Below are 69,632 nucleotides of genomic sequence, written 5' to 3' on the forward strand. Positions count from 1 at the left end.
CGGCTGGAATGGCTTGAAGATGCCACCGATGGTAGCCTCAGGGCGATGGAAAAACATCAAACGATCACTTCACACACACACACACACACACGGTGAGAATCACTCTACAGATCACGGCTTGACGGTTCCAGGGTCAAAGCCATGGCCAAATCAACCGGAACGTCACTGAATGGAGAGATGCCATCGAAGCAGGAGGCTGTCAAGAGGCCCTCTGCACGAGCACGAGTGAACCACCAGCCCACCGACCACCGACGATGGCCACCAATGGCCACCAAATGGCCACGTTTGGTTGGCACGTTCGAACCCGACGCAATCAGAACAGTGACTGACTGACTGACGGACTGACGGCTGACGATGATGATGGTGAGTCGCGTACCAGGCGTCTCCTTCGTTACGACACGCCCGCTGGTGGCGACTGACGGGGTGGCTGACGGGGTGGGGGTACGCTCAATAAAGGCTCAAGAACAGATCAGATCAGAGCCACTCGGCCACACCGGAGCGGCGGCGAACGGCGAAGATGGTGATCCTCTGGGCTGGAATCGAAGCGAAAGCTGCCGAGGCTGAGTAGTGGGCCGACGACGACCGCGACCGAAGTGCTCAACACGTGCTTTTGCCGAACCCGTTACTCGGATTCGGACCTTCGGAACTTCGGGTCGCGCTTCGGCTTGACGAGCTTGGCGCCGGCAAACCGTGGATCGTGGGAAAACTCGGTCGGAAAACTCGCGCGACTCCCGGTGGTTGGGTAGAAACGTGGCGACAGACCAACGACCGAAATCTGGGAAACAGCTGACCAACTGCTGTGGTTGCATTAAAGACATCTGGAGTTGAGCTCATGAAGCACTCGACTTTGGACTACGCTTTCCGCTGGTTAACCGCACTTAACACACTGTAGCTGCTGGTGGACGTCTTGACGTGTTGTATGCATTACCTGTCGAGTGCAGTCACCTGTATGATGACGTTGCGACCGCAAATTAACCAACTGATTACTACTACTACCGCACAATTATAGGCAGAATGATTAGGCAACTAACTCGCATTAGCTGTGGCGCTAATGCGTTTTGATGTGTGTCCATTCCTCATGCCCAACGATTGCTAACCTTCCTGGTATGGCCTACTGTAACTGAATCTTAACTTCTTACTTAAGACAACGTCATTTCTTTCTCCAACTAACTCCAAGATTGGCTAGATTTCATTAGAAAATGATGAGAATAAGCCACTGGCGTTAAGCTCTATCTCCCCTCCCTTTCCAGGGAGCCAGATAATGAAATCTCATTAGAAAGTGATTGAGTTGAATTGGATCTACGGTGCGGCGCGCCTTGGACCGGCGGCAAGAAAAAAGGGGCAGCCTTTCGTGTCACCATTCTCGCGGCGCGAAAATGGAAAGTAATGCCCAGCCCAGTCTGCAGCCATCTTCTCGGCTCGTTCGGTCGCATCGAGAAGATGCGTTCATGCCATGTCAGGAATGATCTCCTGCTAATTAAACTGTCAATGGTAGTTCTGCAAACAAAAGTGCCCCACTTCGTGCACCGCACTCGGCTCGAGATGGTTCCACAGGCTTATTACCGGGAGGTTTTTATTTTTTGTGTGTTTTTGCTTCGGTTTCTTGTGTCACCAGAGGGACCAGTCTCCAGGGAAGGTTTTTTTGCACAGGCTGCACTCTAGCGAGCGCTGGTCCGGAAATTAAAAAGCTGCAGTTCGTTATCAGGACATGTGTGTGTGTGTGTGTGTGGGATTAATGTTGATGAGCTAGTATAGTATTCGCGCTCGAGATGTGCTAACAAGGTAACACTAGACATAGATTATTTTTCCATCTTCCTTAGGTTAGGTGTCGAGAACTGACACTCTTTCTATGGCCTTTTCGATTAAACTCGGCTGACGAAACACGAAGGCCCTATAGACACTGTAGAGTAGTTGCACCTCATGAGGTACTTCACATTTGAATACGGAGCGTGGGCTTCTTAATTCAATTTCACGAGGATATTTGTCCTGGAATGCCTTTTGCAGCACTGGGTTCAGCTCTAGTTAACCCAAGCCATAGCCAGTGAGACTAAACGAACCGAAAGACCCACAAACCACATTCTGGACTGGAAGCTCATGGTCCAGCGAGCAGAACAGAAAACTGTAATCCGTCAACATTTCCATGCATCGCGACGGCAAGAGCACAAACGACACACACAACACCACACATCGCATTCAGGTCGCAGGATCTGTATGTAATTGAATGCAAGTTGAGAATTTAAAATTCTTTTCGCATTCCCCACAAATGCTACCAAATCATCCTCGGCCAAAACCTGGTCGGGCCAAACGCGAGATCCCGCTTCACGGTCGACGATGCTGACCGACGACAGGGGCAGAGATTAGGCAGAGCAGATGCGCTCACCACAAAACGGTCACACCTTGCAACGGATTTCGACATTTACACCAAACCAAGCGAGTGCAGAATGGTCCAGGCTGAGGTACCCGCAGGTTACCGCAGCTTTACGGAATCTGTTTTTTTCCGTTTTCCTCGCAAAAGTAAGTCAATGTCATTCTTCCAGTTCCCGGGCCCGTCGACGCAAATGGCGTGACGGGAACTTTTGTTGACCGTTGGCAGCGTTGGCAATGACAACAGCACCAATTGCTTTAACCACACTACTGGCACTCGCTGGCAGCCTGTTTGCTATCCACCGGTTTGTTCCCGGATTGCGGTCTCCGTGAGGGGGGGGACGGGGGGGGGGTCGGTACTAACGGACGGAAGGACGGTCGGTGTATCCGGATATCCATCCAAGTGGAAGATGCTCGATAAGGACCCTCATACCTCCCATATCTACTCTTGCTTTCGCTCATGTTGGCCATCGCCATCAGGTTAGTACATTGTCCCCCTTCCCCATCCTTTGGGCTACTCGGCATAGATTTTTGAGTGATAAAATGATCGCAATTGCAATTGTCACAAATGTGGAGCAAATTTTAATGTTACTTTCGTTGCTGTGTCTGTTTGCTTTTGAGTTTGCTATTTTTGCTGTTGTACTAAATCAAACCAGATTACTTATCATGCATGTAGTGTTGCCAAACGGTTTTCAACACTTTTAATGCATGCGTTAAGGGGGGGCTTTGGTTATTTCGGATCAAAAAACGGCTTATTTTTAACGATTTTTAGTGAAGAAACCATCCAACTAATTTTTTTCAAAACAATGTCATATTAAACTACAACTTTTCAAGAATATTTGGCTCTATTTTGCGGAAAATTTGATCAAAACTACGTTCATGGCATCCAATCTAGAAAAGCAAGTTTGCAAAAATGTACTTTTTGCGGTGCCCATCGTAGCCACGAGCCGGATCATCAGAAATACACAAATGAATATTCTTTTGTTAGATTATAAGTTTATCCAGGTATCCCCGTCGAGATTTTATAAAATTTCCTATTTTTCGATTTTTGACAGATTTTTGAAGTTGAAAAAGTGATGCTTTTTTCGATATTGCCTCAAAAAACGATACTTTACATAATTAAAAAATTATTTTAAAAAAAGTACTAAGAATTTTTATAAAAACTCAACGGGGCTACCTAGAAAATAGTGTGCAGATTAAGTATTAAAAAATTCAAATCGATCGGTCCAGTAGTTTTCATGCTACGATGGGCACCGACTTTGAGACCGCAGGTTTTGGGAATCGCGATTCAAAGTCGCGAGATGCTTTGAGCCTTGTGTGAAAGGCGGATTTTCAAAAATCCATATCTTTGGCAGTATTGCTTCGATTGATCCCAAAATTTTACACAGTACTCTTGAAAGAATAAGCACTCATTAAAAAATGTAAAAAGTAAATGCGAAGAAATAAAATAAAATACCGAAGAAATAAAATAAAATACCCCCTTAAGCAAACAAAAATTACACATGCTTGCATAGAACTGGAAGATTTGCTATTTTGCAATAAACCTGATTTAAAATAATAAGAATAAATGTGAATTATCTCCTTTAGAAATGGCGAATGTTATAAAATTGAGAGTTTCAATTCAGCATCTGAATATGTTGTTAAGAGATTTATTAAAACTTTATAGATTTCCTAAAATTTACGATCATAACACCATTTTTCTGCGCGATAATGCTGTCAAAAGGGGTTCTATAGACGAGTCTGATATGAAAGAATTCAAATGCCTAGTGCATTGGTTAGTTAGTGCATAGGTTAGTTGAACCTAGTGCATAGGTTAGTTGAAAGGTGTTAATTGTATATTTTGAGACACAAATATTTTAGTATCGTCACTCATCGTTCGTTGAAGATGAGCATCAAATACACATTCTAGTCAGCAGCAGATTAAAAGAATAGATTCAATATAGTGTTACTCAGCATATACATTTAATCTTATATTTTACAATGGCTGGTCCATTTCTCGAAAACGAAAATTATTGTAGCAATAAATGTTACCGTCATGACTGAATTGTCCGCTATCTTTATAATATTCGATGGAGTTGACAATTGCACCTTGAATATTCTCATCATATCTCATCGTTCCAGATCGTATTCAATATTTATTCAACGACTATTTGATCGTAATAAAAGAATTTTAATAAACATATCCACGAATTCAAGAGTGTTGGGTTAAACTTGCATATTTTTTCTTAACTCATTATGAATTCTATTCAAACAAGCTGATCCAGTTTTGAACAATGCAAGCTTCAGCATTTCACAGAGCTAAGCCACCGCTGTGGGGGTCCTGCGATACGAAACCGGACTAAAGTCCACCGCACCTCGTCAAGGTCAAACACTTTGCCGGCACAACAATTAACTGCACCGCGAACCAGCGAACGGTTCCATACGATCCACCTGCTCGATATCGGCGATCCCCTTAACCACCCAAGTTGCTCCACTCTTGGTACAATCCAACCATTCGATGAAGGCGTCGAAGTGTAATGTCCGATTACTATAGCTGGCATCGGTGTCCAGCCGTCCCCTAGCAGAGCCCCACAATCATTCCACTACTGCAGCAGAGACCATTTCCATTTGATTTATCTTTTTCTGGCGACTTGCGTCGATACGCGCTGACATTGAATCGAGCCACGATCTGACCGCCATTTTGCATGTTGAACACCCTGTCCCCGAAGGGGGGGGGGGGGGGGGTCCACTGATGGGTGTTGGCTTTAAATCTGGGCCACAAAGCGCACCACACGCTGCTTGTTCGGTTTCCCTTTCATCCAACGAGGAGTTTGTGACCACGTCGAAGCTTCCAGAGCGGAACTCTCGCGTGCGTCAAACCGCGTTTAATGCATGCCATAGTTCCAAACGAATTCCTATCTGACCATTCGGACACACACACGGCTTCCTATGCCTTTCGTCTCATCCTGTGGCTCACATTTTCCCCGGGAAGGACCCACCACCAGCAGCAGCACACACACTGGGGCGCGATTTTTGTCTCCCTTTGTTTTGCTCCATCGAATGTGCAATCATGCGTGGCGCGTATGATAATGAAGCTTTTTACTGCGCCCGGGGCGACCACGAACGGCCACCAACCGACCATCGTCCATCCGTCCTGACTCGCTTCACGTCATTCAGATTCACAGTCAGATTTTCCGATGAAAGCATCGCCCACCCGCCCATTTGCATACCTTTCAGTGGCACGTACTTCGATGAAGACGAAAGCAACGAAAGAAACCGAGACGAAGGCCCATCGTTTAATGGGTTTTCCCCGTCCCTGATTACGAGCCGCCATCACGCGGTATGCCGTCTGTCCGTGCAGAACATCCGTGTGGACCTTCATTACATGCATATATTCAACCTTCAATATGCGGCTGCGAGATGAGATGTTCCGCGGCTAAGGAAGCGCGAATCGTGCTCGTCGTCGTTGGTTATGATTTCTATTTGTTTCCAGCTTTTCCAGCATACACACGTACAATCTCACTCCTCCATTCCCCCAGTGGGAGCCCCGTTGAGCATATTGAGCATTTTTCAAAATCGCCAAACCATCCACCTCCCCCCCAACCCGGGGCCAAATATGTTAAGAATCCGTTCGCTGGCATGACGGTGAGGGTGACGCGACCTCATAACCAACCACTTGGGCACGTATCCTACGAATACCTCCCCGCAAGGCGTGGTGAGCGACAAATTTTTATTGGTTTTCCCTTTCATTGCGGATTCTTAATTCATTGTTTGAACAGAGCTTTGGGGCTTCGAAGGGGGACGGGGCCTTCATTTAGAAATATTCGCGCCAATGAGGGCGAACACACGCACGAGCACATGTGCGGTTCCAATTGATTACCGGGGCCTGGAGGTCGCATGAAGTGTTGCCCAGAAAAGCGTACCGTGTATGAGGGCACTTGGGTCTCCCCCTAGGGGGATGGGATTCTGTCGTTAACCGTGGCGTCTATTGGCTTTGGGCTGAAGAAGCGTTTTGGAGATAATTGTGTTAAGAGAACATCGAGAGTAGTGTTTAATCTCGAAAAAGCTGAGAGATTTAATTGCACAGATATGGTATTTGTTCCAGATTATTAGATAGAATTTATTAAAAAACTGAGAAAACTGTTAATGTTCTGTATTTGTTTCTTTATTTATCTTATAATTTATGAAAGTTATAAAGATTTTCAAATGTCTAATTATTGTTAAAAGACTTCTTTATACTAGCATCAATTGAAACATCTCTTTCTCATCTCCTTTTACTGAATGCCCTATCGTTTAATGGACTTGAACCCGATTTCCTTCTTTAGATTGTCTCAAGCATTTCGACGGATGTAAAATAAAGAGGTTTTTCGAAAGAGCATCCAGTCTGCTATCCATATTATTAATTATTTATTTGATATTCATTAAAACATACCAAATGGAGCAGCAGAGTTAATAAGATACAACAGTTCAAAACGACTCAAACTCATAACGCGGAACATAAACGAACGAAGGCGCAACTGCAACTGCAAAAAAGAAATAATCGGATACGTTTGCGAAACGGAAAGGTCACAATCAGAACGATGGTATACCTAGTTGAACCTATACGTGACATGTAATTCACTAGACAGAACTGGCTCGATTCGGTATTCTGCGTTGGAGCTTGCTAGTTACAAAAGACCCTTGGATTGCTGATTGTTAAAAATTATATTCCTTTTTGTGGAACTCAAATCAGTTACAAATCATTATTGAGGTTGAGGTTTATTGCAGCTACGCGACTGCATTTGTGCCATCACAATCTATTATTAGTTTAATCGTGTTATCACAATCTCAACGCCATGATAGGAGTGTGAACGCTTGTGATACGAGAGGTTCGCCAAGGTTATTTCATTTCTGTTGCACGAATGTTGAACTACCTTTGCATAACTCAACAGATGAAATAAGAGGTGAGATAAAAAAAAATGGATAAAAAAACCAACTTACCGGGAACCGGGAAATACCAGCATGCTGTTAGCATGTTCACACATTATGTGGTGCCCGCAGGTTTGCAATTATGCTGTGGTCCGCTGTCACCGTAGCGCAGATAGAAGAGAAAAAAACCCACACGTTGGGTTTTATCCCGCGAACCATGGCTGTGGCGGCCAGATATGCTCTGTAATTGCTGCCACCACTATTATCTCGCACCACATTTAAAAGAGACACTAGGCGCGCCGCAACATTAGCTCCTTGCATTACCGTTGCCTTGCTTTGCCAACAGGTTTGTCTGCTCCTTGAACTTGACAAACAGAACGGGGTGGTATTCGCGACTGCACACTGGCTGCCAGAACGATCGGACTGATCTGTTGCGTTTCGCGACGCGACGTTGGAAGGGGAAAAACATGTTTGCCTCAAAATATAAGCTACGGTAGGTGTGAGCCACGAACGATCAGTCAGCAGTGAGCCATCGCTGGATGCAGATGACGCGACAGTGCAGTGCGCCCGGTGCATTGGTATCCATTCGACTCGTCGTGCCATCCAGTCCAACACACATCGTGGACAGTGAAAGCCCTAAGCATATAGAAACAAACGGAAAAAAGCGAAGCGAAGCGAAAAGACGCTCCATTGTGCCACAACATAGCCAACCAGTGATCCAGGGTTTTGGGCGGGGAGAAAAAAAAACGGGGACCTGGTTGTGGTGCCTGGTGTCTGGAATGATCTCTGATGAGCGCTGCGGTTGATCGCTTCACGTTGTCACGTTACCGTGATTGTTGATATTATACAATTCGATTTCGACTCGGTGAGTGTGATTACACGTGAGACACACAGACGCGCGCCGCGTAGTAGTGCGCTACGAGCGTCGATAGTGCATCGTCCTTCATTATGAAACTCGATTCGATAAAGTGCCTGACCGGGGTGGTGATTGTAAGTCTCACCGTGAGCTTGGTGGTTGCAGCAGCCTCCTCACCGAACATTGTCATCATCGTTGCCGATGATCTGGTAAGATGCGTCGTACCGGCTTGAGAGGGTTTAATTAGGTGTTGTTTCGTGAGATGCAAAACCGATGGCGCGTTCGATGCAAGGGGTGTGTTGTATGTAGTGGTATTTGGTGTTACCATTATTATCTGTTTCCAATCTAGAGCGATAACTCAATCGGAAAGGTGTTAATAGATCAAGTAGAATGACTATAGCAGCGACATTGAAAATCATCGTATCAGTTGATTATCAGTAGCTATAACTAAAGTATGCGTTGTTATTAGTTATTTTAGTTCGATATAAATATGAGCATCTATTCAAAAACCAGCAAACGACACTTAATATTAGTCTCTAGGATAGCGAGTTCCGTATATTCACATGCTTGCAACGATCTTCAAATTCAATAAGTTGAAGGAATTGGTCACAATGTGACATTGTTTTATAACACCGAAAGTCTAAAAGTGGAACTAAGCAAAGAATCTATCGTTGGCACAACATTAGCTGCAAAACATCTGGATATTTCCTCGCAATCAAATTCGATTTTGTTCATTATTCTTGATTTTATAATAGGTTTTTTAATTTGTTTGTTCATATTATCACTCCTACTCTTGGAATATGATCATGTATGGTGGTGAGAATCGAGAATAGGTTACAGAAGTGAAGGGATCGAGTCACGGCTTGTTCTCTTGTTGTTTGTGTCCGTTCAGGAATAATGATTTTTTTATTTAAAGAATAAGATAATGATTTTAGATCATTAAGGCAACTACAAATGTGCAACCTTTGGCCTGAAAATTACTTCATTTGCAGCCCCCCTTCATATCAGATTCAATTACAAATTCAACTTTAACTAACATACTACGGCCTAATCATGTCTATTCGCAGGGCTGGAACGATGTTAGCTTCCACGGATCGAACCAAATTCCGACGCCCAACATCGATGCCCTGGCCTACGACGGTGTGATCCTGAACCGCCACTACGTACCACCGCTCTGCACCCCCTCTCGGGCATCCCTGATGACCGGGCGGCATCCGATGAACGTTGGCATGCAGAACGATGTCATCATCTCCGACCAACCGTGGGGCCTGGGGCTAGACCAGAAGCTGATGCCACAATACTTCCGGGAGGCCGGCTACCGGACGCACCTGGTCGGCAAATGGCATCTTGGGTTTTTCCGACAAGCGTACACCCCGACACGGCGTGGCTTCGAGACGCACTTCGGTTACCTTGGTCCCTACATCGACTACTGGGATCACAGTCTGCAGATGAACACGGTATGTTTTGTGATGCCAGTTGGCATACAGTTCCGTGTCTTTCTGTTTCTGTCGATGACCGGCACTTTGTCGTCTTTATTGCGCTTGTCTTGTGCGCGTGGTAATTCCAGGTTGTTTCTCGAGTAGGAACAGAACTCCTGAATTAGATGTTCATCACACATCAAACCAACAAGCCACATTTGTGTTGCAATGTCAACGGTGCACTTTATCTAGTTCCTATTGATGTATCAATTAACCTTTTAAAGTTCTTGAAATACTAGCTTCCATCGATGAACTCAAGAACATCTAGGTGCTTGCTGGATGCGTTCAACTTGTCTTCCTTTAAATATAGCAGTTGCCCTCGTTAACAGTGTACACCAAGGCGTAGCTTAAACAACACAACAACCTTGTCACCGCAAGGTGCACTTGCGCAATTAATTTATTATTCACGTCTTCAACGTAACGGCATTGAGCTCAACGGGAGCTTATCTGGCAGCTCAGAGAAATAGTGAAGGCCGTAGCCCGGTTTATTGATGATGCTATGGTAGCTGGTACGGCATCGCTTCAATGCTAGCGATTGCTTGTCCTTCTAGTGTATGTGCAGCATGCTTAGAGGAGCTCTAAAAATTGGACCTTCCACGGTACTCAATAGAAGAAGTTTGTTTCCAATCCATCCGGGAAAGCTCATCTCCGTCACTTGCTTTCTCTCTCTCTCTCCCCAACAGACATCGGCCCGTGGACTGGATATGCGACGGAACACGGCTGTCAACTATGATGCCCGCGGTACGTATGCAACGGATCTGTTCACCACGGAAGCAACACGTCTGATACGTACCCACAACACCACCGATCCACTGTTTCTCGTGCTAACGCATCTGGCGCCGCACACTGGCAACGAAGACGATCCGATGCAGGCACCGGCGGAGGAGATTGCCAAATTTGCCCACATCAAAGACCCAAAGCGCCGTACATTGGCAGGTTTGTGGCGGTGACACACCCCTCCTTGTGACCGTCAAATGCATCCTTTTCTAATCTTTTGTTTCTTCGGGCCAAACTAGCGATGATATCCCGGGTTGATGTCAGTGTCGGTATGGTGTACGATGCGCTACGGGAGCGCAAAATGCTCGATAACACCATCATCCTGTTTTACGCGGACAACGGTGCACCGACCGTCGGTATACACGCCAACAGCGGGTCCAATTATCCGCTACGAGGGGTAAGTTCATTTCAGTTGACCTTATTTACATCTTGATTGGATCGGGTTTTGCCAAACGGATCAATAATACGGAGTTCCAATTTCATTGTAATTTAGCTTATTACGATATACGCACCACGCGTAATTATGGCGTCTGTTGTCCATTTCCATAACTTTTAGGATGACAGTAGAGTGTACAGACAACCACTAAAAGTCTCCCAATACTCGTTTTTGCAGCAAAAATCATCACCATGGGAGGGTGCTGTCCGTGGGGCGGCCCTACTGTGGAGTCCGCTACTCACCCGAAAAGGATACGTCTCAGAGCAATTGATACACGTCAGCGATTGGCTCCCAACGTTAGCGAGAGCGGCAGGTATTCGCAACATACCGCTGCAGGACAGTGCCATCGATGGGCAGGATCAGTGGACGGCTCTACAGTCTGGTGCGGTCGACCTGAAACCGGTCCGTTCGATCGTCATGAACAACGCCGAAGATAGCTGTCACTTTAGTAGCTACGTCAAGCATGGCTGGAAGTACGTCAACGGGACCTGTTCCGATGGGGAGTACGATGGTTGGTTAGGAGATATGGTGCAACCGGACCAGGATGAGCTGCAGCTCTCCGACGCGGACTACTACAAACAACTGACGATACCGGGCAGCATCGGAGCAGCGTTGAACCTGTCGCGCGAACAGGCAGAGAAACTTCGCGCAGAAGCTACCCTTAAATGCGGCCCCTATAGTCCCGATGACATCCCTTGTAACCCGCTCATCACACCCTGTCTCTTTAATCTGCACGAAGATCCATGCGAACGAGTTAACCAAGCGGCCAAACATCCGGTGCTGCTGGCCACACTAACAGCCGAAGTACTGTACTATCGGTTGCGCAGCGCTAAACCCCGGAATCAACCACCGGACAGTCGGTCCGATCCGGCGCGGTTCAACTACACCTGGACCTGGTGGCAAGAGGAACTGGAGGCGCGCCAGACGGCCGCAGACATCGCGTTGGCCTCGCTGGTAGCCGAAGTCGTGCTCGTCCTGTTTGCCGTCGGTCTCGCACTGAAGCTATGCTGGTGCTACTGCAGACAGAAGGTGGAACCCTCTCCGGCACCGAAAGCGAAAACGTAAAATCTGCATACTATCGGTAGTAATAAAGGTGGGCGACGTGTTGGCATTTCAGGGCTTCCAAAGCGCGCTCTATCTTTGCTTCACCTCATTCAGGTCGTACAGGGTTGATCACCAGAGACTATAGCGCTCGCGGACCTGATAAGAGTACGGCGCTAGACTATTCACGGTGTTTGCAACGTCGCGCGCGATATTACAGTTCTGTACTGGCTGACCTAGATGTTTTGGGGAAATGTTGGACGCTGTTGTTATAAGGCAGCTAAATAAAGTCATAAAGTATACTGAGCGGTCTGGTGCCCATTGTTTGTGAGACAGTAATGATAGGTTACCTACTTGCGTTCAAGGGGGGGATATGTTTGAAGCCCAAGTTGGCGTTGCCTTTTATAGTGAGGGTAAAACACATATACGACGGATTTACTTCACCACGCAATTCGCAAACAGAACCATAATGTATTATACGGAACGTCGACCCTTCGATTATTAAATATACTAAAAACTAAGAGATTGTCTCGCTTCTGTACTCGGTGACCTTAATATTGAGGGCTTCTTTGTATATTCTTTTTTATGAAACTATCAGACCTATCTATCTACTTTTTACGTTGTATTTACAAAGCAAATTCTAGAATGATATTATTCTTAACCACATTAGAAACACGCAAAAGACTCACAAAACACGTGTTAAACATTTAAATTGCATGCACACTATCATCACACAAACCATTCTGGGAGTCCATATGACAAAACACAATCTCTCAAGGTCGTACGGTTTACGCGCTTCATTACTGCGCCAACGAGTGGCAGCATCGCTGATTACATTGGGCAGTACTTTTCGGTCTTTAATTAAACCTTATCTGCAACTCAATGAATTCATGCAAAATTAAACCTATCAGCTGGACAGTACAAACGTATTACCGCAATTGAATCAAGTCACACTTCCCGATGCTCGGGATTCACAGCCAGTAGCCGCTTATTAAGATCTCTATCTTGACACAGCATCAATCAACGCTACAGCTCAATTCGAACACACCTGTTCGCAGCTCATTGCAATGGCGGAAAGGCTGGTTTGAAGCGGATACCGTAACGATTCGTCTGGACTTTACGAAGCAACCTCGTTGGAGTCTATTCTATGTGGAATAATGTATTGCAATTGGCTCAGTACCATATCAACAACTGGCGTATTCATATTGCCAACCTGCTTACGAACGGACCTATATGGTTGATAGTAAAACGATCAGTCCCACAATCAGTACGTATCGCAGTCCTATCACGTGCCATCGGTCAATCCCCATGGTGGCAGCTCACATCCCAGCAGTTGGCCTACTACAGCGCTCTATCTATCTCTGCGCCACAAAACCCCGTGTCTATGCCACTCTACTCTCGCCTACTACTGCAATCGCTGCCGGCTACAGGCGCGATCAGGCGTAGTGCAATGAGCTGTAGCATCGAGCCTGCTACGCTCACCATCGTCTCAAATGACGTTTTTGTGTCATCGTAAATTAGTCGGCCCGTTCCGGCCTCAACAACAATCAGCTGTGCCAACACACGCGCCACACAGCAAAAACATTGTGTAGCTAAGGTTCGGATGAAAACGAATTTCCGCCATTCGTTTGCACACAAAATGGAGAGGGGATAATTTTGCAATCCATTTCCATGTGCTAGTAGTTGTTACCGTTGAGGTGCTCCCGGTTTCAAAATATACTGTTTTTCGTTTGCTAGCGTCAATGGAGCAGGCTTACAAAGACGGGATGATTGTCTCTGATAGATCCATCATCCATAGTTCTCTAAATCTTCTTTTCTCGTTAAACCAAAACATTCTCTTAATCTAATTTTTATTTCGATTTAAATTGCTTAACATCAAAGAGCACAATAGTCGAAATGCAGCTCTCTCTTCTACGCATAGCGCAGCATAAAAATAGATGCATTTTCCCATACCGGGAATCGAACCCGGGCCTTCCGGGTGAGAGCCGGATATCCTAACCACTAGACAATATGGGATTTTATTTGATCAGATTAATCAGATTTAATTGATCTAATTAAAAACTAAATAACACCATATTAACAGGATTAAACACTTCAATTGGTAAAACCGTTTAACATTTATTTGTCATTTTAGCTAACTTCACAATTTTTAAACAACCTTTTCCATGAGCAATCGAAGAAAGAAAGTGAATTAAACAGTAAAATAGAAACGCATAGAAAATGGAAAGCAGCTTATCGAAAACGCATTGGAAATGGAGAGGCCCCGTAAACCATTTTTTATCGCTAGAACGACGCACCAGCTGCTAAACCAACTGCGAAATGTAGGTTAATTGGATAGAGACACCTATGTAAATATGTACGCAAATGTGGGAAGTATCTGCGACAATGCAATCGTTTGATTGGTATCCGGTAAACCTTTTTCCTCCCAGAAACCGGTATCGAAATATTGCCTGCATGCGAAAAAAAATGGTAATCCAATTCTGACACTTCCTCCTAAACCATTCTAATCCCTTCAATAGAACTGTGCTGAAAGTGAGCTATTTCTAGCAATTCGATTGAACAAGAATGCCTACCGGAGTGTCTCAAACACGACCACCAAATGCTTCCTGCCTGAAACATCAACCAGTTCATTCACCTAAAACACGATATCAGTGCAGCAAAGACTTTATTACCTTCCGCGTGACACATTATTATCCATTTGGCGCGCAATTACTCACGCAGCGCGACCGACATCACTTCACGCCCCACTGCATGCAACAAATTGTCGAAAAAACTGCAAAATAAACCTCGGCGGAAATTACGGAATTATTCATTATGCCAGTACCGGAGGCGTACACAAAGACACGATCCTCCCTTGGTAAAGGCTCGAGCCGCTAAGACGTAAGTGTTCTAGACAGTGATAACAACGAGCAGCGACCGCATGTCTTCAATCGAGTTGCACATCGCACCCTCCGTTCCCCTCCTTCACGAGTGCCATCTACATAGAGACCCCCCTCCCAGATCTTGTTACCGAGTATCTTGTCGCTGCGACCGGATCCAGAATGCGCGGCGGCGCTCGTCAGCAGCCAGACTCAGACAGTCAGTCAGTCAGTTAGCGGCCAGACATTCGCCAGTGCAGATCGCGGATCGCACCGATCGTTCCGATCCACCAGGTGTGTTCCAGTCCACGGTAGTGGCTGTGGTGTCAGCAAATTCCACCAGAGAACTTAGCCTCGTCCTCGTGTTATCTAGTCTAGCTTGATTGCGGACGACCGGGAACACAGAAAGCGTGTTTTGTGAACGTGAACGTGAATGGTGGATACTAGACCGCGGTCAGCGCACCAGTACACGAAGTGCCAAGAGACAGGCCGGTTGCCATAAGCTATAGGCGCCAGTTAACCACATCTCCGGGAGAACGGGGCTTCGTAGTAATCGAAACCGCTTCGCACCAAACGCAGCCAGTTCCGCGCCATAAAGAAGCAGCAACAGAAGCAATAGTGCCCGGGTAGCCGGGTTTGATTGGAACGGGAAGACGACCATCACCATCACCAGAAGACGCCCGGTTGGTTTGTTGTGGCCCACCAGCATACTCGACTCGACCGGCGCGCTCGGCTCGTACGCTATCGAGGGAGCGAGAGAGAAAGAGAGAGAGAGAACAAGAGTGACGTTGATCAGATAAAATGTAATTGCTTTATTTTGTTCCGAGTTATCGCACTAAGAGATCGTCGGAAGCGCACCGATCGCTGTGGTCTGTGACCAAACTCCACTTCAGATATCGTTCAGTTTCTCATGCGTGTGCCGTGTGCCGTGTGTGTCAGTGTGGTTCTACCTTCTTAAAGGCGCCGATTTAAACGATTGGTAGAAGGGCCATCTGAGCGGCCAGCGTACGATAGCACTGATTCACTGTCAGTGTCATTCCAGTTCTCTCAAGGTCGCAAAGAACCGGGTATGGACGCCAGCATGATGGGGAAGAGGATCACGATCGTCACGATGGTGGCGCTGCTGATATCTGGGCCCACCTTCGCTGAACCCCAGACCACGGAGAGTCCACACATCGTGTTTATCATGGCGGACGATATGGGCTTAAATGATGTCGGATTCCACGGATCGAACCAAATCCCGACGCCCAACATTGACGCACTGGCCTATGATGGTATCATTCTGAATCGGCATTACTCCGCCCCGATGTGCACACCATCCCGGGCGGCATTAATGACCGGTCGGCATCCGATGAACGTTGGTATGCAGCACTACGTCATCGATAGCGATGAACCGTGGGGTCTGGGATTGCAGGAGAAGCTACTACCACAGTACTTCCGAGAGGCCGGCTACCGGACGCATCTGATCGGCAAGTGGCACCTGGGGTTCTACGCTGAACCGTACCTACCAACGAACCGAGGCTTCGATACGCACATCGGTTACCTCGGCCCGTACATCGACTACTGGAGCTACATCTCGAAGATGGACAGTGTAGGTATTCCGATCGTGACGACGTATTCCAGGCGTCTGTGAATCGCCTGTGAACACACGATAACCAGTTCTCTTTGTGGCACTGACATTGAATGTTGAAGGCTAAATTTTGTTTATCACGATATCTCGGGACAAATCGGATTCGCAAAAAAACAATCCACAAAAAACCGATTCCGACGTCCAAGGTAATCCACTACGGTACGGTCAGTTGATTCTAACGCCGAAGATCGAAGTGTGCTCTGCCATTCAAAGTCCTTGCCCTAGTGTAACAGACAAAAAAAACGGGCGTTCGTTTGGGGAGCCCAAGAACCAGTTTATAACCGTCCATGCTTGCACCGCTCCTTATCTCAAGACCAAACCTCAATCCACTTTTTGGGGATTCCGGAATTCAAATTTCGTGAAGGGTGAAGGTGCGCGCTGTTGTTAATTGCTTGCGAATCGAATGAGGCCTACAAACACACACAATTTGTTGGCTCAGCAAGTCGCAATGTCAAGTTCGTGAACAACGTGTAGCACATGGCCGGGCGTTCCAGTGTCTGGGACGGGTGCTGGGGAGTGCTTCAGCCAAGCACGCGTCTTATCACTGCTCAAACAAAAATCCGAGGCTAGTAGGCCAGGCTAAACCGTAAATCACGGAGCGACCATTTTATGATGTCTCATGGCATGCCTTTCCTACCTACAGGCCACCTTCGAGGGGTACGATCTACGGCAAAATCTGGCCGTCAACTACAAACCGAATGGGACGTACGCGACGGATTACTTCACCGAGGCGGCCGTGGAGATCATTCGCTCGCACAACCGGACCGGCGAGCGGATGCTTCTCGTCTTAAACCACCTCGCACCACACACGGGTAACGATGATGCACCGCTGCAGGCTCCCGAGGAAACGATCGAGAAGTTCGCGTACATCCGGGATACCGATCGACGGACGTATGCCGCCATGATGTCGAAACTGGATGATAGTGTAGGGCAGGTGTACCGGGCCTTGCAGCAGCACGGTATGCTCGAGAACTCGATCATCGTGTTTATCAGCGACAACGGGGGAGTTACGCGCGGTATGCACAGCAACAGTGGTTCCAACTATCCACTCCGTGGTGTAAGTGTTCAACATGGAACGTCACATCGGGTCCGTAGAGGGGTTATTGACCATTGATCGACTTGATTCCCGTTGCAGCAAAAGCATTCCCCCTGGGAAGGAGCGGTCCGTACAGCTGCCCTTATCTGGAGTCCACTGCTGAAGGACCGGCAACGGGTCTCGAACCAGTGGTTCCATATCTCGGACTGGCTCCCGACACTGGCATCGGCTGCCGGTATTCCAGCGTACCGGGGCGACAACCTAAGCGACATCGATGGTATCGATCAGTGGGAAGCGTTGGCCTATGGAACCGGGAATCCTCGGCAGCGCGTGATGAATAATCTGGACGAAATCTTCGGTTACACCAGCTACGTGGATAATGGGTTGAAGTACGTGAATGGTACGACCCTGGATGGGGTTAACGATGGGTGGTACGGTGCGATCGATGACACCGATACGCTGCCCTCGAACGCAGAGTATCTGCGCACCGTTATGGCGAGTCACGTCGGCCGGTTGACCAAGCCGGACGAGAAGGTCGTATCGTACTTGCGGGAGCACGCCCGCATCGACTGTGGCAACGACATCGGTAACCGTGACTGTAATCCGCTCCGGAGGCCTTGCCTGTTCGATATCATCAACGATCCGTGCGAGATGCACGATCTGTTCGAGCGGTATCCGGACAAGGTGCGCCAGATACAGGAACGCGTCGAGAAGTACCGGTTGAGGGCGGCCAAACCACGCAACCGGCCCCATGATCCGGCGGCGGATCCGAGCAAATTCGGTGGCGTCTGGAACTGGTGGCGAACGGATCCGTCCCGGTCGGATCTGAACGCGGCGGCCGACGAAGCACATCCGATACCACCGCCATCGCACTCCCTGCCCAAGGACACGCAGCTCATTGTAATTATCCCGATCGTTGTCCTGTGTGTGATCTTTGTAATTGGTACCTTAATTTATCTTTCGAACAAAAACGTCATTAAACTGTGCCGACGCAGGACCAAGCAGAGCTCGGCCAACATGCCCAGCGAGATCCCAACCACCAGCCACGAGACCACCACCACGGGCAGCAGCGCGACTGCTGGTGGTGCCGGTGGTAAACCGAATCCGACCGAGGCCGTCTTTAGCTCGAATATCTACGTCATTAGCGATAGGGATATGGACCGGTGAACGGGGCCATCGCGAACCGTGTTCGGTAAATTTTGTCGATTTGTTCTGCTTCGTTTTTAATTTTTTTAATTATAAGGACTAACACCGAGATGATGGTACGGGAGGGAAATTAACACGGTAGAGTTGATTAAATTATTGCGAAGTTCGCGCGCTTAACGGAGTGCAATGGTTCTCTTATTAACTGCGGTTGATGCGCGGAAAGTGGCACTAAACAAAACTAATCGCACTGGTGGTGTAGATGGTGGATACTAGCATTTTCTATAGGTGTACGTAAAGAACATTCCTTTCTTTGCCATTTTTCCAGCGATACCAAACCAAGCGCCTCATATTGGACACGAGTAGGATGATGCACCACATTGTCTGTGTTGAAATAATAAATCAACTGCATTACTAAACTGCGATGTGTTTGGTCTCCTCTTCGATTGGATTTTGCTTGTGCCTTGGGAAATGGTTCCGATAGGCATCTCAAGGGATACAAGAGATCACTTTCGCTTTTTTGTCCTCCAAAACACGCCTCCCAAAACCTTTTTGCCGCCTTCTGTAGTTCCTTGCCGTATCCTGCACAGGGGAGGCTGCACTGTTAATCTTTAGACCGTTAATAAATGTGTTTGGAGGCATAGAATGGGGGAACGCGTCCAAAGAGTTTTATTTTGTGTGCTTAACTAGAAAAGAAGGCTAATAAGCGAATTCTTCCCAACAAGTTTTATCGAATCACGTTTCTCTTAACCCTTGAAGTACAACTTTTCTAGAAATGTGCACATCACTGTAGCGCAACCGAAAAAAGGGACCCGGGTTCAGGAGTCGGCAGCTGCAGGAAACGAAAACCGTACTTGCCGACTCCTGAACCCGGTTTAAAGTGCCTGTGTGACACTTTCGCCAAAACACGGAGCTGTCATCCCCGATTTGGAGTTTTTTTCGGCAAAGAAAACCCCGCATTTAAACATGAATTTCTTAGTGAAAATCGTTCTTCTGATTAACTTCTTGGCATTCAACACGTTCCTCCACGTGCAGGCCGTGAGTAGCTTCATTCACCCTGCAACATGAAACGGAACTAAAGCCCCTCTCGTCTCCTACAGAACTCTCTAGAGTACGATGGCTGGCTGAATATTGCTCTTTATCACGCCTTGGACTACGACGAGCCGACCAAGTTCACTCTCCGGGGCAACGTGACCATCACGAACCGCAACACCGGTCTGGCATCGGTCGCCCAGGAACCGCTCTCGCTGCAGGATCGCAATAAACTGAAGCGCCTAGCCCAAGAGAATCGACTTTATCGATTGCAGGCACACGTTACCGATTCCGACGGGGTTACCACTTTCCTGACCTCCTCCAAAGCGGTATGTTGCGATTAAGAATGCTGCTAGAAAGAAGTTCATCTCCTGATCCCTCTCGTTGTTCTTCCATACAGTGCGCTCTGGCCAAATCACAGCTGACGGATGTACTGTGGGTTTCGCTCGACCACACCGGCACCGTAACCGGGGTTACGCAGTCCGTCAGCAACGGTAACACGAACAACTGTCTTGACCTAACCACCAGTGATGTGGATGTGCTCGATGAGTTCAACACCGACGTGTATGTGAAGCACACCGAATCGGCTCCCATTCCCGATACGGCCAGCTTCATCCAGAAGATGGAACGAGAACGCGAAGCCAGGGAGCGTGGTGAAACGAAGGACAATCGTAGCTTCTTCGCGAAATATGTAAGTAATCCCGAGTGCCCGGTGAAGGCAAATCTCTATCGTTTCATTTTTACACTTCCAGTGGATGTACCTTGTGCCGGTAGTCATTCTGTTACTAATCTCTGCCACCAATCCGGAAGCTGGACAGCAACGTTAAGCCTTAACGAGTGTGTTTGCCTAGCCGTATTACGAAACCAAAAAATACGAACAATAAAACGCAATCCGTTACTGGTTCACTAAAGGAAGAGGACTATATTAATGGCACTACTTCTTGCCCTTCCCGCTCGACACATCAATCTCGGCCTCGAGTTCGGCCGTCTTTTTCTGCAGTTTTTCCATCATTTTTTCCTCCTTCTCCTTCCGCTTGGCTTCCTTCACCTTCTTGCGATCTTCACGTTCCTTCTGGGCCAGCATCTCCTGGAACCGTTCGTCGCGTGGATCCACCTTGAAGCCAAAGTGTCGCCGCACCTCTTCCACTAACCGGTCCTTGCGTTCCTTGGCCGCCCGTGCTTCGCGTTCCTTCTTTTCGATCTTAGCGTTCAAATCCGACGTCCACTGGTCCAGTTTCTCCAACTTGCGCGCAATTTCGGCCTCCCGGGTTTCAATCGCTGCCTTGCGGGCCTTCTGGGCTGCCTTGTTTTCGTCCATCATTTGGCGCAGGGTGAAGGGAAAGGCCACCTTTTCGTATTCTGCCCGCTCGTACGCTTCCTTTTCGGTTGGGAAGCAAATTCCTGCAGAGATTAAACCATTCAAATAAGTAGATAGCCAACGAAAGAGCGATCGAGCAGTGACTTACGAGGATCCGTGCCGCTGCTTTCGATGCCGTATCTGCCGAGCATCATCCGTCTGTATTTGACCGTCTCGTGAATCCAGGATTGCGACTGTTCGTAGGGCAGCACATCCTGCAGCATGTTCCGATGCTGGGGCAGTAGGCGCGATTTGTTCCGCAGCGCGTTGATACGTTCCTCGCGTGCTTCGATCGATTCTGCATCGTCCTCCACGAACGTTACCGGTAACTCCGTCGCCTCAACCACTTCCTCTAGCTCGGCCTGTTTTTTCTCCAACCGCGCGGCACTGACTGTGAGGGTGCGACGGAACTGTCCTAAACACTCAGTGGCACTACTCCGGAGCACTAGGAAGGGACGCATTTTGTAGGAAAACATTTCCCGGCCGCAATTTCCGTTGTGTAAGCACTTTTCCGGAGGTGGATCAGAGAGGGCGGCGTGATTGTCAAGCGCACTTTTGACAGCGACACTTTGACAAGCACGCACAATAAAAACACACAAAACGGCAGCAACTCCGGGAACGGGTATCGGAATTTCCTCCAACCAGCAGACAACGACGGCGGCATTAATCTGGCCAGTGTTTTAGGCAGGAAGAGCGTGCGTTCTTGTGTCGTGGTAGTTTATTGTGAGAGGCAGCGGAAGAAGTGTGGCAGGAGCAGAACCAGGAGACCGCCGGAGCAACAACAACAACAACAGCAGCAACAGCAACACCGAAAATGTCCACGAACAGCGGCGGTGGTGGTGGTGGAAACTTTCCAACCATCGTAGCCGTGTCCAACTATCACGATATTTACGTTCAACAGGTACGCAGCACTCCCTAAAAGTGTCGTCGAATGGTCTCTGGGCGACCGCAGCGCGAGATGACGATGGCGCCACGACGGCGATGGGCTGGGCTCGTTGCCGCGCTGCGCACTCCTAGACTAGACTCGGTTCCCCTCCCCCACCCGTCTGTGCCATTTCGAGTGTCCCGCACAAAGTCAGCCGAATGTCAATGCCAAAAACGGCCGCCTGTGAACGGCAACATCGCACGCGTAGCACCGCAACCGATCAGAACAAAGAAGGCGAATCGGGAACGGGCTTCGGGGATTGCATTTTTTCTTATTTCTTTGTAATCAAACCCGTTCCTGCCCCCACCAGCGGATGTAATGCACGAGAAGAGGAACAACAACCACCAACATTTCTTGTACGCCGCAGTTGATTCGTTACACTGACAGGATGGTTCGCTTTCTCTATGCCGATATGTTTCAGCAGTCCCGGAACGAGGGGTTAGATAGCACAAATACGGCAACAGCAACCACAGCACCTCCGGATCGAGCGGCACCCGTGAACGCAAGGACGATGGTGGTGGCTATTCCCCCACCACAGCAGCAACCGGCCGCATCATCATCGTCGTCGTCAGGCACAGCCCGAAGCGGCGTCTATCCCACCACTGCCGGGCAACCCACGTTACTAGCGCCAGCCGGCAACGATCTGCCTTCGTACGAGGAAGCGGTAAACATCGAGGGACCGCCACCGTCGTACGATTCGCTGTACGAGGTGGCCCGGGAAGTGCACAAAAATTCGCTAGGAGTACTAGATTTTGTAAAGAACATCGTCATCCTCGTCCTTGGCACCCGTAAGTACCGATGAAGCTAGTTGGCTGTGCGTTCGCTTTGGCAACGTAACGGTGAGGCACTCGTTTGGGTTTTCATGGGAACACTAAGAAAGGTACTGTCTTCCAGTCGGTTGCACCATCATCCTCGGTATCACCATCGTCATCCCGGTGTGTATGCTCGTGTTCGGGACCGTCTACCTGTACGACTGTCCGCAGGGTGAGTACATCCCGGTCTATCTGCTCGTCGGCGGTGGCTTTGGAGTGTTGAAGCAGCTGCTACACCTGTCGACGCGGGTGCGCAGCCGGGAGGAGCAGGAACTGGAGCGGCTCCGGCAGACGCCTACCCAAACGCTAATCAACTGCTTCATGCTGGGCTGGTTCATCATCGGTTCGTTCTGGATCTATCGCATCTACGAGCCGAACTACGATCCCGCGCTCGGCAAGTACTGCAACAAGTCACTGTACCTGTTCACCTTCTGGCTGATCACTTCCGTCTACATGATGCTCGGCATCGTAACCGTCGTGCTGTGCAGCGTCAGCATCATCAGTCTCATCTTTCACCGGCACTCCTAAACCGCGTGCACTAAGCTGGTCCACCAGCTGGCTGCCGGTAGGGCATAGGAATACACCGGGGGACCAGAAAATCGGACCGGGTACCCGGCAAAACTCTCCTCCTGCTAGTAAAGGTCCTTTTCTTTTCTTTTGTTTTTTGCGATTGAAACCACTTCGTAACCAGGCCGTGGATCTTTTTACAAATGGTGGTACGCAAATAGAGGGGACATTAAGAACGGCCCACTGTTGGGTTTTCCCTGTTCCCAACTAATCTATAAGCGATCGTACAATCGACATGCTTAAACACAGTACGCTGATCGCATACCCCAACCAGCCGCGCTTCTATGACGCTTCTGTGACGTGTTTTTGGCCTGAAGGGAGTTGTGGAGACGATGTACTAAATCGCATGCTTCGATCTGCACGTTGAACGTGATTTGTTGTTGCTATGTTTGCGTGTGTAATGTGTTGCGCGATGGTAACAGTGATTGCTTTGGCTCTCTTTTGCACTCTGCTCTCGCTCCATTTTTCCAAAAAATATTATTTCATTTTTGTATGAAAATTTAATGAAAACGAGCAACGAATACATAAAACACTCTATGAGAGGACACCGCGTTTGAGGTTGCCCGGTACACTCCTCGAGGAGGCCAGTTTGAGTTAGGGTTTAAGATTTAGTTATAAGTTCAAGCGACCGAAACGATACCTACCAGGGTAAACGACCAGCAGCAATAGATCACATTCTTTCCTTCCACAATAACATCTTTTTTTAGAACGAACATCATGCCCAAAAACACATAACCATGCACACTGCATGCTCACTAGATTGTCGTCATGGTGGTGTGCGCTCTCATCGTAATTTCATCGCACACCACTTAGGCTAGCCAACTAAATCGAAATCGAATTGAATTAATTGAGTATTAAACTGAACCATAGAACAGGGTCTGATAGTCAGACAAACGTGGAAGTGATATAGAAGACGCTCACTCAATAGCGGACAACCACTCTCCCCCTCCCCCCGATGGAAGGCTTAGTTCGAAAAGTGTCTTTCATTTTTGGCTAGCCACTTTCCTAACGACTTAGAAAATACTATCCGCTACATCTATATACATACATATATATACATCTATATATTTGTACGTGTGTGCGTGTGTGTTTCGTGATATTTTTCGCTCCTTTAACGACGCACAAAACAGGATTATGAAGGCAAACGAGAGAGAGATAGAGAAAGAGAGACACGTGTATTTATCTGCATAAAGGAAAACTGAAGAAAAGTTTGTTCGCTTCGTTCGATTACAAAAACAAACAACGCCCCACTAAAAGCACCACTATGATAAATGGTGTATCCATAATTATTATTAAATTTGTTTAGATGTTTAACAACCAACAACCACCAACCGATTCGCACTACATGATAGCGACGAGGATGATAATGATGATGAATGAATGAATGAGGCCAGACCGGAGTCCATTTTTTACTGCGTGGTGTGGCATGCGTCAGGGGATACGATAGAAGGGTGGGAAATTGGAAACTTGAAACAAAAAAAAACGATACTATATATATATATACATATATTTACTCGAGAACACTGCTGAGATGAGTTTTGATGAGCATGGTTAGGGTCCCTTTAGTCCCCTAAGTCAGCCTGCTGCCAAAGAGTACGCTCGGAGGGAAGACGGGGGAGGGATACGCGCCATGAACGCCTCGCGATTGCTTCGACCGGATGTGCCGCTCTAGGTGAGATGAGACACGGGAATGTTTCCATTTCTTCAAATTGCCAGAACCAATAAAGATAAACACACCTTCAAAACACACTCTGACCACGTACCTTGCCTCATCGGCGTGACTCAAACTGTTTGGTTCCATGTGTACTTTATTTCACGCAAAAAAAAAAACCTCACACAGTAGGCGCGAATACAAACGATGATCATGCGACAGTTAGCATGTAGTATGCCATGACCGTTGCAGGAATGATGGCAACGAACAGAAGCATAGCCACCAGCCCTAGCAACGCTGCGTTGCGCATCAGCTCCTGCGTGATCGCCTGATAGCATCCGGTCTGGTAGATTGTGAGCGAATTTTGCACCTGCTGGCAGGGTCGCTTCCGGGCACCGTAATCATCCAGACAGCACGAGTCCGGGATGCGATCGTTCCAGTCACGGTAATCCTCGACACCGCAGCACTGCAGCTCCTCCTGTGTCATGTCCCAGGAAACGGTCGTCATGCGGCGGCGCCCGTACAGCTCCAGGCTTACGTACATTTGCTCCTGCAACCCGAGTGCGATCCGTTCACGCAAAGTATACCCGAGTACGGTACCGACGAACAGGACGACCAGCACCAGAAAGGTAAGCAAGAAATACTAGGATAGAAGAAAGTTAGTACGATGAGACCAGATCATTTCTGTGATCGGTGCAATAGTTGAACTCTGCAGGCGGTTTCCCGTTTTCGCGTTCTTCTTCTTCTTCTTTATTTTATGTAAAATTAAGCACAGAACATACATCTGGTCTGATTAGAGTCGTGATCGTGTCGATCACTACCACACTACGCAGCATGTGGGATCACTTTTTTCCGTTTTCCGTTCTAATCGATTTCACACTTTCGCGTCAATGTTATCGGAGCCAATTTGGAGGATCCACCTCTTGCTGCTCCTGCTGCGACAGAAAGTGTTCTTATGCGCAGCCATTTTGTATTGAATTATTAGATTAAAAATTAATGTAAAAAGGTATCTTATCGCATTAAATGTGATGTGCACCGGAGGCACTATGGACGAATTAGAACGTAACGCAACGATCTCGCTTAGGGCTCTATGTGTTAACACACATTACAAAATGTCCTTCGCTCATCCCGATGGATGGAAGGACGCGCACGCGGAGAGCAATGAAAGCCGACCGATAAGCTTTTCATTTTGACCTTACACACATATCCTGTGATTACTACTCGTTACAGATTCCTGGTGGATGGGATGGGGCGTGTTGGACGGAATTCAAGGAGTTTAGAGTGAGCAAAAGAAGCCACATCGATAAGCGGAACACCCACAAGTACAGGCTCAAGCACAAGCAATCTGGACAATCGGTTCTGCGGTACGAGGTGTACGAGGTGGTGTATGCATCCATCGCTCGCGATCGCGGCCACTACTCTATCATCCGGAACAGTGAGCAGGAGAAGATCATGCCGAACACTAGCAGTACGGCCACGGCTATGCCCGAACCACCGATGATCGCCGCATTATCCCGGATGTAGTTCGAGGCGATGTGCAGACAACCGTTGGTGTGGATGTTCTCCTTGCTCGGGCTCTCGTTGCACGGTTTGTAGCCATCGAGCGTCTGCTGGCAGCAGGAACGCGGGATATCGCCACGCCAATCGTTGAAGCTCTCGACACCGCAACACTTGAGCCGCTCCTGCGTGGTGTCCCAGGCCTGCGTGATGCTACGCCGGCCACCGTACAGGCTCATCGAGGATCGCATCTCATCGCCCATCGTCTGCGAAACCTTCTCCCGGAAAACGTACCCCAGGATGCCACCGATCAGCATCGTCACGAAGATCAGAAACACCAGTATAAAGTACTGTAATGGCAAAGGAAAAAAAAACAAACAAACCCAACCCAAGCGATCGAATTGAGGGAAGCGTTTTAATTAAATGAACAGAAAACAAAAGGGAACCAAAGGACACCCACAATAAGCATACAGAAGCATCGCTTTAGGCTTGCGTGCCGGTACTACTACGACCACTACTGGCCACTGCCTACTCATCATGGAACGTACCGTCAACAGCATACACTTGTACTCCTTGGCCGCACCCATGCAACCGAAGAACGAAAGCAGACACACGAGGGCTGAGGTGGCAATCAGGACGTACACCGCACCGGAGAAAAGGTTCGTACCGAGCAGCTCGTTGACGAAGTTCTTGTCGACCAGCGTGAAGACGCCGAGACCGAACACGATCGCGCCGCCAATCTGTGAAAGAGCAATTGCATTGGATATTAATGATTCACCAAGAAAGCCATTCCACAGCACTGATGGTTGACTTACGAAGATGATAAAGTTTGCCACGAACATGCTGTACTTGACGCACTGCCCGCAGCAGTCCATTCGACCGCCGGATCCCATCGTTACTGAAGCTTAACAAGCTGGAATGGTAGAGCGTGAGGAAGAGCATGATTAGCATGATTAGTATTGATCTCAGAAGAAGAAGTACTGAATGGTTTGAAGTCCACCCCAAGCCAAGGTCAAGAATGGCGTCTTGTGGTCTTCGCCGACTATCACGATTGCGAAATGAGAGCGATCATACGGGAGATACAATAACACACGTTGTTTACGCAGTAAGTGCTTGTCGTCTGGAGCTTGTGCGCCGCAGAACTAACAGCCAAAACGCACCTTGACACAGAATTACGTTGTTGCAATAGACATTAATTTAGTTCAGGAGCGAAGAGCAAATTAACCTTAAGTTAAAAAAAGACATCCATGTTTGTAAGCTATATAACCAACTACTACCTCACTGCTTCCAGTAGATCAAACACAGCCACGATCCCTCGGTAAGTTCTGAGTCATTCTGAGTCTCGTTCCACACCTTCAAACGAACTACCGAGTGGAAGTGGAATGGTTAATGTGTCGCGCGATCGCGCGCTTGTTGACACAGTACACTTCCTGAGGGCACCACCGCGGGTCCTACCCCTTGGCTGACTCATGCGGACGCACTACAAACGGTATGTGTGCGTGTGTCACCTTGCCTTCGGTGCTGCGGTGTAGAGTGTGTACTGCACAGCATTTGTTCAATTGCTTAATTGAGCTTATTGGAAATCCCCTGCACCACGGTGACATTCAACGAGAGGGAGGGGGGGGGGGAGTTTGCTGCGCATTGTAAAGGTCATCTCCTACCCCCCCAACAAACGGTTGTCGTCAACATGTTGTGGTGCCACCAATCCACCGATGCGTGACCAAGGTTAGCGGGCCTCTTTATAGTGTGTGAGACGTACCCTAGATAGCTTATCGCACAGGGAGGACCCAACCACTCGTCGACCGATCATACGTGATCGTGCACAACAACACGATCAATGCGAATGTTGCGCCAAAATCGTTTGGCCGAAGCCGAAGTGTTGCAAAATCTTTATCGCTTATGTATGACAAACGCGTACCTAATGCATGAAATGGATTTGGATGTCCTCGTGATACGCTGATGTCAAGTCGAAAGTGATCTTGCACCAATAAGTGAAATGCTTTCAATACACTTGCTGGTCTCTAGATATTAGATCAAATCAACAGAGTACACCAAGGCACAGGTTCTCCAACTTTTCCAACAAACTGTTATGCTGCATAGAACATTCGATCATAACACCGAGAAGCGTTACCCCTCACTACGGAAACTCCCAACTGGAAGTGAGTGGCAATCTGTAGTGTCCGGTGTCTGCATCGGTCGAGGGTCAATGCCGAAATCGGTTCACTCCACTTAACCTTCCATCGGGGAGCGCTTACTACCGTCACCAGTCGACCACAACACGCCAAGCTAGCCAGCGTTCACCATGCCGTTGCTGCTGCTACTCAAATGGCCGTCCCTGACCATAAAGGGTTCCGGTTTCCTTGAAAACGTGTCCCCTACTCTACGCACGCACCTCGCGCTACCCCTCGCGCCGGATGGAATGCTTTCGCTTTTGACTTCGACTTTGATCGAGTCGAGTCGCCGGAGAGCCGCGACGTCGTCGTTGTCGTGTCGTCTGTGATGGATCTGGACGTAGCCCGTTTGAGTGCAATATTGCGCAACCCGCGTGCCGGCAATCAATAGCACACCAAAGCCCATCCAAGCCCCAAGCCGATCTCAAGCGGTCCCCCCCCCCCCCCGGGAGTGTTGGTGATGTCTCGCGACGGTCGCCCCTTTTTGGGCGGGGAAAGCATGTTCCATCCGTCTCCGTCTCGTCGTCTCGAAGGGAGTTACGACACCTGAGGACGGGGTGACCGATACCGACGAGACGGGAGTAACGCGAGATGAACGGTACAAAACGTGAGCAGTTCGTACCTCGTCTAAGGGCAGCGCGCTGCGCCGGAGGCAATTAGTGTGTCGTGCGGTGACGGTTGACAAAAAGTGAACCTCACAAACACCGCTAATGATGATTCTATTCGGACGGCCATAGCAGTTGTGTTGCGCAACGCTAGACTGGATCGCTGCCGACAGTGTTCTGGAAGCCAACTTTGAGTCACGCGCTATCCATCGTTCGAAATAGCTTATCAATAACTCTCTCTCTCTCGGATAAAACACGATCAAATCTCTACCCCCCTCGATGGAGCATAAATGCATACATAATGCGTCATCATTATTATGCTCACGCCATGACGCCAGATCACACCGAAGAGTCAACCACGACTCCGTCATCAAACCGGTCAGTCACGCTCGTGATCGCACCGAAACGCGAATTCGCTTATAAACTGCTGCCAGTGACCGATAGCACGCAATTAGAGAGGGAATGGAATAGGCCTACTATGCTGTGCTCCGAACTTTCCGATATCGATCGACTTCGCACCGGCGTGCGAGACGAGTAGTTAGTGAATCGGAATCCTCTAATCGTATGCTAATCGTCTTATAACCTGCTCGCGATAACACGCCTCGCGCCGTCGGCAGCTAAACGCCAAAACAAACAGACAAAACTAGTCGCAAACGGTGTGAGGTGTTTTCACTGCTAGTAATGATAAATTGAAGCCGATAAGCGGCACTTTTGTGGTGGCGACACACATTCAGAAACTCGTGCGATGGCGCGTGCGACAAGTTGCTTTTACCTGCACCTTCCCTTCGAAATGTTGACCTGTTGAGCGACATTCCTGTAACGTCGTAGAGAGCGCTGTAGAGATCGTAATAGAGAATCATTCTGTTACCCTCGGGGCTAACCTTAACTTCTGCTTCGTGATCAGCGCAACGTGATCTGCTCACCAGACACGTCATAAGTTAGGAATGCTGCTCCTACCAAGAGGATGACGAGTGAGCCCGTGACTCAACTCATGACTTTAACTTAATCACTTCAACTTCAACACCGTCAGCTATTGCGAATGTCGTCAAATGATTGCCTAAGGTCCCACTGGAACAGTCTGCGAACATCACCTTACTAGCACCACTGACCGCAATGAACCGCAACGGAATCATCGAACGTTCCAATGTTTTGGCTCGACGCTAAATCCTCCAGCGAGTACAGCTAGACTGCGCGCGCGGATAGACGAGCCCAGGCACAGGATTGCACCACAATGTTGTTGTGCCTCTTGACATAAACAGAGTAACGCAGACACGCCATAAAGTGAGGTCCAACCTGAGGGCCCGAAATTGCTTTTTTGCGCACATCTTGTACCCTCGCTTGAGCTAGAGAAGTGCCTACGGGGGCGGGGGCGTCTGAATATTGTTGTCGCAACATTGCGCAACGCGCGTGCGATGGAGATGATGGACCACGTTCGTTAAGAGGTTTGCGGTCGTCTGTACGGCCGGTCGGTACGGTGCAGTGCAATCGTAAAGCGGCGAGCACCTGGAGCACCACCTTTGCGGTATGTGGGAATTGTACGCTATCGCTAGCCGTACCTAGCCGGAGCAGTGAGTGTGCGATTTATCTGCGACATTACTGGCGAGGAATGCATTGGAAAGACTAGAGAGTATTGGAGACAAACTGCGGGTAAGCATTAATCGGAAAAATGATTTTCTTCGCCGTTTAATTGAAGTCAAATTGATTGATTACCTCTCGATCAAGTAATTGAGTTATTATGGCCACCGGCCGCTTGAGCCATTTACTGTTTGATAGGAACTGTTACTGGTTTGTGTTTATGAGAGGCTTTATATCAACTATATGGTATAGTTTTGCGCTTAACAGTAAGGACTGTAAAGGAACACAAGTACAGGAACTAACGAACTCAATTAGTTGCAAATTGTTATCTGAATGCAAGCGTTCTTCAATGCAAAATAACAGTTATAAAAGAGACCTCGGTAGCATTTACTACCAATAAATGCTTGACAGCAGGTTAGACATTGTTATTAGGAGCTATTGCAACTATTCCCGTAATGGTTAGTTGACTCACCAACGTCTATGCCTAGAAAGTAAGTCGGCAACTAAGAATTTTACAAACAACAATATCAATCTCTTTTAAACATACCATTGACGTTGGGTGTTAAGATCATGGGAAATTAATATAAATCTATAGAAAGGGTCAAGCATTGTCTTTGAAAGTGTTTTTCTCGCATAATTCTAGGCAAAGCTATAGACGTAGATCACTATTGCATCTCGTATCAAGGGAGTAGCTATCGGAATTCACTGAAAACTGACTCCAACTCGGGAGAATATAAATTATTTGCACAGACCAGCCCTATACTATACAAGTTTCAGCTGCATAGTTTATGCCTTTTGGTGTAGAAGACTTATAAATAAGCCTAGCATTCAAATTACATTCATCACAAGTCCCAGGAATGGTCTGGTCTTAACTGCTAAAGCCGAAGCAGGACCTAAACCCCCATCATTAGCCTATCCCACATTCCGTACGCTTCATGCTCGCGCCCATTATCAATGGGATGAGGGCTCATAAACCAAAGGACACTGGAATCTCGGGCTGCCTGATAACCCTTCCAAGAATGACAAGAATCGGAACCGAGATCCGATGGGAACTCCCTCGGGCGCACTGAATAGCAAACCGGTATTTATAGCGATGACCCATGGACCCGTGCTTTTGGAAATTCCTCTTCCACAAAACTAGGTGTCGGGCACGATCGTTCCAACGATCACCTACACGAACGGATCGGGATGCGGCCAATTCTCTGCCTCTCATTAGCATCTCATTAGCATGCGGCGCCCGTGAAGGACTGGAACTGGACCAAAAGAAAACCGAAACAGTTGTCAACCATTCCCCTGTGCTGTGCCTCGTTTCTTGTATTGTTAGCAAAGCAATTCGGCAGACGGTGAAGAATTTGAGAAGAAAGTCGACGACCAATTTCCGCAAGTCATTGAGGTCACTATCCTAGATAAGGATCCATCGGCAGTGGGTCTACTCGAAGTCGACGTTACCAAACAGCACCCAGACACGCAACCGGTGACTGACCTACCAATCGGTCCAATGTCCTCTAGTCGCCTAGTGTCTGGTGAGGTAAGTAGTCTCGGTGAACATTAAAAATTGTCAACTAATGTCGGTCCAGTACCCGGGGACTGTCCATTTGTCCCACAATGTTTGTTGCATCGTCTATGCAATGCTCGCGATCTCCATCACTCCATCAGCACGTACCATCCCTCTTGCCTTCCCCTGGAAGTAACCTGGGTGACAGTTAATCATTAGGACTGATTGGCGTGTTTCGTGCCAACCATTATGGCACGTGTCAACGTACGCCGCGACGGGTGCTATCGCAGGAAGTTCATTGTGCGCCGCAGCACGGTTTGGGGATGGTTTGGGGACGTCTGGCCAGGCCTGGCAACAGCCTGCCTGGCTTCCGGGGTTCTAGGGTCGCGGTCGCGGGAGTTTTATTGATTTTAAATGTGCCACATCAAATTGCTGGCACGTGACCGCGCGATACCGGATGAGCGATGAATGATGAAGGGAAAGAATAGGGAACGACGAAGCAAAATTCTATGAACTTAGCCATTAATTAGCGTGCTTATTGTGTAAAGCTGATGAGTCAGAAGAGAATAGAAATAGTTGCTTTGCGGTCACGTTAATTTTACTGTTTTTTAAACTGTTATAGTGTGCTGTACGCACACGTAGGGACATTTCATTTAGAATTTACAGATTCTAACATTAATAACAACTAGAGGGAGATAAAAATGGCTATTGCGATATCAACTGAATGATGTTTAGCATACATTCATTAACTATCAATAAATTATTCATAATATCATTATTTTTTGAATACCCCTACCTCATGAAAGACTATTTTCATGAATGCTCTTAAATGTGATACTCCTCAGGTTGTGTGTTTTTAGGACAGAAGTATTGCAAAAGTATGCAAATTTTCTAATCAACATTCTTGCCTATTTTTACACCTTCAATTACCTTCAATTGCATTTATAATCAATGTTAGAATCATTGTCACTTTTCATTAAACTTTTAAGTAAGTAAATAGGTATCTTTCTTTAACGATATTTTACTTCTTTTAAAATAATGATCGTCTGCATTTCAAATGAAACGATTGGTATCGATCGAAATTTATCAAAACAATTCTCTCTAAAAAAGCATTATAAACACTTACAATTTGTTTCATTCCAGGCTGCTAATATTAAAACTCCCTTTTACCTCTAAAGGTTCCCCCCTTACAAACACTGCACTCGCAACCCTGATCTTGCGTGCACCCTGGGCCTTGAACTTCCCTTCGATGTTCTACTCCGGCATTAATTCCCTTAAAACACCTGTTTTCCTTCGCATGACCAGGCAACGTTTCACAATTCCCTCAGCTCACGAAAGCACACCCCTGTGACGCTTATTTTGAATGAAGGCTTTAGTTCCGTAGCGGAAAGAATGGCAAAAAAACAGTCAGCAGTGTCCCTCATATCCTGCACTGACACCTTTTGCCAACGCGGTGGTTGTGTATCCGCCAGAGCACATGACTTAATTAATTATGTTTCCTTCAAGCGAACGCGACCAACAAAAGAATTCGGTTGGTTTCGTTTTCCGCTTTTTCCCTCTCTATTTTTGAACTGTTAATATAATCAATTATCCACACACCACATCACACCTAGCAGACGTTTATTCCTACGCAGAGAAATTAACCGCCACCGTGTGCGTGTGTGTGTGTGTGGGTTTTGTTACGAGAGTTCGGTCCGCTGGAAAATTTGTCAATCATTAACATGCACGCGGGCTAAAAAAATAGTCCAACCGAATCCGAATGTGTTGCTTTTCCGTCCCTCCAGAGCCAGACACGCTTAGCCTCACAACACAAAGGGGGCACAATGAGATGTCACACCCGCCGGGGGGAGGCGGATCGTCGCAACATAGTTTATGCGTCCAGCGTTGCGCGCCGGTCCCTCCCGAAAATGAGTTTCTTTGTTTTTAAAAAACACATTCACAAAGAAGAACTATGGCAGACCCTTTTTTTCCTGTCGCGGTTGAAACCGGGCGGTTAGAACACTCTACAATCTATTTATCATTTCGTGACGTAGGCGTATGAGAGGGACGACGCACAGTTTAGCTCTCTCTCTCTCTCTCTCTCTACGCCCCTCTTCTAGCTACCGATACGCACATGGCGATGTAAATTATGAGCAGCAGAAAGCATTTTTTTGGAATGATTTACGCTAATCGGCCACATCTCGGTGGCCTGGGCGCTGGGATGTGGTTTTGTGATTGAAGACAGTCGCTGCAGACTGTCACAGTCGAGCGTCCAAACAGAGTGAGTAGTCGCCGAGTGTCACAGTGAAGAGAAAGTCGTCTACCGCAGGTTCGAGAAACATTTACTGATCCGTTGAATGATGAGGTTTTGAACGAACTTCGCCAGCAGCGGTCCAGATCACTTCCTACGCACGCGATGGCACGTCAGATCCGACGGGGTGACAATAATGCCAGGTGCGTTACACAACCTCCAAACCATATGGCGCCCGGTAAGGACCATTGGATCGGCCATGGTGGAATGACAAACCCACGGGAGGGGGGACTTGTGCCGAGAATTACAATGAACCCGGTATAACTGGTATTCCGTTTTTAATGATCCCAAGCACCTCGCATATCGGCAATCGCACGTACCTCCACCGAAAGTGTCGAACAGCAAGCAAACGCCCTCAAGCAAACGCCTTCACAGCTTAGGTAAGTGTCGGGCGTGTGGCTCTGGTCATTGTCACCGAAAGTTAAAACCTAGCCGGCACCCACGCCGTTTGACCATCGGTTGCTACGGATTCGGTTTTCTAAATAAAGCCATTCAAAGGTGGTATTAGATCCCACCACCCGGAGCGGGACCAAATGAAAAAAAAAACCCAAAGGAGTCTCCTCGGAAGAAGGGATACACCGAAAATACTGATATTGGACCTGCTGTTTATGGAGAAGGTGAGACTGGTGATAAAAACGCCTACACGCGTCACCACGAACATGATATTTCTAGTGTTTATTACCCTCGCTCTCTACGGCTGCGCGATCGCTTTTGATCGCTGCTTGGTGGTATACTGCGGTACTGCGATCAGCATAGCATAAAGGACGCCGGGCGACATCATTAGGGGGCGGTGAACAAGCGATAAGCTGACAAATTTACGACCTTCACCAACCGACCGACCGGAAGTCTCGCTAGAATGCTGACGAACGGACGGTATTATAGCTAGAGGCGATGAGGAGCAAAGTGGACTACTGCCGGTCTTTGATGTGCGATAAATTTACATCGTGACGTGAATGTGGCAGCCAGACAGAAGCAGCAGCAGCAGTAGTAAGGTTTATTTGGGTTTATTTATATGTTGTTTTTTTGGAGAATTGATGAGCCACTTTCGTGGCAGCGCTCAACACAAACATTACGTTGTAGTCTAATGTTGTCAAGTGATAAGTATGTCGCTCCTCTGTGGGCCACTATGTTGTAGAGCGAAAATACATAGAAAGTAGTCAAGATGCTATTTACTCTGTCTAAATTCCAATTTCCATAAGTTCGTTGGCCATGTTTAACGAATTCTGAGCCATATTTACCATTGAATTTGAATGGAATAGTCATGTGCTTTGGAGAAGGTTTACGTATTTAGAATCTATGAATATAAATGAAAGTTGCGTACTTTCGAACGCCCATAAGAACGGATGGGCCGATTTCGCTCATTCCTTGCAATATGAATTCGTCTTCGTCTGATTCATGTTTATACGTTTAAAAAAGCCTAGAAAGTTCTGTCCTTTTATGGCAAATTGAAACTCTTTTTTGTACTGGGTTTCCTCTTCACAGCTTACTTGATTTTATATTATTTCAAAACATTGGATGACATCCTTTTGGCTCCAATGCATGCTTCGATGGATTCGATATTCTTACTCTAATTCGATCATCATCGTCTACCGCGGTACTTTTATTTCCTATACCCATCAGACCAAAGAACGCTTAGTTTGTGTAGATAAAGGATAGATTGGTTAATTCGCGACTTTGTCTTGTAGGATTACGCAGTCGAAATTCAAGAAGGATTCAAGAGTCGAGTCGCAGAACGAAGATTGCGGGGTCTACTACTTTCTTATAAAAATTACAGCACAACGCTTTTGCTCTATTGTTCATTATTCAAACAGTTCTTCTATACTTCCAGTACTCTACTTTTAAACTACTCTCACAGATAGAGATGCCTATCACGAACCATAAATATATACATTTTACGATCAATATAAAGTGGTTTCAACTAAATTGCATGGTTAAGCTCCTAAAACAGTTCCAATGTTCCATCTAGAATGATTATTATTAGAATGATCCTCTATCTCTAAAATAAATCATATTTTCACCTTTCATTCTTTGAAACTGTTGTCCAATATGTTCCTACCAGATGAGTAGCATTTCCGTATAGTTCTACCTTCACCTGATGCTCAATTCCTGTGTTCCCAACCAGATAAATCCCAACTTATCCGGAGATCCACCCGGTTTAACACTCCTTTCGTCTGCAACAAATCATCGCAATCGCGAGGCGCCCCCCAAAGATACACGTCACGCGATAGCTGTGTCGTCCAATTAGCAATTTTTTAAAATTAATATATCTAATCGCCGCGATCAGCGGAAGCCATCGGGCGCACGGAGCGTTAAATTACGACAAAAGCCAACCTGCGGCATGACCAAGGGGCCCATCAGATAGTGGGTACAGTAAAAAACAGAACCATAAAGCAGATGCGACGATACTCATAGCATTCAACTTCGCACTAATGTGTTTTGCATTGTGCGAAAAATGATGAGCACGAGCACGGTGTTGATGGCGCTCTTCACTCTCCTCTACACAACGGACGCCGCGATCCACCTCTGGTGGAGGTAGAGATGGTGGTGCCCAAGGTGCCTGTACCTTGGATTCCTTGGTTACGATTTGAATCGCGCTCGGTGTTACGGTGGCAGTAGCACTTTCGAAAAACCTTCCAGCCACGGGCCACGAGATTCTGATTAGGGTCAATGCCATCACCGGAGCGCTGACGCGGCCGCAGTCGTCGTTACGGTTTGCGTTCTAAGACATGGTGGCGGCATTCTAAGACACTCGACGGCGCGGCGCGTGGGGTGACCGCGAGCAAACACATTCTGTTCAAACATCGTCACCGTCGGTTTATCTCGCGAGTTCTCGATTCAACGCGGTCGCGGTCGTTACTCCCTTACCTCTTGCTTCGTCCCTCTAGCCATGCCTCGCCATGCGCTTCCGTAGAATGTACTGCGATGGATTTGTGGTTGTTTACATCGAAACGGATTTAACTCCCCAATAAATGAGTTGCTTCCGAGGGAGAAGTGAGCTTCCTCTTCAAAACGGCCAAACCACCATCCGACAAGGACAAAGCACGGAACAACGTAATTACCACACCACACCAGACACACGAAAATAGCGGCAAAAAAGCCTCCAAAAAAAAACGAAACCACAAAACGGAAGGATGAGAACCGAGGTCGCAGCAACCGAAAATCGATTGTTTTGCTGCTTTCGGAGGAGGCAAGCAAAGGCTTTGAGGATCACACGATTGCGATCGCGATATTTAAAAAAAAACCAAGTTCCTGTCTCCTTTCAACCATTCGCGCCAGAGGTCATTCGGAGCGGCTCGGATATGCCGCCGAGAAGCCATTTCCGTTGCCGTTCTGTCCGTTCTGTCCGTTTTGTGGCGACCATGAACGGGCGCGCTCGTGATTGCTCGATGCCTGATGCTGCAGCAGGGCAGCCTGCACTCCAAGGTGCAGCAACTCGCACGCTCCCCCCTTGCGCGAAGTAGCGAGAGTGACTTCAATGCTCGCGTAGAAAGGGAACGCGGCGCATTCGTTCGCTGAGCGAACAGCCACCAGCGGTAACACGGTGGCCAACATTCACAGACCACAAGATGGTAGCCAAGGAGGAGTAGGTGGAACCGGGGGAAGATCGGCACCTCCAAAGCCAGCCAAAGGAAGGGGTTTGTGTGTTGTGAAAACAAGTTTCTGAACCGTGACCGCTCACCCATACTGCTGTCAGGCGTCGTGGCGGGCAAGCAAGAAACTCAACGATCGTTCGCTCGCTCGCTCGATCAACTACCAAACCACACGCACACTACTGTAAAGTGACGCGCCGCCGTTTTTTTTTTGTTTTTTGGCGTCGCTTGCCCGCCATTTATGCTAACGGCCGGCGTAGGTTGCTGCGAGGCCATGATGCTATGCGATGAGAACCGAAGAACCCATTTTGGCACCAAATCCATGGATCACTGCGATGCCTTCAGATTTAGCAATTGGAAATCCCAAAAATGGACACAGGGTGTGTCGTGGGTCCCGTGTGTCCCCGGGGGCTTATGCAACGGATTCTGCCTCCTTCCCCTCCACCGGGGAAGGAGGAAAAGCTCAAACAGTCCAAACAGTTGTGAATGGCAACGGGAGAAGCAAGTTTTGAATTTGATGGAGAGCAGCTCTCGCACAGCTTTTTGGACACACAAGACATCGCCCCAGCGAAAGGTAAGCCCTTTTTTGGGGGGGTTTCCGGAACGACGCGCTGTTTCTCCTTCTTCTTTTTCCTTGTTTAACGATCGATGCCACTCAACGGAGGCCGGTTTTTTTTTTTCGGGTGGCAGTGACGCAGTTACCCTCCACATATCACATTCTCTTCTCACATCCACACCAACATGATGCCTTTCACAAAACAAGCACCAAAGCAGCAGCAGCAGCAGCAGCATCATTAAGGCCGATCATGGGTCGCCGGTGCTACCAGCATGCCATTACACCAGAATTTCGTTTCGTTCCGTGGCTCGCGAGTCACTTGGCATTCGGATCCGTCTTCTTGCAGCCCCATTTCGATACCGACCAACTAGCGCACTATCTAGCGGCTTATTCAAAAGTGAATTACAACCGTCAAACTGCACTCGAAATAGTTGACACCTTAGTACGCACCACTACCACTACAACGCTGCGATGCTGCGAGACGTTTTATTTTTTTGGGGGGGCCTAAAGTAACGCCAGAGACCAGAGAGACACTAAGAACTATTGCAGCGCACCCACCAGCAAACACACTGACACCGAGAGACAAACCAAATTGAAGGAATTGGCACAACGATCGCCGGGTGGGCGAACGGGCGGACGGACGGACTATTGCACAATCAAGAGGCACGCGAGTTGGTGTTTCGGAGTTGAAGCACAACACACCACGTGAATGCACCAACGAGTGTAGGACATAGAAAATGCAAAACAAAACGATCACCGCCAAACCGAAAGCACACACTCCACACTCCACACTCCTAAACTCCAACACTCCAGTAGTAGTAGCAGCGGCGGCACCTTGAAGCGCACCGATCGTTACTTGCAATACTAACCTCTAAACACCGAGGGAGGGAGAGACAAAGAGAGCGAAAGAGAGAGAGAGGCAGTGATGAGACGAGACTCCAAAACGTGACCACGATCCACGACGGCTTGCGAGAAACTAAAACCGCGCCGAGAGCGGCACCATCGTCGAACCCGTTCAGCGGTGTGTTCGGCTGAGCACGAAGACGAGCGGTAGTGGATGGATAAAATATCGAATTACGAGTTGCCGTGCGAGGCTCATTGAAAATTGGCAGCTATTTGTTATCCTTTCGACGATCGTTGCTCTTTTGTTGAATCAGAATTCGCGAATCAGAGAGTTCTCGAGATCTTGATATTCCAAATCTTGTGTGATAAGAATCTCCATTTATCAATTTTTATGTCCTTATTTGAGTAGGAATAAACTGCATAAAAAAAAAACAAGTATCTCCAAATGATAGGCCAAAAGATACTTTTAGGAGAATTATTTTTTTCGTGAATGCTTAACATATCGAAAGTATTTTGTGAATATTTTGTATCAATTCAAAACTGACAAAGATTTGCTTTTAAGATGTGATCACTGTATCGGCAGACTATTTGTCAGGCGAACCAAATTGAGCTTTTTTTTAGTTTACTGAAGCTTAGTTTACTGAGCTGTTTATTAGTTTGCTTAAAATAATATGTAACACTCTCTTTCCCAAGCAAAATCGTATCTTTGAAGACATGCCACCCTAAAATTAATGCCGTGGACAGAAATTGAACACTCAATAGAAAATCTCCGACTCCGGCAGATTTAAATAGTGCGCCACTGGCTCCTCCATGATTATGAGAATGATATATGGTGCTCTGAGTTAATTTCGGACTGATAACTGCTCTTTTTGGATTATTACTGTACAGTTGAAGCTGGGTTTATTCGATGGATTTGTATGATTGATGGAGGCGTATAAGAAAATGCTCCGCCTGTAGCTTATTGTAACTCCCTATCGATAGAGCTGAAATGAAGGCCATAAAATTGATAGTAGACAATAAACAACGATTCCACTACTTCGACGGATTTAGCATCGAAAAGTACACGAAAAAGGATAGTGGGATGGACCGTGATCGCGGTAAAGGAAGAGGTCATCGATCAATTTACTTACCCGAATATTCAGTCCACTGGCGCTCTGGAAGAGCTCAAACTCCCATTTCTTTCTACAACGCTTCAAACAAAGAAATTATTGTTGCTTAGTTGTATGTAGGTTACGATTCAAAATATCATATTTAACTGTTATTCTATTTAACTGGAATCTGTTATTACATATACAAGCTATCTCATCTCTCTTAACTACATCCTATTGATACGAGGATAACAAAAATAATAAAAACGACGCTTTCTTAATCACGATTGATTTGTGGACAACTGTTTATATGTTGCTATGGTGAGTTTTCGATCCCTTACACTCTCTAATATTTCTTCTAGAACTTGAAGCTTTTGTTGTGGTATGTTTCCCGGAAGCGTTTCTAGAAGTTGTTGCAGTTCGTTTATGTGTTTTTCTATTTTCTCCAAGTCCCAGCCACACCATGGTAGTTTATCATCCTTGAGGCCAAGTCTATGATCAATGATGAATTTTACTACTCGATCGAAACCGTTTTCCAACGCAAAGTGAAGAATGCTTCGACCATTTCGATCGTTAACACCGAAACAGTCCATATTATACTCTTCTACCAACCAAGTAAATTCCTTGTAACCCGACTTGATACTCGGATCTGAAACACAATAGTGACCAGCATTCCATCCATTCTCCGAATCAACTTCACTCGGGTCAAGCTTTTTCTCTTTTATCAGGTATTCGAGCATATTACGACACTCAGCTTGTATGCAAAGATGCAACAAATTAGGTTTTCCTTCACATCTGCTCGCGAGGTATTCATATACTGGCGTTACAGTGTTACAATTATCATCCCACAGATCTTTCAACACTTTCATGATTAATTGAAGCAATGATTTGCTGACCTCCAGCTGAAGCATTTCAACCAAAAATCTTGTCATTGAAACCCTTCCATGTGCAACTGACAAAATAAGTAGATGCAGATAGTCTCGATTCATAGTCACATCGTTGGGCAATTTATTGATTATTCGCCATTCTATATTCTCCTCATCAATCGTGGCAAAATCAATCTTATCATTTTCTTTATTCTCAAACTCAACCTCCATGCTTGGTTCAATGCCTTGTAAGTTGCGATAGTGACCAAAGATAATTTTGAACATGTTGGTTCTGTTCCTTCTGATGCACTCCGTCATGCAGGCAAGCAATTGGTTGTTAGTGCTTCTAGCCAATGCTTGACGCACCTGATCCTCATACTCAATCATCAGATGTTCTAATGTTGTGACCGATCTATACATTATTGCTGATCGACAGACATTTTCAACGATATGATCTTCTACATTCCCTTGTTCCGTGATATGTTAAATGTTTTCTGGTGCGAAACTGTGGTTTGATTTAGTTAAGCTATGTAAAAGGTAATCATATTCTGAATTGAATGGAAGTTGTGCTCCTGTTTGACAAAGCTCATCGTAACATTTTCTGAAGCGTGAGCATTCGTCTGAATTATGTTTGTGTTTGGGGCCAAATCCGAGACCGAGAGTCTGAATGATGAATTTTGCCGTTGAAATGTTACCGGCCTCAACAGCAACATGGATTGCACTCTTTCTTTCTTCGTTACTGTTGAAGCAAAGCTCATTGAGTTTATTCTTCCGACTTTCCGTCATGGACGCGAAATAAAAGCGATGACGAGATGTGATCTCCAACACTCGTTTAGTTATGCAACTCAGTAGATTATCGTGTATAGTGTAGCAACAACTCCAGCTCATCTTTCTTGAAGCAAAGTAGTGGAAGATATTCCATCCATTCTGCTCATTGGTGGTCCTGACATTGACCATGTTGTGTTTGATCAAGAACTTGGCCATACATCCGAGTCCATTTTGTGCAGCACGATGTAACACGTTTGCACCCTCGGCATCTATTTCGCCAAAATTGGAGGTTCGTTCAAAGAGATATCTGTATAGCGGAACAAAATCAGACTCTTGGAACTCACAAAGATAATTGTATGAGTGATGTACAATTTCCATAATATCGATAAGAACCTTCCAATCGATGTTTACGTTCAAGCCTTCAAACAAATGTCTTACCATTGATTCATTTTTCAGGCATAGAGTGAGGGCCAAGAGCTTCAATTTACAAACCTCTTCCACCGATCGGTTGGCCGATAGAATCGTTTCTACCTGCTTAACTAATTTCTCTAAATCTACTGAATTTAGATCATATCCATTAGTGTCACATTGATCAACAATTTCATACAAATTGGCATGCTGATCCACGTCGTTTGGATTGAGTAGCCATTTGGTGACAGCAAGGAAGTATGGTGACCGCAGGCTACCCACTGTACATGCTAACCAATCTGCATCATAAATCGGTGGTGGAACCGCGCTAGGGAACCCACGATGCAAATAGTACAGCAAGAAGAGGGATCGGCATTTAATTGCCATTTGGTACAACTCTTTGGCATTCTCTTGGAGTAACAAGCGGCCACTACTTAACTCTTGTGATTCCTCGCGGTTAATGAGCGAAATCTTAGCAATTTGCTTGACTAACATGCAAAGTGCTGCGTAATGCCTACGTTGCTCTCCGACAGATTTTAATATTTCGTAAATCGCACGGTAACAGATTATTATGTTTGGTAAGGCATCAGCACGTAGGTTTATGACTTCATTTAAATGTTTGAGTCTCAATTTACGAGCCACAATGTGTTCTACTATGCCTCTTCTTCCATTTTCCATTGCAAGGTAGAGAATGCTTCGTCCTTTCTTATCGGAAATGGCAAAACAATCAATGTCGCTCGCTTTTGCTTGCATGTAACGGAACAAGTCTGTTTTATTATCATCACCATCATCATCAGCATAAGACGAATCGTAATCACCAGGGGCCATTTCTTCAATCAAGAATGGGCGCTGATTTAAAGCACACAAATGAAGAACATTCCAACCGTTGAATTCATCCACAGCCAGGAAGTCAATATTGTATCGTTCTATCAGACATTTTGAGAAGTCGAAGAGATTGGATGTTATGGCAAGTCGAAGCATTTTATTCGCTTCCATATCGCTTATATTCGATGCGAGGTCCAACAGACATTCGTATGCCTTGCTTGGTTTTAACACTCCCTCGCGATGTAATTTCAAAAACAAATGATTAGTTATCATTGCTAGGGAAAAGACAATACTAGCGCAAAGATTCAACTTGCATGACTCTTTCAAATACCTCAGCATAGATGGTCTTGCTGTTGCCACACATATAACCAACAACGATAGTAAGTTTTCATCAATCACGATTCCAGCTGGGATACTCAATTTTGCCCGGCATATGCTATTTATGATTCTGTAAACATTATCTATTGTATCAGAACTTAAATAAATCATGGAATAATCAGGTTCATCACTTTCAATCGAGCTGGGTTCAAAGCCTTTGATCTTAAATCGAGAGCAGTAGAGATCAACAAAGTATTTGAATTCAATTTTGTAATCATTTAGCGCAGCATATACTGCGCATTTCCAAAGATGTTCGTCGTGTAAAATTGATGAATCTTTTTCCATAAGATATTTAACCATAAGAATGGAGTTATTCTCCAACATTTCATCGAAATAATTCCAAATTTGTATGCTACCGAAAAAACATTTAATTGCCCCCCGTTGAATGACACTCTTCAGCATCCAAACCGCATCATATTCGATAGCGTATTTCAAGATGGATTTTTCTTTGTCATTGAATCTCAATGAATACATTCTATTCCAGAAGGATGTCTCGTTGTCCGAGTCAGCAACCACTTTATCACAAAATTCTTTCATCTGTATGCAGGCATCGTGTGCTTTGTAATCGATTGCCTGTCTGCTCAAGTATGACATAACATATCTAGCATACTTTGCAGCTTCACGAAGTTTTTCGTTTCTAGCTGAAACTACCTGTTCGTACAGTACATCTACATTTATTGAGGCCCCGTGATGCAAGAGATAAAATATCAGTCGTGGTTTTTCCATATGGAACGCGAAATCCAAAGCCGTCCAACCGAATAATATTTCGTTTGCGTTTATTAGGTAAGATTGGATGGAATCTGGCAAAAAGTGTGGCCAATCCTTTTCAAAGTCATAATATAAAGCAATTAGATGCAATGCTGTTCTATTTCCATCATCTTTCTCATAAAGCAACTTTGGGTTAGTAGAAAGCAATGATTCTACTACTGGCCAGTCCCTCTCAATAATAGCCAGATGTAGCGGATGCCATTTGGCAAGAATTGTATCAATATGATGTTGTAGTTGTTGATGATTCCAGAACAACCCCAAAAAAGATATCTCTTTCCCGCCTTGTTGATTCCCTTCTATTCGATGCTTGACAATCCACCGAGCAGCCAAATACTCAGCGAATGTGCGATGGATAAACATTGGATGTGGATTGCAATGGAACCAATAGTCAATACCATGAATTATTCCAGTTTTTTCATTGCCATCGTGTATTTTGTTCATGAAATCCCTTGCCACTCGGATCTCATTTGCCGATAACCTAATATTCAAGTCACCCTCGTAGAAGAACACCCATAACGCCACTAATCCATGGAGCAGTTTCACTTCATCTATCGCCTTCTCAAATCTTTCCATTTCTTCTGGTTTATCTGCTACATTTTGATCTCCTCCATTTTTGTCATAGAGACGATGTCGAATCTTTACCTTCACAAACTCCTCCACGATGAACGATGCTTTTGATAATTTTAAAACAGACTCCAATAGCAGAGATGTGTTGAACGTTTGAGATGAAAGCTGTAGGTTTACATTTTCATTATGATAAACACGATCCCCAAAAATGTCCACTACCATCATCAGGTTTAATGGGACATCACTCATGCTACCTAAACATAAAAGTAACATGTAACACAACGATTTATAGAAATCAGATACCTCATCATTGTCAATATTTCCGTTAAGCCATTTCACCTTCATCATCTTAAACAGGATAGATCCTTTGTCGTGCAGCGATAGAGGTTTCAATTTGAAAAATGAGGGATCTTTGAAAGTCTTTACAAATAGTTCTTTGAACCCATATGGGCGACTCGTGAGATACATTTTCCTTACCCCTTTAAATTGTTCAAAATGAGAGAGAAACTCCAACACCACCTCTTTATAATGAGGCGCTATTTCGTCAAACCCGTCCAGCAACAATACCAATTCCCCTGCATTAAATTTTTCTTTGAATACCAGCAGCTGGATTGAGATGTTTAACGAAAGGTCGCGATTTAGCGTCAGATCTTCGCTCAAAATTGCCTCTCCATTCGAAAGAGTTAAATATTTTGAACATTTCTCAGCCATTTTCCGCTCTAGTTGAAGTGATGAACAAAGTAGCTTGTACAGCATTCTTATCGCTTCTATTTCATCGATATCCTTCCCAGCCTCTATCTTTGGGCCAAGCGTAAATGGTTTAAAGTCGGAACAATGATCGGATAAGTTACATCGGATAACCCAAGATAAAGGATTTTGTTTCCACAAATGCCAAGCTAACCATGTAATGTTGGTTGACTTTCCTAGTCCCGCTTCTCCTAATAGTATCAAAACCTTTTTACATTCGTCACCATCGATTGGTTCGTGCTTTTCCTCGGAATTATTTGCCTTTCCGAACATTTTGATAAAAGTCAGGTCATTCATTAAGTAGTTCATTATTTTCTTCAAGCTCATTCCTTCCTTCTGGGGTTCTTTTATGCTTTTCAGTACAAAAGAATCTTCCCCCCACACACTGTTCTCTGCTTGGATGTTGCTTTCCTCGTCTACCCAAGGACGATGAACATAAGTGCTTTCGATTTCACGATATTTCTTCAAAATTTCGTTGTTCTCTTCCATTTGCCTTCCCCACTCCGTCAGTTTGATAATATCTTCGATTGGAAGCTCTTGGAAATTGCTCTGGAGTATCTTGGACGGTAAAATTGTTGTGGTGCATACAGGGATAGTTTCACTAAGAAACTGTTTCCATGAATGTTCCATTAAGTCGTGTACACGAAACCTACTAAGGTTAACTGAACTGACTGATTTTACTTGCTTTCTTGATTGGGAGTGGGTTGGTTTCTTGATTAGAAACACTTGCATTTCATAATTCTTAAGTGTATCTACTCGCACAGCATCCGTTCCATTGCAGATGATTATTAAACAGTTAGCGTATAGAGGAAGGGAACGAAAAATGCTCTTCTCTTTCTTGGACAAGTTTACAAATTCGTGATCTTCAATGAAAATAGTATCTTTACCTTGTTGATCAAGCATGTCTGATACTACGGTGGCACCAAATCGAATTTCGAATGCCTCAACTTCTTGAGGGTTTTTAGATCTAACAGATTCATAAAAGTCAGAGAGTATACGTGTACGGATTCGAAATGGAGTTCTCAAATATTTTTCACGAAGTTTCTCAGAGGCACCTTTCAGCTTTATGTACACTAGAGTGTTTTCAATATTGTCGAGTCCTTTTTTAATATCATCTGAATGTAAAGGTTTGGCAAATGGATCCATGAGCCAATTAAAATAAGTTTTAAATAGCTTTTCGGTAACCACATTCTCCTCAACACGCTCTTGCAGTCGATTAGATACCAATTGATTATTGTCGAAATACCAATTCTTCCAAATTTTTACTATCGCGTCATCTAGCCCTTGCTCATTGTAAGTGCCGCACATCAAACGAAATCTATCGCAAAACGATTTAAAGGCTTCATCGACATTATCATCTGGAAAAATATCAGATGACCGGTATGGATTCTTTTCATCCAAGACAAAGTTTTCCGCTACATGTATTCGAATATTTGCTTTAAAAAGCTCCCATTCAGTTTCATTTAACCCAAATTCTTTTTGGAATTGATCTTTCAACTCTTTTCTAAATGCTTCATAGCCTGGTTTTGAGTTAGAATAGGTTGGATTCAAAAAATGATCTGTAAACTTAAATGAACGAATATTTTCTGAAATACTATCCATATCAATAATATCCAGAATCGCCGCACGATACTCTTTGAATAGAGGTCTTTGCCAGGTTACCATTTGCTCCTTTGATTTGATGGCTTTGATCAACAGTCTGGCTAAAGCGGCACGTTTATAATTAGTTTTGAGTTGATAGCATTTACCTCCAGCCTTATCGAATAATGATGAGATGTAGGAATCCAAAGAAGTCGTTGAATCGCTCAGGACAGCTGCATCTATTTCGTTCCACATTACTTTTGCGTCGTCATCTAAATCCGCATTGGTGCAAATGATCAATCCTTCCACGTCATTTTTAATCAGTTGCTGTTGTTGTTGTTGGTCGCAAAACGATTTAAAGTATTGCTGGATAAAAAAATCATTTTTGGAGTCGGCGGTGAGGTCGTTCAGTGTAATCTTGGGGATGGATGATTCCTTTTTGGGTTCCAGTTGAATTTCAGTAGCGGATGTGTTTCCATCCTGAACTCCACTCTTACAGGACGATAGACTCAGCTTGTGTTTCGATTGAATCTTCAGAGTTCCGGTTTTGTTCCCATATTTGAAGGCATACACAATATCATCGAACTTTCCGGCTGTAGGATCCTCTGCCGTAACTGTAAAGCTGAATTTTTCGGTTGAATCCAAAGTCATCTTAGCATTCGCCAGGGAAACAACGATTCCCAGCTTCAATTGATACGACGTTCCATGAAGTGCATGTTTAAGGCCTGCGAGATTGCCTTTGGTTTTATCAGAATCTTGATGTTTCTTTTTGTTGCCTCTATGGCGTTGAGATGTAGCTGGAGTTGCCATTTGATGCTTCGAATCTCTTGAATCGAAAATAATTACGACAAGTGTTCCTAGTATCGTCGAATCAATCGGCATACAAGAAGGTTAGACTAGAAAGAGAAAAGAAAGGAATGTCGTAACTTATGGGTCCAAAGCATTTTACACCAGATTGTGTTCGAACAAAGTATCAAATGCCCTGAACCACGAGGCGATGGCGTCAAAAAATCACGCGATAGAATTTGCTGTAATGAAGATCGTTTTGGGGAATGAATATGATAGCATGATATGATAGCAATAGCTTTGACGGCGTTGGCGGCCATCGCTGATCCTGGTCGTTAGCTGATCCTTCCTCTGATCCTGGTGAACAACTGAGGCGTCACGCAAAGAGTCACCGTTGCTTTGGAGATGAGATGGCTAGCTAATACTCGATGGTCAGAAGGGTTTCGTTATACGAGATCAACAAACTCGACTGATGCTTTCCTCGTTCTCGTTGTACTGCCAGTGGCGAGTCGTCGTCATAGTAACTCATCGGTGGGATGTAGTAGTATCTTTTTAATTGATCGTGAACCCAAAAGCATCCGAATTGGAGTGCTTCCTGTGTATTAAAGCTTCATTTTGTTGTAGATTTGACGAACGCTTCAGCCAAGCTCACGCGACCCTTCCACGAAGTTAGTGATACCGTGTAACTAATAATTCCAAACGTACGATGACATGCAGGAGCCGGTGGTGGAGCTTTGCGCAAATTCAGCCAGACTCCTTTTCACTTCTAGGTGCAATTTCCCACGCCACTCACTTCATCAAATCACTTTTGAACTCGAGAATAACAAATCAATCTAGGCATGAATGCAGTACAAAACGACGCCGAAGTTGAAGGCCTTTGAGTTCAGATTTTCAAACAACGATTATTCCCCACAAAAAAGGATTTTTTTGTTTCAATAGTCGATGTTTGTTTCGATAACTTACATAACTGTCTATCGAAGATGACTACGCGATACGCTTGTAGGAATCAACCACATGAAGCTCAACCCGATGTTGAATCGTTTGGACTAATAGGGAAAAAGGATCAAACTTGAACGTGCACAAACGAACGTACCACTTTCATAAACTAACGGGCACACTCTATACAAAGTCCAGAACCCTTCGTGTCTCAAGCGATGATGAAACCACTCGCGCATCTACGTCTTTTACACCGATTTCGACCAAACTTCTTCGCTTCTCAACGGTGTAGCTCGAGCTAGAATGGCTGAGTTGTCCGTACTAGAGCCATGCGACGGACAAAAGCACCTTTTATATTGAATCCCCATGGTATTCTTATCAAATGGCTTATCTTCATTGATAGCGCCTTATCAAATGGCTTATCTTCATTGATACCGAGGTGAGCGTTACTTTCGACTTTTTTTTTCTGATGCTGGGCGGGAAACCTTCATAGGCACCGTTAGGAGGGCGAGAGCTCCTAACCGGTAGTGTGGGATTTCCGGTCTCTGAGGAGTCCGGACCTACCCACTAAAACCCTCCCTGCCAATGCCTTGAGCCCCCTTCGGATCACCTACTCGGTATTACCTTCGAAGGGGAGGCTCATCTGATCTATATCTGTTGTCTCTCTTCTACATCATCAAAAACACAAGCTTACGAAACGTCAGAGGAAGTATATGGTTGAAGATCACCTTCTATGCATAGCGTGTGGCATCTGATCTATATCTGTTGTCTCTCTTCTACATCATCAAAAACACAAGCTTACTTTCGACTTGTGAATCAAACATAACCGCTTATTTCCGTTTTAGGGCACACAAACGATATTTTCTGTGTTATAGCCTAATATTCTTTAGCGTATATACATTTCTTCACAAAAGTGAGTACACAGCAAGCAATACGTCGTAACGGAGGAAAAGCGACAAAAATAATCAAAGTTCTATCGAACTGAAAGCAGCACTCGGGCCGATATTATTTGGTGTTGGTTTTGGAAGCAAACTCGAAAAAGGAAGCGCGTTCTTTGTTGGTGTTTAATTCATTTGAACTAGAAATTTATCCTAAATGGATTAAAACAATGGAACGGTTCTCGGTTCACATCGGTTCATTTTTAGCGGATTCAATATGACGCTCCATGTAGAAGATCCTTGAGAGTCAGACATCACACGTCTTGGAGAAAAGTGGTTTCTTCTATTTCCACAAATCATTCGACACAAATCATTCCAGCGGCTGGCAAATGCAAAGTATATCCATGTTGAATTAATGTTGCAAATGTTTGAGGAGAAGTCGGCAACGATAAGACGAACAACCAATCGAACTCCTTATCGAATTCGCGACCGCGTTAGAGACCCTACGAGATCAGTTTTCATGCACTGCCGATCCCCTTAAAATCGCTCGAACTAAATGATTATCTCAGTATTTGCTATTTCCGCCTCGACAAACAGCACGTCTTTATGAGCTACGGTACGGAATACGCTCGTCATTGCGATGTCCAACATACGCTCTGGTTCGGTAAGTGTTTGCTCGGAACTGCTGATAAGTTTTTGGCCAACGCCGGGCTTTTTGGATACTCGATAACGATTTCAACGGACCCTGCGCTACCCCTCGTTGCAGCTGAAGCTATTACAATTCCATCGGTCCAGTTCAACCGAATAGAAAGCAGATAAGCACATCCCTTCATACACACCATCTGTTTGATTTCTTAGCGCCGACACTAGGAGGTCGTCATTAGGAATAAGGTTGTCGATTGGAGGGCTACTTCCAAAGGTCCCCAAGACTAAAAAGGTTAAAAAGAAGCTGTCTCCTGTCAAGTCCCATCCTGACCCACAAACTCCAAAGGGAACGCGCCATAAAGAAAAGCCCCCCGACTTTCCTCCAATGCCGTCCCACCGTTCCTCGAACCCAAACCTGACTTTCAATCCCCCGGCCAAACCGTTTTTTCAGCTCATAAACCTTGGTTTTAAATTCAAATTAAATCGTGAAATATTTCCACGTATGAAACATTTCCGTGTCGAGCACTGGATAGTGGAAAACGGAAGACGGTCAAAATTCACTGCTTGAATCCGCAAGGGAGGGCGGCAAAATCGTTTTCATATTTTTCCCTTAATTTTTCACCCTTTCTTGAGTATCCTCTTCAATTTTCAAATCAATCGAAGCGGAAATGATAGAGAAAGAGCTTTAAAAAAATCGCTACACATGGCCCATCACGTTTTATAAGTCGTTGGGGATCAGAACATAGCTCAAGACCCTCAGGTGTCACTTTAACAAGGAGCTGCGGGCCCTCAGGAAAAGGTCTTCATACTCCCTCACACAAGCTGGCGTTACTGAATCCCGAAATGATAACGCGATAGTGCGCCTCCATTCTGGTACAAAGCGCCTCCATCGTGTTGACTCTTGAGCCATTCGCATCCGCAGAACAAGTTCTGCGTTGGTCAGTTACACTAGGCCCGCGTATTCATTGAATTGAAGGACGAAAGAATTGGATTTGATGGCGCTCAACAGCGAGCGGTGAAAGGTGGGCAAACCACGACGGTTTGTCAGTTGTAGCATCTTTGCTTATGAGGTGCAGCTAACAAAGTAAACTATTCAAATATGAAGAATTATATTGTACGAATAAAAAAATTAAGAATGAACATAGCAAATTTCCTATTAAACTTCAACGAAAATCGAACCAGTACCGCACTTGTTCGAGTATCTTTAACGTTCATCGGAAAAAGCAGCGAAACAATTTATTATCACGACCACGAATAAATGGCAATAGGTAGGGGCATCTCATTATGGGAGTCTTATTCATTCTCCTCTGGTCCATCTGGAATACAATGTATTTGTCGGGAGACAAAAAAAAAGGAGACTGACACTCATCAACAAGCTGCGGTGGCGCCAACTGCTACTGCACAAGTAGTTGTTGCTAGCGACCAAAAAATATTATCTAAAACACACCTTACGATCACTATAGGTAGCCACCAGCCAAGTAACATCAAGTCTGTCGCCGCACTCCGGCCTGATACTGATACGACCGACGCGCACTCCAAATTCTAACGCAACACTGTTGTTGCATTCTGGTCTCACCGCGCGTGCACCGCTCTCTTCTAGTCAATGATAAAATGGAATCTTTCTTATCGCTAGAACCCACGGCCCGGCGCCGGAGAAAGAAACGAGTGTGACAACAATGTTCCAATCTTTCGGGGTTCCGAGAATTAAAACCAACAAGCTGCAACCAATGTAATAGATGTTGTTTCGATAGCACTTTGTTATCGTTTTCGGTATTCGGCCAAACACCGGCGGGGGGTGTGTGTCGGTTTTACGAAGCGTCTTATCACACATTTCGCGCGAATCGACCAAAGTCAATTACGAGTATATACTCCTGCAACTTGCTCGACGACCGTCGCATCGCGCAGCTCGCATCGATCAGATCAGATCACAATCTCGCCACTGCCTGGAAAGAGTTGCTCTTGATAGTGACATCGCGGCCGCCGTTTATGCTGCACATGCTGCTGGACACCCCGACCCCTACTGCTTCGATACGCGCAAGGTTACTGGTTAAAACCTCACATCTGATCTGAGTGGGAGCGGTATCAACTTGACGTCGTATCTTCGCATCGGAAGCGTGGGAATAACACTTGCTCTTTGCTTTTATCCATCCTTTTCTAGCCATTTGGCTTTGCGTTTCCTGCTGGCGAAGAAGTGTCGCCGCCTTGCCAACCATATCGTCTCGATGATTTATGGACTTCAAATAGCGTGGCGAAAAGCGTTGCCGGAGCATGGCGCTGCTAAGCGATATGGTTTGATATGCGTTAACTCGGCGTGCGATTCGCGATCAACGATCCATGTCAACGCAAACAGTTAGTCATGCATCCTGCCTGGTGCCGGTGATGCCAACTCATCTGGTATTTGCTGGACTGTTTTTCTCGCTGACAGAAAAACCCCACCCCCGGGAAAGAACAGCTGCGGTATTGTTGTGTTCAGGTTTCGCAGGGTTGCGATTTTCCCGATCGTGGAAACTAAGAAGCCTTGATGCATCACACTTGATGAGCATGATTAATTGCATCAAGATGCATGCATGCAAGCGCCGGTTTGCGATGGGAACATTGAGTTCTAAGAATCGAATAAAACCACGATCGATGTGATTCGAGGCCTTCGCGGTTGCTATCGTATAGCTATACCCACAGGATAGCTAGCTATCAGCTATAAGCATGTTGTTGCGTAATGATCGCAGCTTCGACTTCGGTTTTTGGAGGAGCGGCTTAATCAGAAACCGGTGCCTGATGGAGTCAATCAACCCCGATAAACTTCCGGCGCAAAGTACGAGACACACCTCCAGAGATAACATTGAACACCGTCCGTTGGCCTACATGACCAACCCCCGCTGCTCGCTCAACACTCGCACACTCTCGACACTCCTTCTTACGCCAATGGAATTTCAATTGTTCTCTATCGCTGCAGTCCAGGTCCAGCAAGTCCACATAAAAATCCCCCCAATTCCCGGATATTCGGTTCGCAGCGAATGCGGCGTTCATCGATCCTTTCTTTTGGGCCAAATAACAACTCGCTGAATACAATCTATCACCTGCTACGTCACTGGTCTATTGGTGCAGATTTCCGTGGGACTAAGATAAGCCTGGCCACACAATCGCACTTTCTTGCAGAAAGCGATAGAAGAAAAATGGCAGGCTTATCAAAAAAAGCTTTTTGGACCATGATAAGAGCCGGCAGCGTATAATAGCCGGGGGCCCGTCAACCTCACGACCGAGCGATCTCGATCGAAGTAAGTAGTGCACCGCCGACGATTGCAGTGGATTGGCGCCGCCAGTGAAAGTGTTAGATTGTTGGTAATGGATGGTAAATTCTGGTTCAGATCAATTTCGGCCCTTCGTTTGACTCCATATAAGCAGGTGAGTAAGTGAATTTTGAATTACAAATTTAACTATGCATAGATTGCTTTCAACGATTGACAACCAAGAAAGTGCTAGGAATAATTTGAATGTGATCAGTTGAGGAATAACCACGGAGAGATTGTAAAAAGAAACCCAACTCACTTTCCATTGTTGTTTGCCTATTGATCCTATTTGATCCTATCGAACTTATAACTTTGTATCGGATTATTCTGTTATTGTTAGAAAGAAATTAATTTTTAAAATTGTCGTCGATCGAGCCTATCTTTCCACAAACAGGATTCAATGTTCGTTTTTAAAACACCAATTAGTATTTCAATTGGATGATCGATATGAAACAATGAAATTGCTTAATGCTGTGGCTACAGCAGCCTACAAAAAAACTCATGCGTTTGCGTTTTTGCGTATTGATGGCAACGCTTGCATGCATCCGCATGCGATTTCTAATTTGATATGACGGGGAAAATGAATTTGTTTTTGATTTTTGTTTGTACCTAAGCCCTGCGCTATATTCTAAACTAGAAGAACACAACGCTAGAAACAAACAAATCGATTATTTTCATATTTGCAAATCGTTTCCATCGTGTTTCAAATAATTTTAATTCTAATGCAATGAAATTCAACGAAAACGTGCCTAATTTCAGACAGATCGCATTTATTTGTATCGCTTGTATCGTTTTAGACATGAATGTGTGTAAATTTCGATAAATTTTGCTGCTGTGTATAGCTGAAACAAATTATTATTATTTGATTAGGTTTTATGATATTTTGCGCCAGCAATGGTTTTTTAGTGTCAGTGAAAGTCCCTCCCTGGCGTGATCAATTGTTTGTAGGAAATGATCTTAAGAACAAACTCTGTAAAGATGGCTTGAATTATTCTTATGACCAATCATTTCATTGTCATTGATATTTTACTAATGTTGGAGTGTGTAACTGAACCGTACTTTTGGGGGAACCGTCCTAATGCTCATTCTACTAATCCAAATGACATACTATCTAATCTTACCAACTACTACTTATACGCTATACTCACTTCTGCTCCAGTGTTGGCCAACGGGCACTCACGCGGAACCCAGCCTGTTGGAAAACGAAATATTGCTTTAATCTGAATGTTTCTCCAGTTGCAAATAAGATCAGTCTAATGAAATTCAAACTAAAATTAGTCTGGTTTTTAAATACTAAATTAGTGTCAATTACACGACCTCTCGCGAAACAAAAGTATTGTTGTTGTCACCGAACGCCAGAGGTCGCAACAAACGGATTCACGCTAGTGCCTGATCGCTGCCAGTACGATTGTGCGTTGTCCTGTTACTCCTCGATCGCTCCTTCTTTTTTGACATCGCTAGTGGCCATCATCGAGAAAAGCTATTCGACTCGTGTCAATTGCGTCAATTCCCAAATTTTTTGAACGCACTTTTGAGCCGAAAAAACAGAACTTTAAGAAACGTCACGTTAGTTACTATGCCTTGCCGAAAGAATCAATAACTACATCAGAAGAGCATAATTATCGTTTAAAAAGCTCAAATAAACATTCCATTGCAAGGCAACAAACATTCCACGGGCCCAAAAAATGCTACAAAGCAGAAATTGTCATCCGAAATTGGCGAATCAAAACCGGTTGACCAAACTAATAAACGTGCGAATTATAATTTATAACCTTCTCGAAACTGTCCCCAGTACGCAAACAAACCGCACCTGCCTTAGCCAAGAATAACAGCAGTTGATCTAACGGACATGGCAGACAGGAGAACTGCATGAAGACACTAAATACCTCTCCACTTCTAACGGTTTCCGTAAACATCCAACAATAATACCCACATCTGAAAACGAACAGCTAAACGATCTAATCATTTGCACCGCATTGGACTTATCCCAGCGTTTGCGGAACTGCTTTGCACTGTTTGATGTGCGGCAGCATTTATGGAGCGGATTTGTAGGTTCCTAGGGTCTACATTCCAGGCACCGGGCATGCCCTACCGCTGAGCATATCACTACCCGAAGCAATCGCAAAACGATTGATAATACAACGCGATAAAACGAGACCCCTTGGCGGGTGCCATACCAGCAAGGAACCCCTGTCCTAGTAGTACGTGTACTTCTCCGTACTCCTGTACTTCGATACACCATAAACTTCCCACCTCACCGTTTGCAGTGACATCCGATTATGGTGGACCATATTATTTCTTCCTGGCGAAGGGGCGAAACTTCTTCCCTTCCATCTTTACTAGTGCACACTGATACGATATCAAAGCTTTCAAATCAGCTATCCGGTTCGCACCCCACCCAGCTGGTAGCCAGGGTATGCGTAACTGTGCAAAAATAGATCATAAACCAGCGTAGCAGACCGGCGGCAGCGATTAGCATCAGCGCGACACTGATAACACGTTCGACCTCGGGGTTCCAGTCATCCCAGTCGGTCAGTTAGTCAGTCGCGGGGATTCATGCAACAAATCCCTCCGCGCCAGCCGTTGCCATCGAGGTTGGTGAGCCAACGAGCTGTTCGCCCTGTTATCTAAACGCGCCCTGCAACAACAACAACAACTGCACATTCATTGACGCGCGCCTTTGGCGACCAAGCAGCACGCGAGAGATGGGGAAGGTATAATCTGTACGAAGTATGAATGAAAACTGTCAACCGCCGGGTGGGGGGTTTCATTGATAACTGGCCCATGGCCGAATTGGATAGGCCAGGTATGGTGTGGAGGGGTTTGTCCCCAAGAGTATTGGCTATTTGGCGATACTTACCTTCGATCGATACCGTGCCGATGACAGGATGTACGTCAAACAGCGTACGGTGGTACGTTACCGAGCACGTAGGCAACCAACTTCGTTGCCGAACGAATGACGTCTTCACACTGTCGAAACGAAAGAAAGAAAGGAAATGAAAAGCTTTCGTTCCATTATTTCTTCTCCCAGATAAAGCCCCAGACCTCTTCCTCTTCATCACCATCATCATCATTATAATCATTCGGTTCGGTCGCGATTGAGACGAATTGATTTCGTTATTTTTGGGACATCCGGCACATAGGGGACTGGCTGTAGTGCCTGTTACCAGCAGGACGGGGGTTTATCATGACAGGAAACTGTTTAATGAGGCCTTTATGACTTTTCCATTGAAAGGTGGTAGGGTACGGTTGTGCGAGACAAGTTTGAACGCACGTTCGTCTCAAGGCCACAGGGCGTTCCTCGTCGTCGACCGAACATCCGGACCACGGAGATTTGCACCAATGAAGCGACATAACCGTGACCGACACGTGAGCGCCTCGGGAACATTGCGATCCCTGCACCGGAGGCTGCCACATTGAAATCTAATCATTTTGTAGCGAGACCACGCGACGACGACTACAGGTCTACATCGGTCTGGCCCCCGTTTCCCAGTGGGACATTGTTCGGCTGGCAAGATAAGCGCCATCTGTAGAACGAATGGGTAGATAACTCGGCATGGCCGTGGACTAGTTGAATTCAGTTTCTGAATACGAGGATAAGGAACTCGGGGAATCCCAGCTCTCTCCGCAAAGCTTCTCGGAAAATGCAGCAGCACGAGATCTTGCGTCAGTGAGTTGGAGGAAAAAAGGTTTAACAGTTCAGCGGTTTCGTGACATCAGAACTCCACGAGATCACCTACGGGCAAGTCCGTAGGGAAATTCGCTAATCACTAAAAGACGACGGTGGAAGAAGGAAGAGGGGATACCTTTAGTAAGCACCCCCACCCCTTCGGACATGCATGCATCCCCCGGCGGCATGCAAATGATCCCCGGATGGCGTGTCGACACATCATTAGAAGTGATCATGACGTTCGATTTGTTAATTTTTTATTTTTTTTTGCTTTTTTCGATGCGGATACTGACACGATTCTGATTACAAATGCAACAACGATACGCGGTGGCGGTGACTAATGGTTGCCATTTTTAGAGTGCCCTAACAGATGGCGACTGATCTCAAACGGTGATCTAGCGATGCCGTACGTCGAATAGACCAGTGGCCGGATCCGTGACACATTTGGATCTCGATGTCGGATGTTCTTTTGCCTCTGGGTTCTCCATAAATCATTTCCTCCTCGGCGTCAACACGATAACGCGGTGCTCATGTGCACGCGTATACACGTCTGCGTCGACGCGACTGCCAACAGATTACTTGCAGATTACACAGGCGGCCACCGTCGCTGGTAACATCCAGCAGTTTCAGCTGAGAGCTGAATTCTTTCCTTTGGTTGAGCCATTATATGGCAGTCATTTAGCTACAGTCATTAGCAATTGCAGCAACTGGTATAACCTTTATGTCGAGATCGCTATTGAACACAAATGGTGGTGATCGATTGATTCTATCTTTCCCTAACTTATTAATAAAACCTATGACGAATAAAAGTGAGCTTTTATGTGAATTAAAATATTTCTTTATAATATCTTCTATCTACATAATCTCAACGCCTTAACACCGCCTAAAGGGATGATTTAGTAACATCTAGAGCAACATATAGGGATTTTAATTGATATATTGCTTATCGGAAACATTTGGTCAAGCTAGTCAAGCTATCGGAAGCGACAAAAACCACGCGCAACAATTTCCAATTCGTGGATGATAAGCTTGTTCACAAAGTAACGTAGAATTACAACCTACACATCTGGTGCCCACTCATCCACCAGACCTTCCCACGTGTTCGTGATGCCACGCTTTGATTGCTTCTTTTGCCAAATTTTTGTCATTAATTTATAAACAGACACTACACCGAGCATTACATTGGGCGATAAGAGACGTGGGACCACCTATTTTTTCACAAATGAAAGAACAAAAAACCTTTCGGTCAGACTCTGGCTCGTTATCAGTCAGCGAAGAAGTGTGGCGAGAACATTCCGGATTTTGAACACAGTGTCCATGTATCCGATTGTTGCGTTACATGTGTTTCTATGGGAACTACTTAGGCCATAAAACTTATGTTTCTCTCTTCGTACTGTAATAGCAGTTTAGTCTATAAGCCCTCGCCAGCAATCTGTGATGTTAATGTAGTAATTAAATTCATTTATCTCAACTTAGTATTATAGTTCGCGAAGGTTAAGTAATGTTGCTAATATCATATCGACTCCATTTTATGGCCCAAATTTGAGCAAAACGAAAGCCTCAACCGAACCCACGAGGGGGCCGAGGATGGCGACAAATCCCGACAATTGCCGATTCGTGCAACCGAATCGAATGTCGACGAATGTCGACGAATGTCGACAACCCCCCAATACCTCTCACCTCACACACAACACCACCTCTGAAGTCAATGCAAATGTTGAAATAACAAAAAAAAAACAACAATCACTACTGGTTCTTCGCACGCCTTAAAGTATTTGTATGTGTGCGTGTGTGTGTGCCTGTGCTTTTAATCGGTTAATTTATTCGCATTTCAAATGGGAGAAAGACCAAGAAACACCCGAAACCACCTACAGGACACTTGGTCACGTACACCCCACGCCACCGTCACCGTCACCGTCAACAATACGAAGTCGCTCCACGTACGCAAAGCAACGTCTGATCGCGTGGTGACAGAAAGAGAGAGAGAGAGAGAACAAAGAGAGCGGGAGGCAGGGATTTAATAAAATAATTTGCTTTCCCTGCCTTTGCCGATTCCGATGCTTGGCCATACCCGATGCCTACGTCTACGCCGATGAGGCGCGTCTCGCATCGTTTCGCGGTCGGTGATCGATCGCGATCCATGGTGCCATTTGTCAAAGGTCTCGAGACTAATGTCTAGCGGTGGTGCGGCGTGGCCGGCAGGTCGGCTCCCTATCACACAGGTCGAGCCGAGGCGCGATGATAATGCACACACAATCGGGATGCTTCAGAACCCTCCGCTTGTTCCGTGCACCCTGGACGCGTCACTCGACGGTCGCATGATCCCAGATCGCAGTTCGCGCGCCCCTCAGTGTTGCCAAGCGGGACCGAGAGATCCCGAAAGACGTCGCTTTTCTTTTTTTTGTTTTTTGCAAAAGGGGTTAAGTGTTCTTTCGGTTCGTGTTCTGTGTTTGCCTGCCTGCCCCAAAATGGATTCCATTAATTCTAGCCGCGGACACACCGCGGAGATGACAGGGCTGGCATTCTTTAGCCGTTCTATCTAGCCACAGCTGGCGATGGCGGTGATGCCATTTCACTGTTTTTTCTTGATGGATGGATTCTGGTTGTCGCGACAACTCGCGTGGTGTTCGGTTGAATCAACCGATTGTAACCGATATGGAGGGAGCGAAAAACAACAGCATAATGTAGCCACACTCTAATCGCAAAAAGGCAAACTCGCAGCTCGCAGGCGAATGTTAGCGTAGGTTATTATTCGGTTGGAGGAGCTAAACTGAGGATATGAATTGTTTTTTGGTAAAAGGATGTGTTCTTTTAAGGCGAGGGGGGTCCGATGAATGAGTAAATTCAGCAGCCGCCCATCAGTTGCTTATCGCTATTCTGGCTTTCAAGGCCCTTCTCGGTTTGGCCGTGAAAGGGAACGATTGTTGAGTTTTCACTGGAAACTTTCCATTTGCCGATACCTGTTATCTGTTATTCGACTTTTAAGCTAAATAGTGGTTAGCGGATATAGCGCAAATGGTGCTGTTCACCATTTTACAAGTATAAAGAAGAGTGTTGGAGGACTCCACTGTCGTAGGGTTTTTAATTTGGATGGAATTAGTGTTAACGACATATTTTGGATCTTTATCTGTGTACGTACGTGGAGTAACACTCATTTAACTATGATTGCTAATCAAGCAGGTTCTACAAACAATTAAATTCGTTGTCTCTAGTTGTTTTATTATTATTCTATTATCTTTCGAGAATTTTGAAGAAGCTTTTACTAAGTATCAAGCCCTTTTAAGTATTTAAATGACCGTAGACTAATTAATAATCTTAATATCAGGTGTACAAATAGATAACGGCCGTTTTTCAGAATCCTACAGAATCCTAGTTTCTGGATCATTCCTATGGCTATTAGCCGATGCGATATTGCTTGTTACGTCACGCACAATAAGTCTGCAAGTTCCTGTTGCGTTTGAAAAGAATCTTATTCCAGAAAAGTTCAATTCGGCATTTTCGATTTTTTTTTCACCGCTGTGGGACGCTCCTTGTCTGGCACGTCATAATCGCCATTTTTGAACTTGCAAAACCACTCCCGACACATTCTTTCACTAATGGACGCTTCACCATAAACTTTTACTATCATTAGATGCGCTTCAGGTGCATTTTTTTAGTATGAAACGCAAAAAGCAACAATTCCCGCAAATGGCACTTATTCGGCTCAAATTTCGCCATGTTCGCACATGAATAACTCAAAGCAGGGTGAAAATAAACAAACGAGATTTTGGGGAGTTGTTGACAGATGCCCCAACTGTAATTACCAGGGCTTTGCATATTTTTATCGATTAATTTGCAGCTGCTAGACCCCTTATGGAAAAACGGCGGGTTTCTATTTGTACACCTAATAACAATTTAATCACAATTTAATTTAGAGGCAAATGACAAATAAAAGTGTAGGAAATGGATGTCTTGTGTTTGAATGTGGTAAAGGGCTCCGCCGTGGTAATGACTGAAAACCTATCACAAATCACGGTGGCAAATAAACAAACATTAGTCTACAAAGCAAATGAGTCATGCTCGATTAAAAATAGAATGAATATGTAAGTGCCAGAACGACGCAAAACAAATTTAATCGAAAAACAACAAAAAAAACCCCCGGAGACGGCCCAGGGAAACCAGAAGACGAAAACGAATCGAAAGATAATCACGAAGAAGGAAGGAGGAATGATGTACCGGGAAGAAGCAATCGAAGGCCCGTTAAATAACAAGAAGCGAATCTGCAATTCAGAATCGAAGCAGAATGAAATTAATAATCACATACAGAAAAAAAAAATCAAACAACCACACACACACACACACACACACAGAGGCGAACACGGTGGCGAATTGAAAGAGTAAACAAAATAACAAACAAAAAAATAAACAGACACACGAGCGACCAGGTGAGCGATCATTACATTGAAGTCGCGAAGCCGAAGCATAAAACGGAGGCGCAAAATGGGGTGCGAAAGAAGCGAGCCGCACGAAGCGAAGGTTGGAGCACCACAGCAGTGATTCCCCGAAACGACCTGCTGCTGGATGCCCCCCGCAATGATACCCAAGAGAGAGAGATAGAGAGAGAAACGACTCCCACTCCTTCAAGAGCGAAAGAGAGGCTTATGCTCGGGGGGCGGGGGAGGGTAGCACTTAAAAACGGGGCGACGCAATCGCCTTAAGCTACTACTACCAGGCGCACACACACGCACGCACACGATCCAGCCGAAGCCGAGAGACGGAGAGGCGATCTCGCGGCATTTTCTCCGAAGCGAGCGAGTAGACGCGAGAGCGAGCGAGAGAGCGAGAGGACCTTATCGGGGGGCCGAAGGTGCGTGAGCGAGCAGCAAGATGAACACGCAACCACTGGCCACCCCGTTGGGGTGGGGGGGAGCGAGGATTTTCGCGCTCGACGACGATCGGCTTAGCGTAACCGGGTTCGCGGAACCGCCGACCACTTAAGTTCCCGAGCCCCAACGAAGCAGAGGTGGTCGCTCCGTGCCTGGAGCCCGCGTGCAGTAACAGAGAAGAAATCGAAGATAGAGAAGGAAAGATCGAGAGAGATCCGTGGTGATCCGTGAAGTGAAGATTTCGTGTGTTCCAAGAGTTGTTAGTGAATTTGTCAGTCGCGTCCTCTACCATTATCAACGACATTAACACGGAATATGAACAGTACCAGTACGATCGCGCCCAGTGTCGTCGTCGTCGAGAACAACACGCGCCCCTGCTGCTGTACGGACGTGCGATAGCGACCGAGCCAGCGAGCGAGTAAATAGTAAGAGGAGACCCGCAAGTACGTAGGAACACATCGCGCTGTGCTGTCCGCCAGACGTCCGAGAGAAGGTCGAAGATTATCTCGCTGGCTGGCTACTTCTACTGTGCGCTGCAGTGTGTGTGTTTCAGAGGCCTGGCTGGCAGGCTCCTTGATCACCGAGAAAGAGAGAGAACGAGAGAGAGAGTGACCAGTTTCGCGCAATTCGCGGCAACCCAAGTGGCGGTGTGAAAGCCTGTTATCATCAAGTGCCACTGAACGATTCGCGCGTGCGCCCAGAATCTCCTCCGACCAGTCCAGTCCAGTCCAGTCCAGTCCATTACGTCGAACACCCCTATCTGGGGGGCCGTGTGTGTGTGTGTACCACCTTTTGTCTTTCTCCGAAATAATACCATCGGTGTTATCAGTGTTGTTGAACCATTGCATTGTTGTTGTCGCACGCCAGGAGGGGGAAGAAAGTGAAACCAGCCAAAAAATACCACCACCGTCGGACTGCTTGTTGCTATTACCGCGATAGATACACGATCGAGAAGTCGCGAAAGTCGCAACAACCCCACAGAAGAAAAAAAAACATTCCCAAAAAGACGCCAGTTACGGCACCGGCCGCACACGCAAACAAACATTTAAAACGAAAAGCTCACACAAGCAGCTATAACACGCAACAAATCCGGCGCACGCACGCACGCACGCATTGAATGTAAAACCCTCCAAAAAAAGAGAAGAAGCACAAGAGAAGAAAAAACATTGAGTGAAAGGTGAAACGACTGCAGGTGAATTGTTTGCGGTACTTGCGGAGTACTTGTGAGAGTGTGCCCGTGGCCGGTTATGTTGTTATCAGTTTGATTTGATAAGCAGTAGTAGCTGCAGCAGTAGTAGCATACGCCTTCCACCACCTCCACAACACACCGATCGATAGACAGACACTGAGCTCGATCAAAACAAACAAACAAACACGATGGCCTACGAGATGATGCTCTATCCCAAGGAGAAGGTAAGTGGGTGCGGGTGTCGATGTCGATTGCACTGATAGAGGTAATGGTGCCCTTTGGAATGCGAGCGCGCGCGCTACTATGAACATCATCGGGAATGTATAACGTAAGGTGACACAAAGCTGATAGCAGCAAGCTGCTGATCCACAAGCACTAATCGCTTTCGCGCCTCCCAAACAGAGGATCATGAATTCCACGAAATGCACTCTAGTTGTGGCCCCCCCTGGAGGCTGCTAGCATAGACCAAACCAAAACACCGTCCGTCAAAAACGGGAATGACGCAATTTCTCAGCCACCGCAGCAACAGTAGCAACAGCAGTAGCAGCAGAGTGAAAACGCGTTCGGTTTTCCTGCACCCTTTCCCACGCCCACACGTTGTGTGTGTGTGCTGCAAACGCTGGATTTGGATTGTTTACACTTACGCCAAATTGCGCTCGCGGATGGAGCTGTTGTGTGAACAGCTTGGAGCACGCGCGCGCCTCGCCAGATTGCGCGAGACCGCGCATCGACGTGACGGCGTGACGCGTAATTTGAAGTGCCATTAACTTCGTACCACCTTTTCTTCTAAACCAAACAACAGGGGATGAAAGATGAAATGGCGCTGCACTTGTGCGGTGCGTTTGCATCATCATCATCATCATCGTCGTCGTCGACGTCGTAAATGGAATATCCATCTTTGACTAATCGCGGCACCTTCCTAAGAACCGCAAAAAAAATAGATGATCACATGGGGTTTGCTGACGCGATCCGGTAGCGATCTGATGGTGTTGGTGCTATCGAGCACAACGCAACGCACCGCATCTGTTCAGCTTTTTCGTCAACGATGCGCACATTAGTGTACAATTAACATATCTCTTCGATTGTCGATTTCCGTCTTAGTGTTTTATATTTATAAAGTTGTTCAAACAGAAACATCGAATGCGCTCTATTCTGCTACTAAACTATGATGCATCGGAACGAGCTACTAGGCTTCTCCATCGCATATCGGGAAGCCATTGCGCGTTGAAGTGCATCGTAATCCATCGATTAATCATCACCATCAACTACCGTGATCCTTGAGATCACCAAAAGTACGATTAAAAATCCCCAGCCCTCCCCCCCAAAGGCTCCAACTTTACCATGGAAGGACCATCCCTGACCGATCGATACTGACGTCTCACGTCTTACTCACGCCAGACACCACTCACGATCGTGTGCATCGTGTGTTGCTGATGGACGTCATAGGTGGAGGAGATGATGAGAAAAAAAAACTCACAAAACATCGTTTTCTCTTATTCCCCCACTTTTCGATCGCCCACCGATGCGATCACGCCCCGGCTGCTTGCGCCAGAAAGCGCAAGTCAACGGAAATAAATCGCAATCGTCATTGAAGTCTGCTTAGTCAGCTTAGTGGATATTTCCAATATCCTTGAAAGGGGAGCCCCCCCTCCCTACCTTCTCTGGAATTCATGCTGTACATACCTTTCCTCCCATCTAATGCCAACGACGGAATGTTACACCATTTCTCCAGCCTCCAGCACGGCGACGACGACGGCGACGACGACGGCGACGGCGACAGGCATCAACGCGTTCGCTGTTTGCACAAGTCATTAGCGAGGTTGCGATGACATGCAAAAGCAAAAAAAAAATGAGAGAGGACTCTTCTGAGGCTCACCTCACCGCAGAGAGTCTATCTCGCATCTGTATTTCGCTTTCCGCCCCGGGGGTGGGGAGCCATCTCCGGAGCAAAACCATCTGTGTGTCCACCGCATCACTCGGTGTATGGGCGCGCTGCTCCACCAGACACAGGCCACAGCAATTTATACGCAAACACAAACACACACAATCTCAAAATGGCAAAATTCAATATGGCCGTCTCACCGTCGATGACATCATCGCGGTGTGCGCGCGCGCGCTGCGCCGTGCTGTGGAGCTTAGGTCCAGCGTGTACACACCCAAGGCCTCTAGCCTCCCTGGCGGAGGACAGAGCCATCATTCTCGGTCGCTCGGTCGCTCGCTCGAACGCCTGGTGCTCTTTGACGAGCTGCTGGAAGCTAGTCAAACAAACGTTTGAATTATCGTTTTAACCACGGGCCAGTAACACACACACACACAGCAAGGGGGGGTGCCATAAAAAGCATAACAGTTCCGGGGGCCGGGTCCATTTATTAACATTTTATGGCATGGCGCTCCCCCACCGCCCGGCCGTTCGTTCGTTCTCCGTGACATTCCCGCGCTTGACGTTTGACCTTCGGAGGCCGGAGGCCTGAGGCGTTTGCGTTCCGTTCGTTCTGGGTAGCACATGGGTAGCCTATCCTTTTTATTCCGATTTACCCGCGAAGCGAAGGGAATGGAACCATAAACGACTAACTAAGCCATAAAGCCGGGGCACCAATACCGTCGCTGCCGCATGACGTTGTCACCACCTTGCCGAAGCGGGAGACAAATGGGGTTTGGGACATTGGACACTTTCACTTTTATCCCCACCGTTTGTGTTCAACAACATTATTGAACGTATTGAACGGGCTGGCTGGCTGGTGGATCGCTCGCTAATCGCTCGCTACCACACCAGAACACCTCCGAATCGTATTTAAATCGTCTGTGTGTGTGTTTTAATGGCAGTGTAGTTTGCTTTTCTCTTCGTTCTTCATTGTTGCTCTTTGGCAAAAACCCGTTTTCCCATATCGTAATGCGATAAAATATGATGCTCTGCACTTAAGTTGTTAAATTCCACCCGGAAAGTGGATCCACCAGCACCAGCAGATCTGATGGCCAAAAGCAATACAAACTCCACTGCAGAGCAGGATCTCCAAACGGATGTACTGCAAACAAACCGGCGGGCCGAGGGGGCTGCCACAAGTACGTCAATCGGCATAGCTTACTAACTCCAAGCAACGAGATACAGAGATTTGATCGATAAATAAATCTTAAATTCCAATCTCGACCACCACCACCACCGCCAGAACACGACATCGTCAACCGGTGGCCTGTCTTTGAGCACGTTCTGCTCGTGACATGTTATGCTGATCCGGTTCAGCGTTGGTGGTAAACAAAAGGAAACAAAAGCAGTCACAGCAGCAATAGGTGCCGCTATAACCCGCTCTAGTTCAATTTATGAGATGTGATTTGTGCTGGCTGTGGCCAAACCAAACAGCAGAGATATCCCCTCCGCTATTCAAGAACCTGGCGCAGAAGGCGCTCGTTGTTCTGTCGTTGAATGTCAAAACATGTTCACAACCTTCAGCAGGCCACCGATGATAGAAATCTGCTTTATGATGGCAAAGTAAAGCAAACCAGAAACTAGATCGCTCGTTGCCGATAGGCGCACGGGGACGGGCGAATGGGTTCTTGGGCGCAAAATGGCGGCAGCAGTCAGTTCAGAGAACGAATAGCAAAATAGCAATCGATACGCAAAATTACTACGCAACAACAAACAAAGCGCCAATGCGATACTCAATCCAATAAACAACAAATAAACAACAAATATGATACTCAATTACGCTGCTATTGTTCCAAAATGATCGAACCAGGGGCACGATGAAGATGATTAGCCGGGTGAGGCATTGCGATGTCGATGACGTTTTTGTGCGTGCCAAACCGAGTTCGTCACTTGTGCGTCAGGTGGACAACCACAAGTCACTCCGGTCGCCCGGTGGAGCCACCGAAACGAATCTCGCTCTCCCCAAAGGTGGGGGCTGAACTTACGAAACGCGTTTAGTTTGATTGTGTTCGTTCTCTCCGGCCACCGTGGCCACCGTACACACACACACACACACACACACACACACCGTGCTGGTGAAGAACTGCGCAACGAGTAGTCACTCGAAATGGCCCGATCTGACTCCGGTCTGCAGCGAACCTTGCAGCCGGGTTTTCCCGACGCCTCGTTGGTTTCTCGTCTCGTCTTAAGCAAGAGAGCGCAAGCAAAGACACGCGATATTACGAATTACGCGATCGGTTGTGTTTGTGCTACAGAAGAATCGCAACGGATCGTTACGTAACGGATGTGGCTGAAGGATGAAGGACGGACCTACCCGGATCGAGTACCTCCTTCTGCTGACGTGCGACGACCACGATTTGGGATTTTCCGTCGCATCAAAACACCTTCGAGGTTAGGAATGGATTTAGTTCAGCGATCCAATGACTCAGCCCCAGTAGTAGTGGCCAGTATGCCGTGGTGTTGCGGTGTCGAGTTGGCTTGTGCAATCTGTGGCACAACACTCGTCGGGGCCTGCACCGACGGCACCGCACTCTCTGATTCACTCGCTTTCAAATGTTTGACGTCACGCGGCTCGGTCGACGTTAGTGCAGCAACGCCAACGGATTATGGGGGAGGGGGGGCCAACGGACCGTCCTTTCACTTTCACCAAACCGCCAACACTACGCCATCTCTGGAGACTTCGGCGCCAGTTCGCCGGAGCTCTACGTTGACCCAAAAAAAACGACGGCGGCAATTCCAGCGGTCCAGTCGAGAGACCGGGCCGGTCGGCAGCAGCAGCAGACGTTTGGAGCCCGAGCCGAGCTACTCCTCCCCAGGTTACACGTTACGCAACGTAATCCAGTTTCACTGCCCAATGGACACGTACGTAGCGCCCGCCGTAGCCGTATCACCTTGGAACAGCCTTGTCCCTTTGGGTTTGCGTGACGTGACCGGGAGGCTGGACAACCTTCCCGACAACCAGGAAGTCGTCGTCGCCACCAGAAAGACACAGTCCCCGGGAGACTATTAATCTTGCTTTGCTTTAGACAAAGACAGAGACGGAGCCACCGCGAAGCGAAAACGCTCGTGACTTGTTCTGAAATTGAAAGTCTTTGATCTATGCCACGGGAACCAAGAGCGAAAAAAGGGAAGGTATACCCGGGTATACTTCTGTTGTGGTATGAACCAAGAACCTGGGCTCGGTTTCGGTACTTCTAGGAAGGTGCTCGTCAACATTAGTCCCACCATTCGCTAGCTAGCGTCTCTGGATCACGATCGTCGAGTGATTCGTGCCCTAGAACCAGTTCGAACCGGTATCCGTGTTCTGTTCCCAGTCAGTGGAACAGTAGAGCGACGGTGACGGGCGACGGGCGACTACTACATCTCAGAACCGGTCAGAACGTTCAAAATGGAGCACGATGGAACACTGGCACTGGCAGTAGTCGTGGTGCTGATGGTGCTGGTGGTGGTTGTATGGGATTGCCATTTGCTTCCGCGATCAGCAAGTGAACGGCATCGACCAAAAACCGGTCCAGCGATCCCAGGCGAGCGCCAGCCCCCGAGAGGGAGAGAGGAGGATGGTGTCGAGGTTGATTCGACATTTAGATGACGCGAATCATTCGTGCTCAAAAGGGCGTACACTTCGAGTGTTCCCCGACTCTGCGTGTGTGTGTGTGCGAGATTTTGGCATTCGTCTACATCATTCTCCCTGGACCTCATCTCAAACATGGCAAATGGCAAACCAGAAAACACACACACACACACACACCGATCCGAGTCCGATTGAATTCGTTCCAAACAGTCCAAACGCCCGTTCAGCCATCGCAACATCAGCAAACGGCCGCGCAGAACCACAAGACTACGCCACAAGGTTAACCAGCACAGGACAGCACAGCCACACGGTATCATCCCCCTCTCCCTTAGTGCCTAGCGCGCCGAGCTCGATTGTTCGGGATCTTAATTTTGCATAATGTTACCAGATTCCTGCATACTAATTGGTTGTTTCGACTC

The 69,632-nt window shown here is 46.5% G+C and overlaps 8 protein-coding genes and 1 non-coding gene across 15 annotated transcripts in view; 5 read left to right on the top strand and 4 right to left on the bottom strand.

The window, feature by feature from the left end:
• Positions 1-7,781: 7,781 nt before the first annotated feature.
• On the top strand, positions 7,782-12,377 carry LOC125956609 (arylsulfatase B-like). The gene is made up of 5 exons (XM_049688668.1): positions 7,782-8,316; positions 9,175-9,564; positions 10,269-10,521; positions 10,602-10,759; positions 10,976-12,377. Exons 1-5 carry the CDS (start codon positions 8,200-8,202, stop codon positions 11,861-11,863), a joined length of 1,806 nt encoding a protein of 601 aa, XP_049544625.1. The 5' UTR covers positions 7,782-8,199; the 3' UTR covers positions 11,864-12,377.
• A 1,406-nt stretch (positions 12,378-13,783) lies between these two features.
• Trnae-cuc (transfer RNA glutamic acid (anticodon CUC)) lies at positions 13,784-13,855 on the bottom strand. The gene has a single exon. It is a non-coding gene; the product is annotated as a tRNA-Glu (tRNA).
• Positions 13,856-14,915: 1,060 nt separating this feature from the next.
• Positions 14,916-18,950, top strand: LOC125956602 (arylsulfatase B-like). Of its 4 annotated transcripts, XR_007469193.1 has the most exons (5): positions 14,916-16,288; positions 16,971-17,384; positions 17,463-18,263; positions 18,359-18,555; positions 18,835-18,950. XR_007469193.1 is itself a non-coding variant. In XM_049688655.1 (4 exons), the coding sequence occupies exons 1-3, from the start codon at positions 15,767-15,769 to the stop codon at positions 18,528-18,530; spliced, it is 2,004 nt and encodes a 667-aa protein (XP_049544612.1). In that variant the 5' UTR covers positions 14,916-15,766; the 3' UTR covers positions 18,531-18,555; positions 18,835-18,950. The 4 variants fall into 4 exon arrangements, 3 of the variants coding, with proteins under 3 accessions (XP_049544612.1, XP_049544613.1, XP_049544611.1); XM_049688655.1 differs by having other exon boundaries at positions 17,463-18,555; XM_049688656.1 differs by having other exon boundaries at positions 18,359-18,945.
• A 456-nt stretch (positions 18,951-19,406) lies between these two features.
• On the top strand, positions 19,407-20,432 carry LOC125956644 (ER membrane protein complex subunit 10). The gene is made up of 4 exons (XM_049688721.1): positions 19,407-19,544; positions 19,607-19,867; positions 19,939-20,229; positions 20,291-20,432. The coding sequence occupies exons 1-4, from the start codon at positions 19,473-19,475 to the stop codon at positions 20,363-20,365; spliced, it is 699 nt and encodes a 232-aa protein (XP_049544678.1). The 5' UTR covers positions 19,407-19,472; the 3' UTR covers positions 20,366-20,432.
• Positions 20,433-20,452: 20 nt separating this feature from the next.
• Positions 20,453-21,499, bottom strand: LOC125956640 (growth arrest and DNA damage-inducible proteins-interacting protein 1). Its single transcript, XM_049688714.1, has 2 exons — positions 21,005-21,499; positions 20,453-20,939 (listed from the first exon to the last, which is right to left on the bottom strand). Exons 1-2 carry the CDS (start codon positions 21,369-21,371, stop codon positions 20,473-20,475), a joined length of 834 nt encoding a protein of 277 aa, XP_049544671.1. The 5' UTR covers positions 21,372-21,499; the 3' UTR covers positions 20,453-20,472.
• A 1-nt stretch (position 21,500) lies between these two features.
• LOC125956639 (uncharacterized) lies at positions 21,501-24,964 on the top strand. Of its 2 annotated transcripts, none has more exons than XM_049688713.1 (3): positions 21,501-21,796; positions 22,245-22,608; positions 22,715-24,964. In XM_049688713.1, the coding sequence occupies exons 1-3, from the start codon at positions 21,710-21,712 to the stop codon at positions 23,158-23,160; spliced, it is 897 nt and encodes a 298-aa protein (XP_049544670.1). In that variant the 5' UTR covers positions 21,501-21,709; the 3' UTR covers positions 23,161-24,964. The 2 variants fall into 2 exon arrangements, with proteins under 2 accessions (XP_049544670.1, XP_049544669.1); XM_049688712.1 differs by having other exon boundaries at positions 21,669-21,796; positions 22,242-22,608.
• Positions 24,954-25,686, bottom strand: LOC125956659 (tetraspanin-9-like). The gene is made up of 2 exons (XM_049688738.1): positions 25,633-25,686; positions 24,954-25,493 (listed from the first exon to the last, which is right to left on the bottom strand). The coding sequence occupies exons 1-2, from the start codon at positions 25,684-25,686 to the stop codon at positions 25,062-25,064; spliced, it is 486 nt and encodes a 161-aa protein (XP_049544695.1). The 3' UTR covers positions 24,954-25,061.
• Positions 25,547-39,593, bottom strand: LOC125956643 (CD151 antigen-like). 3 transcript variants are annotated; one of them, XM_049688718.1, is made up of 4 exons: positions 39,499-39,593; positions 27,163-27,260; positions 26,896-27,087; positions 25,547-26,697 (listed from the first exon to the last, which is right to left on the bottom strand). In XM_049688718.1, the coding sequence occupies exons 2-4, from the start codon at positions 27,238-27,240 to the stop codon at positions 26,266-26,268; spliced, it is 702 nt and encodes a 233-aa protein (XP_049544675.1). In that variant the 5' UTR covers positions 27,241-27,260; positions 39,499-39,593; the 3' UTR covers positions 25,547-26,265. The 3 variants fall into 3 exon arrangements, with proteins under 3 accessions (XP_049544675.1, XP_049544677.1, XP_049544676.1); XM_049688720.1 differs by lacking the exon at positions 39,499-39,593 and adding an exon at positions 39,188-39,431; XM_049688719.1 differs by lacking the exon at positions 39,499-39,593 and adding an exon at positions 27,508-27,607.
• Positions 39,594-62,580: 22,987 nt separating this feature from the next.
• LOC125956604 (DNA-binding protein D-ETS-4) overlaps positions 62,581-69,632 on the top strand; it is a 20,556-nt gene continuing 13,504 nt past the window's right edge. Inside the window, exon 1 of the mRNA XM_049688659.1 lies at positions 62,581-63,945. Within this exon, the coding sequence (XP_049544616.1) occupies positions 63,910-63,945 (36 nt within the window). The 5' untranslated portion in view covers positions 62,581-63,909. The remainder of the gene's footprint in view (positions 63,946-69,632) is intronic.

This window comes from Anopheles darlingi, chromosome 3 (assembly GCF_943734745.1).
Source record: "Anopheles darlingi chromosome 3, idAnoDarlMG_H_01, whole genome shotgun sequence".
Classification (NCBI taxonomy): Eukaryota; Metazoa; Arthropoda; class Insecta; order Diptera; family Culicidae; genus Anopheles; species Anopheles darlingi.

Coding starts and splice junctions, on each gene's coding strand:
- LOC125956609 (XM_049688668.1), top strand. CDS start 8,200: ATGAAACTCGATTCGATAAAGTGCCTGACCGGGGTGGTGATTGTAAGT. Junction 8,317..9,174: donor TCATCGTTGCCGATGATCTG/GTAAGATGCGTC, acceptor GTCTATTCGCAG/GGCTGGAACGATGTTAGCTT. Junction 10,522..10,601: donor AAAGCGCCGTACATTGGCAG/GTTTGTGGCGGT, acceptor GGGCCAAACTAG/CGATGATATCCCGGGTTGAT.
- LOC125956602 (XM_049688655.1), top strand. CDS start 15,767: ATGGACGCCAGCATGATGGGGAAGAGGATCACGATCGTCACGATGGTG. Junction 16,289..16,970: donor ACATCTCGAAGATGGACAGT/GTAGGTATTCCG, acceptor TCCTACCTACAG/GCCACCTTCGAGGGGTACGA. Junction 17,385..17,462: donor CCAACTATCCACTCCGTGGT/GTAAGTGTTCAA, acceptor TTCCCGTTGCAG/CAAAAGCATTCCCCCTGGGA.
- LOC125956644 (XM_049688721.1), top strand. CDS start 19,473: ATGAATTTCTTAGTGAAAATCGTTCTTCTGATTAACTTCTTGGCATTC. Junction 19,545..19,606: donor CGTTCCTCCACGTGCAGGCC/GTGAGTAGCTTC, acceptor CGTCTCCTACAG/AACTCTCTAGAGTACGATGG. Junction 20,230..20,290: donor GTAGCTTCTTCGCGAAATAT/GTAAGTAATCCC, acceptor TTACACTTCCAG/TGGATGTACCTTGTGCCGGT.
- LOC125956640 (XM_049688714.1), bottom strand. CDS start 21,371: ATGTTTTCCTACAAAATGCGTCCCTTCCTAGTGCTCCGGAGTAGTGCC. Junction 20,940..21,004: donor AAGCAGCGGCACGGATCCTC/GTAAGTCACTGC, acceptor TAATCTCTGCAG/GAATTTGCTTCCCAACCGAA.
- LOC125956639 (XM_049688712.1), top strand. CDS start 21,710: ATGTCCACGAACAGCGGCGGTGGTGGTGGTGGAAACTTTCCAACCATC. Junction 21,797..22,241: donor ACGATATTTACGTTCAACAG/GTACGCAGCACT, acceptor GATATGTTTCAG/CAGTCCCGGAACGAGGGGTT. Junction 22,609..22,714: donor CATCCTCGTCCTTGGCACCC/GTAAGTACCGAT, acceptor ACTGTCTTCCAG/TCGGTTGCACCATCATCCTC.
- LOC125956659 (XM_049688738.1), bottom strand. CDS start 25,686: ATGCTGCGTAGTGTGGTAGTGATCGACACGATCACGACTCTAATCAGA. Junction 25,494..25,632: donor CGACTCTAATCAGACCAGAT/GTATGTTCTGTG, acceptor CTTCTATCCTAG/TATTTCTTGCTTACCTTTCT.
- LOC125956643 (XM_049688718.1), bottom strand. CDS start 27,240: ATGGGATCCGGCGGTCGAATGGACTGCTGCGGGCAGTGCGTCAAGTAC. Junction 27,088..27,162: donor TGGCAAACTTTATCATCTTC/GTAAGTCAACCA, acceptor GCTCTTTCACAG/ATTGGCGGCGCGATCGTGTT. Junction 26,698..26,895: donor ACAAGTGTATGCTGTTGACG/GTACGTTCCATG, acceptor TTGCCATTACAG/TACTTTATACTGGTGTTTCT.